Source organism: Sturnira hondurensis, unplaced genomic scaffold (genome assembly GCF_014824575.4).
Source record: "Sturnira hondurensis isolate 20B ecotype Veracruz unplaced genomic scaffold, ASM1482457v3 Scaffold0025478, whole genome shotgun sequence".
Classification (NCBI taxonomy): Eukaryota; Metazoa; Chordata; class Mammalia; order Chiroptera; family Phyllostomidae; genus Sturnira; species Sturnira hondurensis.
Window position 1 is genome coordinate 325,698 of NW_028098109.1, and position 72,089 is coordinate 397,786.

The following is a 72,089-nucleotide window of genomic DNA, read 5'->3' on the forward strand; positions in this document are numbered from 1 at the left end:
TATATACAATTAAGAAAGATTAATAAAAACAAGTATTATTTTCCAACCCACTTATTCAAATTCAGGGTGGCAGGTGGCTAGAACTTATCCCAGCAGCTCAGAGCACAAGGTGCAAACCCACTCTGGACAGGATGTTCTTCCATGGAAGGGTGTACTCCCACACGCACACATTCAGACTGGGGCAATTTAGACATAACAATTTATCTAACGTGCACATCTTTGGGATGTGGGAAGAAATTGAACTACCCAGAGGAAATCCATACAGATATGGGGAGTACATGCAAACTCCACACAGACAGTAGCCATGGATGGAAAACATTTTTTTCTCAATGTTATAGTGAAAAGACATTATTCGAGAACCTGCTGTATATCAGTGTTTTGTAGTTGAATGTACAAATGAATCTCCTGGGGACATTATTAAAAGGAAGGTTGCTAATTGGATAGGTCTTGGTTGGAGTCTGAGATTTTCCATTTCTAATAGGCTCCCAATTAATGCTTACTCTATAGGTAATGTGGACCAGAGTAGAATCACTCTGAAGAATATTAAACAGTGATTGATCCAAATTAAACCTTGGATCCTGATTATAATCTGTTGGTTATTTATTATTTCTTATATTTTAAAACAACTGTCTTATATCTAAAGCATATTCTAAAGCTACCCCTAAATTGCCACATTCTCTCCTAGATGTAAATTGTCAATTAGTCTGAAGTTTGGATGTACTTTTTAAAAGGCTTCTTTCATACACTCCTGCCTTTTGGTCTCTGAACTGAAAAAAAATCACACCATCAAAATGAAAATATGTTTTTTGAGGAAATTCCATACTTTTTTCCACAGTGGCTGCACCAATCTGCACCCTCACCAACAGTGCACTAGGATTCCTTTTCTCCAAAACCTTGCCAGCACTTGTTTGTTCATTTGTTTATGGTGGCCATTCTGATTAGTGTAAAGTGGTATATCATTGTGGTTTTAATTTACATCTCTCTGATGGCTAGTGATGCTGAGCATCTTTGCATATGTCTCTTGGCTCTCACCTTTTTATCACACAATTCTACCTGCTGGGATTATATCCTAAGAATCCTGAAACATCAATTCAAAAGACCTTATCCAACCCAATGTTCATAGCAACACTATTTATAATAGGCAAGTGCTGGAAACAGCCTAAGGGCCCATCAGTAAATGAGTGGATCAAAAACTATGGTGCATTTACACAATGGAATACTACACAGCACAAAGAAAGAAGGAACTCCTACCCTTCACAATGGCATGGATGGAACTGGAAAGCATTATGCTAAGTGAAATAAGCCAGATGGTAAAAGACAAATACCATATGATCTTACCTGTAAGTGTAACCTAATTAACAAAACAAACAAGCAAGCAGAATAGAATCAGAGACATGGAAATAAAGAACAAACTGACAGTAACCAGAGGGGAGGGGTGAGGAGGAAAATGGTGAAAAGAAGGGGAAGGGTCAATCGAAGGAACATGTACAAAGGACTCACAGACAAAGACAACAAGGGGGGAGGATTGAATGTGGGAGGTGGGGGTAGGTAGGGTGGGGGAGAGTAATGGAGAAAAATGGGGACAAGTGTAATTGAATAAAAAAATAAATGGACTTAAGCCCTGGCTGGTGTAGCTCAGTGGATTGAGCGCAGGGCCTGTGAACCAGAGGATCGCGGTTCGATTCCCAGTCGGGGCACATGCCTGGGTTGCAGGCTGGTTCCCTGCAGGCCAACTCCCAGCAGGGGATGCACGAGGGGCAACCATACATTGATGTTTCTCTCCCTCTCCTTCCCCTCTAAAGATAAATAAATAAAATCTTAAAAAAAATAAAATAAATGGACTTAAATGTAACCTAATTTAATTAAAATTCCATAAACAATAGCAAAAAAAAAAAAAAAGGAAAATATGTTGCCTGCAAGCTAGTATAGGGAACTCCCAAAATTTTATTTTATAGTTTGAATAGTCTGTGACATCTAATTTTTTTCAAATATGATCTCTAGTTATTTTATCACTTTCAGCCTTTTAAAGGCACTGCATTTCTCTCATTTCTTTCATTAAATGTAAAGCACACTTTACACTATGAATTTATTTAAAACTTCTTATTAACCCCTTCATGGCTTATTTTTAAAACCAAACAATCTTATTTATGATGAACACTTCCATTCCAAGCACAATTTTTTTTAGATTAGACTTTTCATCTTCCAAGATTGGACAATATCTCTGTAACTTAGTGCAACATATGAAATCATGTTGTTTTACTAATGTAGTAGGCAGTTAAATAGGCATGAGCAGAAGAGGAACAATGGGCCAGGTGTAGAGGGTCACCAGGGCAGACAGACCCAGGTGCCTAGCAACAGGCAAAACTACAAGCCCTTGCACAACCTCTCTTTTAAGCATTAACCCTTAGATGACATCTAGGCCTCAGCAGTGTTTCAGCTCCAAGCCCAAAGAAGCAGCAAAATCTGGTGGAGCAATGCCATGAGTGACAACGGGACCAGATGAAATGAGTAATGACCCTATCCCCTGGTGCCAACCAATCAGTAGAGACCATGACCCTGAGGAGACACACCAAGAAAGATGATGAATATTCTATTGAGATTCTCCCCTGAGACCTCAGATAAAAGCCCACAGGATGGAGTACTCAGCATGGTTGTTTCAATGGAGCACATCAGCACTTTATCCCACTCCCTTCTTTCCCCAGGGCACTCATTCATCTCTCTCTCTCTCTCTCTTTCTCTCTCTTCCAGAGCACACCCGAGCCTCTCTTTCCTCTTTTTTTTTCCTTCAAGGCATGTCTGTATCTCGATCTCTCTGTCTCCTAAACTCCAAGGGCCCTTTTACATCTGTGACTTTCTAAATACATTTTCTCTTACAGTTTGAGACTTGGCTCTGAATTGTCTTAGCCATAACTCAGGAACTGAGGTTGCTGAACCAAGGTTAACAGCTGGCACTGTTTTTCCAGTGCTAACAATTAATATATCACTAAATAGAATCTGACCCATCCTTTGACTTCTGCAAATGCACCACTCTCACCACATATTAATAAGAAAAAACCTTATAATAGAATCTAGAAAATCTACTACTAGAATGATGGTTTGAGTACTCTAAAGACTACTTAAATACAATGCTTTTAAAATCAGGTTTATTAAACATTTGGAGAAAAGTTTCAGTTAATAAGGCTCATAGTTAACATTTGGCCATAAGACAAAATGACTGAGTCAACAGAGTGTCTCTTGATGAGAAAAGACTTCTTGTTTTGTATGAAACATCTGAAATTAAAAAAGAGCTCTATTATTAACAAGTAAGCATTAATAACAAACCATTAGATTTAGATTAATTACTCACAGAATAGGCAAAAGAAAAAAATAATTCATCAGAGAAATGAAGTGAAACATATTATACATAATCTTTATCTTTGAAAGGCTTGACATTAAGATATTTTCCTCCAAGTCACAATTCCTTCTGAAAGGCCACAAACTCACAGTGATCCCTCCATCTTTTGAAATTCTATTACATTATCCATACAACTCGAAAACAAAAATGTACAATCAGCTTATAATACAGGTTATTTTTAGTATGAATTCTATCTCCCTCAACTAGAGTGTGAGCTCTTGAAGGATAGGCACCCTGGCAATGTGTGTGATCCTCTGCCTGTAGCACACTAGTAATACATTTCAAAGTATGTCCACTTTAAGTCTCACTCAATATTTTTCTCTTAATCCTGCTTTTCTCCTGTAACTCTCTTCTTATATTTTACTATAATCTAAATGTAAATAGTGTTTCATATTCTAAAGCATTATTCTCTTATTTCAGCAAAGGCAAATCTACCCCAAAATGTAGCTTTTTAGGGTTAATTTTTAAATTGCTATATTTTCTGAAGATATCATCACAATCCATACAACATCAATTGTCCAACCACAATGTGTAGGCAAAATTATAAAATATAAGTCCATTAGTCCTAAATGCAGAATAAATTTTTTTATCTGCTGTTGGGAACTGCTCTGCCTGGTTTCAGGAGCTGTAACCCGCCATGGCTAAGGCTGAGTAAAAAGACCTTAGGACCATAAGTCACTAAGGAGACAAAGCTTATCTTCCCAGCAGGGGCCCTGCCTCTGCCCCCTTTACTTCACACTGCTTGGCCCCGGGCAGATGACTGGTTACCCAATGATGGGTAAGAGTCCTCAAGGGAGGGATGGCCTAAGACAGGCATGGTTGCAATGGGGCCATCAGGGAAGGACTTGGGGACTACAGAAAAAGAGGGTGATGGACCTTCACCCCCTGGCTTTGACATAACCTAAGTCCTCATTCTGTCTGTAAGAAGTCTCTTAATCTCTTGGCTGCCTTACTCCCCCTGCCTGACTTAAGCCTGAAACAATGCTGGAGGATGGCGCAGCCCTAGGCAGGAACTAGCAGTTCCCTGGGATGATCACGCCTAAGAAAGAATGCACAAAATCTTGTGAAATCTGCTTTGCTAAGAATACCCTCAGTTTTCTGATAAGGGCCCAAGCATAAAATGAGTTTGTTCCCCAAAGTTTTATGGCCCTTTAGCTGTGTGACCCTGACTCAGAATAATCCCTCATAGTTCTCTGAAGGTTATCTATTGGTTGATCATTACTGCCTGACAGTAATTGATAAGCTTTATCTGTATTCTTGTGGAAAGTGGACCCAATAAAAGCCCACTGAGGAACAGGCTCAAGGCCCTTTTCCTCTGAGAGACTGGCCACCTTTCCTCCCCAAGCAGATCATGTCTTGGTAGACTTATTCTCATCCACAGAGGCCAGAGGTACTCTGCTCAACAAAGCTCCACCACAGTCTACTGTTCTAAAGTATTATAATATTATACAACTTACCATTTTCAGTAAAGCTTTTTGTTTAGAAGTAAGCAGGTAACTTATTAACAGAATAAAAATTAAGACAAAAGCAAATGGTATCAAGAAAAATAGAAGAGTTTCCTTCCACATTCCACCTAAGTAAAAAAAAAAAATCACAAGAAAAGGGGAGAAGGGTTAGATATTCACAATAATTTTAAAAACGATTATTTCATAAATAATCTAGTAAGTGGTGAAGAGCTGAGTTTTAACTCAGAAACTTCTGCCATCTTTGTCAGTGCATAGACACCACAGATATGTTTGAGTGTACCATTTCATCTATTTGTGTACTTCTTATGTAGAACTACCTCACTGAAGTGGGACATCTCTTCATTTCACTTGGAAAAATAACTCCCCAAAGCCCAATTCTTATTTTCTGATATGGTTTTGTTTAAAAATTGATCTCGTGAGTTTTTCATGGGAATAAAGTGATAAAACATTAGCCAAGTGAAAAAATAAACATATCTTGTGTATGTTTTAACTCTCAATAAGTCAAATGTTTATATCATATAATACTGTACTAAGCAAGAGCTGGTCTTCAGTATAAGTCTATGTGTAAATAATGAACCTAGTCTTTAAAGGTTATGATTTTAAAGTTGTCTCACATTTCAGTGACTAAAGAGTTTTTTATTAAATTTTTATTTTATTTTATTTCATTTTATTTTTTATTTTAGAAAGAGAAGAAAAGAGAGAGAGGGGGAGAGGAACATCAATGTGAGAGAGAAACATCGGTTGGTTGCTTCTCACACATGCCCCTGACCAGGGAACTGGCTTGCAACCCAGCCATGTATTCTGACTGGGAATCAAACTGGTAACCTTCTCTTTGCAAAAAGATGCCCAACCAATTGAGCCACACCAGCCATACCAGTGTTTTTTTCTTCTTCTTCTTTTTAAGGTTGTATTTATTTTTAAAGAGAGGGGCAGGGAGGGAGAAAGAGGGAGAGAAACATCAATGTGTCCCCTACTGGGGACCTGGTTCGCAACCTAGGTATGTGCCCTGATTGGGAATAGAATCAACAACCCTTTGGTACATAGGCCAGCATTCAATCCACTGATCAACACCACTAAGGGCTTTTGTTTTCTTTTGTAGATGAACTTTTAATGCTTCTTCTGCATAGCAAGGAATGAGAAATGGCTAGACAGACTTAGAACAGTAGGCAAAGCTTGTCCTTCCAAAATTGGTATGTCTCATTTGTTTCAAAGTAGTACTGTAGAGCATCTTGAATCCTAGGCCCATACATACACTTACAACTACCCACAATCCAACCTTTTTCTTTGTCTTCTTCCCTCCAGATCTTATTTTCTAATAAGTCAAATTCATATGGTCAGTTCAGTTAAGATTTGCAAGGATATAATCCAAAAAAGTAACTAGTAGTGTAAGTTTTGGGTATGCAAAAATAGTGGGAAAGCAGGTTTCTTCCCTGAATTTCCAGTTGCTTCTTCTATATATATAGAGTCAACCCTGAAGAAGATATATTTTCATTTAAAATTGTCCTATTGTTCCATAACTTGAAACATCCAATAAAAAAATAACCTAAAGAACTAAAACCACATGTATCTCAGGAAATTCTTTACTCCTGAACTCAAAGTTTTAAGATTTTTACCAATAGATATCCATCAGGGAAAAAGAAATCACAGTCATCAATATCATGGTTAAGACTATATGTACAATACATAAAAATATGTAGATTTTGAGACTGTGGCTGAAAACTCACCATAAATTATGCATCAACTAATGACAACATACCAGTAGAACATGACTTTCTCTCAATGTCAGTTAGATAGAGTCTACAGATTTCTTATAGTGATGACAAAATTTAAAAAGTAGAACCTGTAAGTGTTCATTCTGATTTCATGTTATCCCTTAGTTAATTGAGTTCCCCATCTCTCTGCCTATTTTTTCTCAATACCCCTTAGTGCCTATCTCTACTCAATGTGGGAATAAAATATAAATTTCTTGAGGACAGGGAATTTTTTTACTGCTCTTTGTCTCATGGCTGAAAAGTGTGACACATAGTAGGTGCTTAATAAATAACTGGAAAATGAAAGAGAACAATAATACCATTATATTAATAGGGAGATAATAGTCAAACAGTGATTCTAGTGTAATGGAGCAACAAGAAAGGAGATGAATGATAGATAGAAATGACAGAATCTGTCTGTATCTATATATGTATATGTATTTACATACCTATATATCTGAAAGAGCAATGCTAAGTTACTGTACTTCAAACAATTATTAGACATGCCTATCGATAAATCTAGTATACTGAGAAGCACAATAATATTTTGCCTCATTCTCAAGGCTTTTTAGTTTATATTGCTATTTCTTTTTTAAAAATATATTTTATTGATTATACCATTACAGTTCTTCTATTCCCCCCCTTCATTCCCCTCCACCCGCACACTCCCTCCCCCACTATTCTCCCCCACCCTTAGTTCATAACCACGTGTCTCAAGTTCTTTAGATTCTATATTTCCCCCACTATTCTCACCCTCCCCCTATCTTTTTTCTACTTACCATCTATGCTATTTTCTGTGCCTTCTCCCCCCTTCTCCTCCTCCCAACCCTCTGTTTCTAACCCTCCATGTGTTCTTCATTTCTATGGTTCCACTCCTGATCTAGCTGTCCTCTTGGTTTGCTTTTGTTTTAGGTGTGGTTGTTAATAACTGTGTGTTTGCTGTCCTTTCACTGTTCATATTTTTCATCTTCTTTTTCTTATATAAGTCCCTTTAGCATTTCATATAATAAGGGCTTGGTGATGATGAACTCCTTGAACTTGACCTTATCTGAGAAGCACTTTATCTGTCCTTCCATTCTAAATGAAAGTTTTGCTGGATAAAGCAATCTTGGCTGTAGGTCTTTGGATTTCATGACTTGGAATACTTCTTTCCAGCCCCTTCTTGCCTGTAAGGTCTCTTTTGAGAAATCCGCTGACAGTCTGATGGGTACTCCTTTGTAGGTGACTGTCCCCTTATCCCTTGATGCTTCTAGGATTCTCTCCTTCATTTTGGTCTTGGCTAATGTAATTATGATGTGCCTTGGTGTGTTCCTTCTTGGGTCCAACTTCTTTGGGACTCTCTGAGCTTCCTGGATTTCCTGGAAGTCTATTTCCTTTGCCAGACTGGGGAAGTTCTCCTTTATTATTTGTTCAAATAAATTTTCCGCTTGTGGCTGTTTCTTTCCCCCTTCTGGTACCCCTATAATCAGGATGTTGGAACGTTTAAAGATGTCCTGGAGGTTCCTAAGCCTCTCCTCATTGTTTTGAATTCTCATTTCTTCATTCCTTTCTGGTCAGATATTTCGTTCTTCCTTCTGGTCCATTCCATTGATTTGAGTCCCAGTTGCCTTTCCATCGCTATTGGATTCCTGGACATCTCCCTTCATTTCAATTAATTTATCCTTCATATGTTCCTCTAATTTGTGACTATAATCAACCAGTTCTGTGAGCATCCTGATAATCAGTGTCTTGAATTGTGCTTCTGAGAGGCTGGCAATTTCTCGGTCGCTTAGAGTTATTGGCTCTGGGACCTTGAGTTCTTCTTGCGCCATCTTTTGGGCTGTTCGTGCCTGTTCCATAGCAGGATCGGAGCCCTAAAGTGTTCACTAGAGCAGGGCAAGTAAGTTGCTGGGTTGTGACCTTGTATGTGGGGGCGGGGTCAAAGAGGGACAATGGCTTCCCGTCTGCTTCCTGCCGCCGCATCCCCCACTGGCGCCGCAGCCACCACTGTCACCAAGCCCACGCGTTTCATTCCACTGCACTCGAGTGTGCCACCGCCGTCAGCCCTCCACCACTGGGTTCGCCCCCTGGGGCCTGCGTGGTCTGTCTCACTGTGCGTGAATGTGCAACCGCGGTCAGTCTGCCCCACACCCCGACTGGTTCCGGGCTGCCTGCGCGCCTAGGTCAAGGATCTGTCCTGCCCGACCCAGCTCCGCTGCTGGCTCCGCCTCTCTTACCATCCCCGTTGAATTGTTCGTAGTTGTCTAACTTCCGTATAATTCCGTTTTCTGGTCTTTGGGTGTGTCCTATTTCTCTAAACCTTTGTTGTATTCAAACTTGGTTGTGGGAGAAGGCACAGTGTTTCCACCTATGCCTCCATCTTGGCGGAAGTCCTTATATTGCTATTTCAATATGTATTTTATCATGTCAATTCAAATCAGTGTCGGAAATGAATGAAATATGTATTTTACTAATGATGACATATTAAGTAGAAAAATATTCATTAGGCATAGTACAAGACACTAAAAAAAAGTATATACTGACTTATCCTTGCTTTAAGATTTCTGTTCTCTTAAAAATTGAAAGCAGCCCTAGCTGGCGTAGCTCGGTGGACTGAGTGTGAGCCTGCGAGCCAAAGGATGATGGTTCAATTCCCATTCAGGGCACATGCCTGGGTTGCAGGCCAGTTCCCAGCAGGGGACACATGAGAGGCAGCCATACATTGATGCTTCTCCCCCTCTCTCCTTCCCTTCCCCTATAAAGATAAATAAATCACATTTTTAATTGAAAATATTTTTAACACAGGTGCATCCCCCCCAAACAAATAACTACCATATTCTCTTTACTGATAGTCAGAAAAACAAAAATGTTGGTAATATAACTATAGCAAGACTCTTAAACTACTTCAACTACTCTTAGTTAAAACTGAATATTAGATTTTCCATAAATCTATGTTCAATTAAGGTACTTGCTAATTTATCTTCTCTGATTATCAACTCTATGAAAGAGCCTTTTGATGTCTTTTAAAAATATATTTCATTGATTACATTATTCTACTTGTCCCAGTTTTCTTCCCTTTATTCCCCTCTGACCTGTACCAACCCCCAATATCATTCCCCCACTTTAGTTCATGTCCATGGGTCATAAATATAAGTTCTTTGGTCACTCCATTTTCCATAGTATTCTTAACCTCCACCTGTCTATTTTCTACCTACCATTATGCTTCTTATTCCCTGTACCTTTTTTCCCATTCTCTCCCCTCTCCCTCCCCACTAATAATCCTCCATGTGATCTCCCTTTCCATGAATCTGTTCCTGTTCTAGTTGTTTGCTTAGTTCATTTTTGTTTATGTTCTTTTTGTGTTTGGTTGTTGATAGTTGTGAGTTTGTTGTCATTTTACTGTTCATATTTTTCATCATCTTCTTTGCCTTAAGTAAGTCCCTTTAGCATTTCATATAATAAGGGCTGGGTGGTGATGAACTCATTTAACTTGACATTATCTGGGAAGAACTTTCTCTGCCCTCCCATTCTAAATAATAGCTTTTTGGGATAGAATAATCTTGGATGTAGGTCCTTGCTTTTCATGACTTTGAATACTTCTTTCCAGCCCCTCCTTGACTGCCAGGTTTCTTTTGAGAAATCTGCTAATAGCCTTACGGGAACTCCTTTGTAGGTAACTGCCTCCTTTTCTCTTGTTGCTTTTAAGATTCTCTCCTTATCTTTAATCTTGGGTAATGTAGTTACGATGTGACTTAGTGTGTGCTTCCTTGAATCCAACTTGTTTGGGACTCTCCGAGCTTCCTGGACTTCCTGGAAGCCTATTTCCCTTGCCAGATTAGGGAAGTTCTCCTTCATTATGATTTAAAATAAGTTTTCAATTTGTTGTTCTTCCTCTTTTCCTTCTGGCACCCCTATGATTAGGGTGTTGGAATCTTTTAAGTTGTCCTGGAGGTTTTTAAAACACTCCTCATTTTTTAAAAAAAATTCTTCTTTCTTTATTCTGTTCTGGTTGAATGTTTATTCCTTCTGTTTCAAACTGTTGATTTGAGCCCCAGTTTCCTTCCCTTCACTGTTAGTTCCCTATACATTTTCCTTTATTTCATTTTCCATAGCCTTCACTGTTTCCTTTATTTTGTGACCATACTCAACCATTTCTGTGAGCCTCCTGATTACCAGTGTTTGAACTGTGTGTCTGATAGGTTGGCTATCTCTTCATTGCTTAGTTGTATTTTTTTTTGAGATTTGATCTGTTCTTCATGTGGGTCTTTTTTTTTTTTTTTGTCTCAGAGCACCTCTCAGAACCCTCCTCCACAGACAGTGCTACAATGCAGCCGCATGTGTTGCTCTGCCCTGGTGAATACTCTTAGGTATTTGCCAGGGCAGGGTAGGATAGCTGCTCTGCCAGCCACTGCCTTGCCTGGTCCCCAAGTCCTCTCCACTACAACTGTCTGTCTCTACCCCTCCTACCAATCTAGATTAATGTTTTTTCTTTAACTCCATAGTTGTCAGACTTCCATATAGTTCAATTTTCTGGCAGTTCTGGTTATTCTTTGTTTTTAAATTTGTTGTCCTTATTTTACTTGTGCAAGCAAGAAAAGTGCACCTACCTATGCCTCCATCTTGGCCAGAAGTCCCTTGCATCATGGCCAGAGGCACTGATTTGTATAACCACAAAATACACTGAAAAACATTAATTATGCTAACAAATAGCTGGTTATTTAGTTGCTATTCTTTTATTTCATACCTTTCCAGCATTGTGTATCACTCCATTCACTCCAAATTCCATCATCTGAGCAATAAATGTTCATTCTGCTTCTCACTAAAAAGCATAATTGTTGGCTTTCATTTGATGTTCTTCTGACATATATTTCATTTTCAAATGTGGAGGTCTGAAAGCCAAGGAAAAAATAAGATGCCATTATTTGATCTAATTGTAGCTAGATCTATCCCATTTGTTTTGTCACCTTCAAAATAGATTTTGTTACATAAAATATATGCATCAAATGACTAGAAATGTGTATACCAAAATCTTAACAATGATCATCTCTCTGTAAAGTGGGTTATATTTTTTCATTTTTTATTTCCTTCTTTATTTATATTTTAAATTTTCTCTATAGTGACAATGAACACATGAAGTAAAGGACATGTGTGACAGATACAATTCCTAGGCAGCTTTGGTGTGACAGCCAATATTTGGATTAGTGTCAAATTTCCCAGATTTCATGAACTGGAAAGTGCTAGGTACACTGTGTTGGAAAAAGACAGAGCCATCATGTGAATGCTGTTGCTATGGAAACTATACAATTCATGTACATAAAGCTTTTCCCTCCTTTTTTATTTTGGTTAATCACCTAAGACCTGTGTAGTAGGTGCTTTGGGCTTGGCATGAAACTACCTTTTCAGATGTAAGAATACACAAAGATGGATAATCTCAAAGAAAAAAATAACTGAAGCAATTACTTCAATTTTATATTTTAAAGAGCTGAGGAGTGTTTCTCATAAAAATAATAGCTTTTATTTTATTATAACTTTTCTTGAGAACCAACATAATGTAATATAGGTTAAAGTGGACAGGGAATAAGATCTGGATTTTAGTTCTAGCTGTGTAATGTTACTGTAAATCAGTTTAGTTCCTTGGGATTCATAAATCAATTCAACTCCCAGTTTTCTCATGCTTATGAAATGAATTGATTAGAACTAATGCCTCACTTACTTTTTCTCCAACACCCTCTGAGTTAAAAATAAATGATAAAATTATCATATAATAATGCGGGGCTAACGGCATCATCACATTTTTGGTGCTGGAGGATAATCAGTCTTTCAACAATTGCCTACTTCCTGTTGACCTCTCTTCCCAGCTATAAGCAATTCTCAGGAAGCCCAGCTAGACTCGACTCTAACTCCAACCTGACGGTTTTCCTCAAGAAGTAGTTTTTATGTTTTTGTTTTTTATTTTGTTTTTTTTTAACCTGAGATCTCTTCATAATCCATCTTATGCATGTACTTGGCACTTTAATTTATTCACACATTATTGAAAATAAGTGACTAGATTATCTCCAAGGTTCTATGCATCTTTAAAGTTGGTATGATTGATTATACTTTCAAACAGCAAAAATCTGATTTGATTTTTTGAAATTAAACTAAGATACATGTCAATGTCATGTTACCTCCTCTGATATCTCCTGTGGATAGCAATTGGTTGGTTCTCATGTTTGTTATTTTATTTAAAAGGCTATGTTTATTTTTCCCAAATAAATGTAATGCTCATACCACCCAAGTAGTATCATCTTCTGTGATCTTAATTTCATAAATGAAACACTGTGATGGAATGGGTCCATTAGGTATGTTCCATTTCAGGTTAATTTCCTCCGAATTCTTCACAATAATACTAAGATAGTCTGGTGGCAAAGATTTAACTGAAAAACAAAAAGAAACCATTTTGACATAGAAGTTACTGAAGTTTGGCAGTAGTCCATATGAAAAGCAAAGGAAACCTAGTAACTTGAACCTCGGGGACAAATCAGGTGGTTCAAGACTATTCTCTATAAAGTGAATTAAAATCAAGGTTGCTTGCCAACCTAGTTTAGGTTATTTCCAAACAACTTGGTTGTTTTGGAAACTAATCTTTGGTGAGTCACATATTGACAAATAATAAAACCGACAAAAAAGTTAGATGATCCAAATCATTACAGTCATTTTTTTCATTTTGTAGTGAAGGGAAACAGACTATATCACCACAACAAGTGCCACTTAAGCATATAGATTATTTTAAGCTGAAAACTACTAAGGTCCAAAAGACTCAGAAAGTTTTTTTTGTGTTTTCTTTTTCCTTTCCTTTTCTTTCTTTTCTTTTCTTTTCTTTTCAACTTCCCACTTAACTGACTGAAACAACTTAAGTATAGGATGATACAGGAAGAGAGCTATCACCAGAGATAACTACAAAATGTATGGGCCAGGGGTGGTGGGCTGGGGAAAGCTGGCAGGGGCTATTTGTTCAAAGACCTCTCTGTGTCCCCCTGTCTCTGAGTAGTGTTGTAAACATTAATTTAGCATTTACTTTTTCCATCTTCCTGTGAATTGTCTTTCTTTCCTTTTTAAAACCCCAGGCTTCTAGGCCCTTCTCCTTAGTTCAGGATGTCACATAAGCCTCAATTGCTTAATTGTCTTTAGGCTTCTCATGTCTATGTGGGGCTCTCATACATATGTAATTAAATTTGGTTTTCTCCTGTTAATTTGTCTTATGTCAATTTAATTATTAGGCCAGTTGAAGGAACCTAGAAGTGTAGAGGAAAAGTTTCAGCCCCTACAACAGCATTAGAAATACCTACCACAACTATGACTACTACTATTTTTTGTTAATAGCTAACATATTTAGAGCTTATGATGTATCAGGCACTGAACCAAGGATGTTATATATAAACTTATTCATACCCATAGTAAATCTATGAGGTAATCCTTTATTATCCTCATTTTACTGATGAGGAACTTGAAATACATTAAAAGTAACTTGCCCAAAGTCATAACCCTAGAAAGTGGTAAATTCAGACCCAGATATGGCCAACTCTAGAACCTGTCATTGTTGTAACTGCTAGAACTGAGAACCCAAACTCAGAAAACATCCAACCATTTGCCTATTGAGGCCTGCAAGCAAGTGACTCCATAATTACTGCATCACTAACACTAAACAACAATACTGTATAGCAGACAAACTCTTAGAAGCTGGGAAGTAGATTGTGAGTTCTAATGAAAATGCTACTTCACCTTTCACTCAATGCCTTATCTTCTATACTTTTGTATTTAATAAGTGCTTCCTTGTATCCTCTGTAGGCCCTCATTTTTGTAGCTTTGCATTTTAGTAGGTCTCCGTCTCTACCTCTCTTTCTCTCTCTGTCTACCTCTTCTGTTACATGTGGTTGTAAATGGCCTAAAATAGAAACATTTTAAAGTTGCTTGGTTACCTCACCTATATTTTGAAGCTGAAAAATGAAATAGCTGGGTCTGATAAGCTGGGATTTTGAGGATCCATTAACACAGATGTAGAAATCTTTATAGCCTGGTGACTCCAAATAGGGAAACCTGCATCCAATATTTTTCCCATTAGCCTGTATGTAATCAGCACACTGTAATGCATGGTCCAAGCCCTCATACCTGTAAAGAAAAGATTTTCAAGAATTGCTTTACCAATATCTTCTAGCATTATGGTGTCCAATTTTCAATTATCTTAAGGCACTAAGTAAGTTAAAAATCATTTTAAAACATTCAAGATTTGTTGTGTGAAAACTATGCCAGAGCCTATGATAAGTGCTAGGGATACCACAGTAAGGAAGGAAGACATAGTCCACAATATCATGATGGGAATCTTTACAAAATATCAAAGACAATGCAAGTTTATGTTGACTCACCAGCAGGATGTATGAATCAAAGAATAATATTCCTATTAAGAAAACCAGGAATTTATCAACAAACTCAAAAAAAATTGAAATAACAACAAGCGTTTTCTCTGACCACAAGAGACTGAAAATGGAAACCAATCCCAAGGGAAAAAAAACAAAACAATCAAAATCATAGAGATTGAATAGCATGCTATTAAACAATGAAGGGGTAAAAAATGAAATTAGGGAAGAAATCAAAAAGTTTCTGGAAGCAAATAAAAAGAAACTCATGACACCCTAAAACTTATGGGACACAGTGAAGGCAGTCCTGAGATGGAAGTTCATAGCAATACAGGCCTACCTAAAGAAGGTAGAAACATTTCAAACAAACAACCTAACCCTAAGCCTACAAGAACTCCAGGAACAACAACAGAGACAGCCCAGAGCAAGTAGAAGGAAGGAAATAAGCAAGATCAGAGCAGAATTAAATGACATAGAGACTAAAAGCACAATTCTAAGGATCAATAAATCCAGGAGCTGGTTCTTTGAAAAGATTAACAAAATCGACAAGGCTTTAAGCAGGCTCATCAAGAAAAGAAGAGAGAGGACCCAGATATACACAATTAGAAATGAAAGAGGACAGATCACAACTGACAACACAGCAATACAAAGGATTGTAAGAAATTATTATGAAGAACTGTATGCCAAGAGATATGAAAACCTAGGTGAAATGGACAAATTTTTAGAAAAATATAACCTTCCAAAACTCAATGAAGAAGAAGCAGAAAGCCTGAAGAGACCAACAACAGCAGATGAAATTCAAGCAGTAATAAAAAACCTCCCAACACCCAAATGCCCTGGACCAGATGGTTTCACAGGAGAAATCCACAAAGCATTTAAGGAAGAGCTAACCCCTATTCTTCACAGACTAGTCCAAAAAATCCAAAATAATGGACAATTCCCAAACTCTTTTGATGAAGCCAGCATCATCCTAATCCCAAATCCGGATAAAGACACACAAAAAAAGAAAGAAAACTTCAGGCCAATATCGCTGATGATGCTAAACATCTATCGCCAACATAGATGCTAAAATCCTCAAAAAAATATTGGCAAACTGCCTCCAACAATACATTAAAGAGATCATACACTATGACCAATTTGTATTCATCCCCGGGAAGCAAGGATGGTTCAATATTCACAAATCAGTAAATGTAATATATCACATAATCAAAAGCAAAGACAAAAATCACATGATCATATCAATAGATGCAGGAAAAACATTTCAAAAGGTACAGGACCCATTTATGATAAAAACACTCATCAAAGGGGTAATTGAGGGAGCATTCCTCAACATAATAAAGGCCATATACAAGAGACCTACAGCCAACATCATACTCAATGGGCAAAAACTAAAAGCTTTTCCACTAAGATCAGGAACAAGACAAGGTTGTCCACTTTCACCACTTCTATTCAACATAGTATTGGAAGTTTTAGCCAGAATGATCAGACAAGAAAAGGAAATAAAAGGCATCGAAATAAAAAAGGAGGAAACAAAACTGTCACTGTTTGCAGATGACATGATAGTGTACATGGAAAGTCCTATAGACTCTACCCCAAAACTGCTCAAGTTAATAAGTGAATTTGGCAAAACAGCAAGATACAAAGTCAATATCCAGAAATCAAAGGTGTTTTTGTATACTAACAATGAAACAGCAGAAGCAGATATCAAGAAAAAATCCCATTCAATATAACAAAAAGGAAAACAAAATACTTAGGAATAAACCTAACCAAGGAGGTAAAAGGACTGTATGCAGAAAATTACACAACACTGAAGAAAGATATCAAGGAAGACACAAGTGGAAACATATACCATGTTCATCGATTGGAAGACTTAACATCATCAAAGTGTCCATACTACCCAAAGCAATGTACAGATTCAATGCACTACCTATTAAAGTATGAAATGGCATATTTCACAGACATTGAAGAAACACTTCAAAAATTTATATGGAACCATAAATGACCCCAAAAAGCAGCTGCAATTTTGAGAAAAAAGAACAAAGTAGGAGGGATCACAATACCTGATACCAAACTGTATTACAAGGCCACTGTAATCAAAACAGCCTGGTATTGGCATAAGAACAGACACACAGACCAATGGAACAGAACAGAGAGCCCAGAAATAAATCCAAGTCTCGATGTTCAATTAATATTTGACAAAGGGGCAGCAACATAAAATGGACTAATACCCTCTTCAACAAATGGTGTTGGGAGAACTGGACAGCTCTGTGCAAAAGAAAAAAGAAAAGAAATTCGAGCACCAACTTACACCATACAGAAAAATTAATTCAAGGTAGGTAAAAGACTTAAATATAAGCCATGACACCATTAATGTCCTAGAGGAGAACATAGGCAGGGAAATCTGAGGTATTTCATGCAGCAACATTTTTACTGATATGTCCCCTAGAGCAAGGGACATAAAGGAAAAAATAAACAAATGAGATCTCATCAAAATAAAAGTGTCTACACGGCTAAAGAAAAAATTATTAAAATAAAAAGACAACCAACTGTATAGGAAAACATATTTGCCAATGATACTGCAGATAATGGTATAATCTCCAAAATATACAAAGAACTTACAGGACTCCATTCTTAGAAGACAAGCAACACAATTAAAAAGTGGACAAAGGACTTGAACAGACACTTCTCCAAGGAGGACATACAGAGGATCCAGTGTCATATGAAAAGATGCTTAATATCACTAGCTATCAGAGAGATGCAAATTAAAACCACAATGATATACCACTTTACACCAGTCAGAATGGCCATTATAAACAAAGCAACAAACAACAAGTGTTGGAGAGGTTGTGGAGAAAAGGGGACCCTAGTTCACTGTTGGTGGGATTGCAGACTGGTGCAACCACTATGGAAAACAGTATAGAATTTTCTCAGAAAACTAAAAATGGATCTGCCTTTTGACCCAGCAATTGTACTGCTAGGATTATATCCTAAGAACCCTGAAACACCAATCCAAAAGAACTTATGCACCCCAATGTTCATAGCAGCACAATGTACAATAGCCAAGAGTTGGAAGCAACCTAGGTGCCTATCAGTGAATGAATGGATGCAAAAATTATGGTATATTTACACAATGGAATTCTATGCAGCAGAAAGAAAGAAGGAGCTCCTACCTTTTGCAACATTGTGGATGGAACTGGAAAGCATTATGCTGAGTGAAATAAGCCAGGTAGTGAAAGACAAATACCATATGATCTCATCTTTAACAGGAAGTTAAACAACAAAACAAACAAGCAAGCAAAATATAACCAAAGACACTGAAATAGAGAACAGGCTGACAGTGACCAGAGGGGACAGGGGAGGGAATTTCAGGGGAAAGAGGGGAAGGATATACTGGAAGTAGTATAAAGGACACATGGACAACAACTAAGGGGGGTGGAAATGGGAGGGAGGTGGGGCGCACTGGGGGAGTGGTTCAGCTGGGATGGAAGTCAAAGACAGAAAACTGTACTTGAACAACAATTAAAATAAATAAATTTAAAAAAAGAAAATGAGGGATTTATATAGTCCTAGATGATACTGCCTTTTTAATATTATAGTTGGCTTACTTCAATATTATCTTAGTTTCAGGTGTACAATATGGATTCAACATTTGTACACCTTACAAAATGATCATCACAATAAGTCTAGTAACCATCTGCCACCATGCAAAGTTATTACATTATTGACTATATTTCCTGTGCTGCATACTACATTTCTGTGGCTTATTTATTTTATAAGTGGAAGTCTGTACCTTTTTTTCCCCTTCATTTTTTTCCTCAAGCCCTTTCTCCTCTGGCAGCCTTCATGCACAATTGCTGAGATTATAAATAGATTCAGCCATTATGGAAAACATTATGGAGGTTCCTCAAAAAATTGTAACTAGGACTAGGACTTCCATATGACTGAGCAATTTGTACTTTGGGGTATTTATACAGAGAAAATGAAAACCCTAATTTGAAAAAAAAACATATATATATATATATATATATATATATATATATATATATATATATATCTGTGTGTGTGTTTTTTTTAGAGAGAGAGAGATACTACTCAGAAATAAAAAAGAATGAAATCTTGTCATTTGCAACAACATTTATGCTAAGTGATACTGCTTTGTCTATATTGTATTGGAGAAATTACATTTGAAGAAAGCAGATTTAAAAACAGATTTACAAAATATTGTTATGTTTAATAAAATAAATGAAAATTCTCTGAGGATACAATAGACATCAAGAGAGAAATCTCTGAAAAATCAATGGGGGTGAAAAAGGAAAAGAGGAACTATTTGACAAGTAAATATGTCATTTCCCAACATCCTAGACAAGAAATGTTGCCATATCACTGAAAGTTAACCTGTTCCCAGTAAGAAAACTAATAGGAATTAAGGGGAATTTACCTACAGCTTTCCAAAGCAACAAATACCTGGTTTATTTCCCTAAAGAAAAGCTTGCAATGCAAAATATGACATTATCTATAAAAGCAGCCAAAATTCTCCTTTTTCAAATAAGGCCAATCCAATCAATGGTGCTGGTACAAATATATAGATTCTACACAATTGGCTTTATGTCAAGTATTTACTTTAGCCAAAGTTTGCAAAATTATAGAGTCTTGGTTAGTTTACCTGATTAGAGGTTTGACTTTATACACAGATTAACTTTGTGTCAGTGGGAAGCCTCATGATATACTTATTTTCCACTCTCTATATTTATCCTTCACTATTTTACTAAGATGATGATAAAATTATGTTAAACATGAAATACAATGTACAAGAGGGAAGGGACTTTGTCTTATTCATATTTTTGTCTTTTTATGTAGAACAGAGACTGGCATTTAATAATTGTTTAATATTCATTGCATTAATGAACAAAAAGTTAGACCTTAAAAACAGGCACATCCAATTTCAGATGAGGAAACTGAGAGCCCGAAAAGGAAAATTGCTTACTGAAGACCCCTGTGTGAAATGATGTCAGAGCAGGGATTAGATCTCAGTTCTTAAGGTTGTTAATAACTTATATCTTATCACTTATTATTATGATTTTCTCAAGAAAAATGCCATGACAATTTGGGCCTAAAACTCACAAAGAGTAACACTTTGTCCTCTAATGCTTTTTCTTTTTCTTTCTTTCTTTCTTTTTATGCTTTCTCTGTAAGTTTATTGTCTTTTATCTGAAAAATCTTCATAGAAAACTGCGATTTGGTTTGTTAGCTCTAAGTACCCCCCATTCTGAGCTCTGGGGAAGCTTGTTTTCTTCTGAGCTATGTAATCTTTCTTATGAGCAAGACACATTTTGAAACTGTTCCACTTCTTTTTTTAAGCTGCTTTTTTAAGCTTCTTCTCATAGACTAAATTCTCTCATACAGCAGCATGAGTCTTCTTATACATGTCCTCCATCACATCTGCAGTTACATTGTTCTTTATGTACTGAGAGAATTGTTTCTAGTAAGCATTGTCGTCTTCTTCCATTAAGTAACACATAATTTGCAATATTCTGACCCATGATGTGCTTCTGATGTGCTTCCACATTGAATTTCTTGCTTTCTGAACCATACCCAGGGAATCATTTGGTACTATGAGAGACAGACAAGCCTCCATCCATAGCTCCCTTCAAGGTCCCCAAAGCTTTATTTCTGGTAGTAGTTAGGTAAGCCCTGCAGCAAAGAGCAGGTGAAGACACCAGGTTGACCATCAATGTTTTCCACATTGTATTCATCTCCAGTCACTTCCACTTGTAAACCTATTGAGAAGCCTGTGGGCCAGGAGCAGGCCAGTACAATATGCTGTAATCTACTCTGCCAAGCTGACCTTCACATCATACTTGGGGAGTTCATGAGCTTAAGTTGCACAGACTATCATATCTCCTTCTCTACCAGCATAAGCAATCTGACAAATGACATCTCTGTTGGTTACAGAAACTGTCATCCTGTATTTAGGTTTGAACTGTTTTTAGGCATAGTAATCAGTTTTATTCTCTTATCATTATCTAAATTTCACTTGGTATCCCTTAAAATAGGCCTTATTTTGACAATTTTAACAAACACTGGCCTGCAAAAGAGAGACCTGTGTTCTCAGCTTGCCACAGACCTGCAGGCCCAGCAGAGCTCTGGCAGGGAGAAATATACTTTTCCTATTATTTCATAAATATATCTTTTTTATTAATTTAAAAAATATTTAGTGATAGTCCACTACAGGTATAGCACAGAGGTAGTCAAGAGAAATATAAGAAATAGTTCATCCCCACCAATCTCTTAACAATTTAAGAGAAGAAATAAAGCATAGTGCATATATGTGACAAAAAGTTTAAATATTGTCTAGACAATAAGTAATAGTTCAGAGAAAAACTGAGCAGAAATTGATGTGATCAGTAAAGATTTAAGGAAATTTAATACCAGATGGCTCTTGAAGGATGAATAAAGAGTTGGTCAAAGAGAGAGCCATAGGGCATTTCAGATAGGAATGCAAACAAAAGCATAAAAGAGTATAACAAGAGTGAGAATAAAAATGTAGAAATGGGTCTAGATAGAGTGGAACATCCACAGTGGTGATAGTAGAAGGTAACATTGGAAAGGCAGTGATACAGTGAGGCAGAGACCTGGATGGCAGTTAGATTTTTATCCTGGAGGCAATGACTAGCCACTGGAGGTTTTTAAGCAAAAGAGTGGCATATGAATATTGCAGTCTAGGAAGATGGATCTGACTACAGTGTGAAGTATTAATAGGAAGGAGAGAGATTAGAAGCAGAGAAACCTTCACTTGGGAAGCTATGGCAATCATCCAGTTGTGAAATGAGCTGAGCCCAAAATCGTGTTCTTACAGAATACGTGGGAAGTAAAGGACAGGTGTATCACCTAGCAAATGAGTGTCAGGACATAACCAATGTTATCATGAAACAAGGAATGAGGGAGATAGAAGATTCAAGATGGCTATAAGTTTAAAAGCCTCAGTGATAGTTAACAAAGGTAAAAGTTAGAAAAAGAATCCAGTTTTAGTAGGTATTTGCTTTCTCAAAAAGCAAAAATATAAAACATGCTAATATTTTTAGGTTATACATTCATTTATTTAAATAATAGAAAACCGAATCTAGTATAAAAACAGTGATTGCATTCTTTTTTTTATTTTATTGATTATACTGTTACAGTTGTTCTATTCCCCCCCTTCATTCCCCTCCATCCGGCACAACCCCTCCCCCACCATTCCCCCCCTCCTTAGTTTATGGCCACGGGTTTCAAAATATCTTGAAATCTAAAGACTTTTTAATTTTCTGCTTTGCCAGTGGTTTTATTTTATTGTAGACAGTTTATCACAGCTGTTGGATTGTCAAAATAAAATAAAAGAATATTCCTGCTTAAAAGGTTTTCTAGACTCCGCCAAGGAAGAAATGCTAGTCAGCCACAAAGTTAGGCAATATAGAGCTTTATTGGGGTTTGTGCACCTGGGCGAGGTCCCCTGGTCCACAGAGTGGGGTCAGGGAAGTCGCCTCATGAATAGGAAAAATGGCGGGGTTTTATTTTCGTTGGCTTCCTGTGGGAGCTGGGGATTGGTCCCCTCTGAACAAAGCGGCAATACATCATTGGTAATTTTTTCCTCGGACTCAGGTTGCCACACAGATATTTTGGCAAAGCTTGCCCTTTCGGCTCTCTGGTTTGACGTCAGCCGTCTTTTCCGGATTGTAGTCCGTCCACCATTTTGATTGCAGTCGGCTGCCATTTTATCCTACCCCACCCATCCCGAAACTGCTATTCTTTTTCCTTCCACTGATCATCATTTCTTTATATTCAGGAAAATTAGAGAGGCTGATCGAGCTCCCTCCTGCCAGGCATGCACATCTATTAACAAAAAAACTGTCTTGTACTCAGCCATATTTCTCACCCTTCACCCCTTTTGTCTCTAACCACTCAAAAACAGGAAGTGATAGGATCTCTGACCCTGGGTTGTTTTTGGTCAGGGACTTATAATCCTCTACTTCCTTTTCTTAAAACCAGAATCTAGAAAGGGGCCTGGAGATGGTTGCTTTCAACTCCCATTCAAACCTTATATTCTGTACCAACACATCCTATCTTCTGCCTGGAAACACCTCTTTCACACAGCGGCATGCAAACAGAAGCAGCAGATTTGAAATGGGAAGAGGGAGGAAGTTAAATTTTGAACTGGGGATGACTGAGAGACATCCAAGTAGAAATGTAGTCTTGGTGTTTAGCTCAGGGCTCTACACTGAAGACCAAGAAATGGGAGATTGTACCCAAAGTCAAGAGAATGGGTGAGGTTACTAAGGAGAAAAAGAAGGCAAAAGAAAAGGAAGTGAAGGAAAGAGATAAGTGTTCAGAACAGAACTTTGGGGTTTCACTACAAGGCAAGAGAAGGAAGATTTGCTAAGGAAGTGAGCAGAAGACAAATTGCTCATCTGTTTATCTCACTCTGCCCACAGCCCCATTAGCAGGGGTTATTATTTTCACTTTTGTTTTTGTTTGGTTTTTCTCTCAAAGCACTGGCTCTCATCTCACTTCTTTTTTTTCATAAAAATTTTCTCTTTATTTTACTGTTTTAAGTACTTTTGCTTTCTATTCTTTTTTTAAAATATATTTTATTGATTATACCATTACAGTTGTTCTATTCCTCCCTTCATTCCCCTCCACCCTACACACCCCTCCCCCACCCTTCCCCCCTTTAGTTTATGCCCACGTGTCTCAAGTTCTTTAGATTCTATATTTCCCCTACTATTCTTGCCCTCCCCCCTATCTATTTTTCACCTACCATCTATGCTACTTATTTTCTGTCTCTTCTCCCCCCTTCTCTTCCTCCCACCCCCCTGTTTCTAACCCTCCATGTGATCTTCATTTCTATGGTTCCACTCCTGATCTAGCTGTCCTCTTGGTTTGCTTTTGTTTTAGGTGTGGTTGTTAGTAACTGTGAGTTTGCTGTCCTTTCACTGTTCCTATTTTTTATCTTCTTTTTCTTAGATAAGTCCCTTTAACACTTCATACAATAAGGGCTTGGTGATGATGAACTCCTTGAATTTGATCTTATCTGAGAAGCACTTCATCTGCCCTTCCATTCTAAATGAAAGCTATGCTGGGTAGAGCAGTCTTGGATGTAGGTCTTTGGATTTCATGACTTGGAATACTTTCTTCCAGCCCCTTCTTGCCTGGAAGGTCTCTTTTGAGAAATCCGCTGACAGTCTGATGGGAGCTCCTTTATAGGTGACTGTCCCCTTTTCTCTTGCTGCTTCTAGGATTCTCTCCTTCATTTTAATCTTGGCTAATGTAATTATGATGAGCCTTGGTGTGTTCCTTCTTGGGTCCAACTTCTTTGGGACTCTCTGAGCTTCCTGGATTTCCTGGAAGTCTATTTCCTTTGCCAGACTGGGGAAGTTCTCCTTCATTATTGGTTCAAATTAATTTTCCACTCGTGGCTGTTTCTTTTTCCCTTCTGGTACCCCTATAATTCGGATGTTGGAATGTTTAAAGATGTCCTGGAGGTTCCTAAGCCTCTCCTCATTTTCTTGAATTCTCTTTTCTTCATTCTTTTCTTGTTGGATATTTCGTCCTTCCTTCTGGTCCATTTCATTGATTTGAACCCCAGTTTCCTTTCCATCACTATTGGTTTCCTGTGCACTTCCCTTCATTTCAATTAGTTTAGCCTTCATATGTTCTTCTAATTTGTGACTATAATCAGCCAGTTCTGTGAGCATCCTGATCACCAGTGTTTTGAACTGTGCATCTGAGAGTCTGGCTATTTCTTGGTTGCTTAGAGTTATCGGCTCTGAGGCTTTGAGTTCTTCTTGAGCCATCTTTTGGACTGTTCGTGCCTGTTACGTATTAGGCACGGAGTCCTAGGTGTTCACCAGAGCAGGACAACTCATTTGCTGGGTTGTGACGCTGTACCTGGGGGCAGGGTCAAAGGGGAGCAATGGCAGTCTTGTCTGCTGCCTCCCACCGCTGCTGCCACAGCTGCCACCGTCACCGGGGCCCGCGCGTTCCGTCCCACTGCTTGGGAATGTGTGACCATGGTCAGCCCTCCGCCACTGGGTTCGCCCGCTGTGGCCTGCGAGGTCCGTCTCACTGTGCTCGAATGTGCAACCACAGTCAGTCTGCCCCACACCCTGACTGGGTACGTGCTGCCTGCATGCCTGGGTCAGGGGATCCTTCCTGCCGGACCCTGCTCTGCTGCTGGCCCTGCCCCTCTTACCAGTCCCGGTTGAACGGTTCCTTGTTGTTGGACTTCCGTATCGTTCAATTTTCTGTTCTTTGGCTGTGTCTTTGTTTACTAAACATTTGTTGTATTCAAACTTGGTTGTGGGAGAAGGCACAGTGTTTCTACCTATGCCTCCATCTTGGCGGAAGTCCTGTGATTGCATTCTTATATCACCCACAGAGAGCCTTCCAGAAGCCATAGCCTAAACATACTTCTTCTCCTTTAAAACCCCAAATAATTACAAACAACTTCATCATAAGTACAACACTAAAAAATACAATGAATTTAATTAAGCAAAAATTCAGTTACTCATTCTATGGATTAATTTTAATAGATATTTTCCTAATATCAAATCCTTATTATAAAAATACTCACCAATAAAACAAGTTGTAATTGGTATCAAAATGGACACCCATGCCAAGTTTCCAGGAACAGAGTAAATACTGCCAGTTATAATATATGCAATTCATATCCCACACTTTAGTTTCCAGATTTCCTAAAGGAATGAATGAACTGTGAATGCTTGAAAGGCATGGTGATGAATCACTTGGCAAATCACTGTATAATTCTTTTTCATTTATTTTTACCTCTCCATTTAATTTAACAATCAACATAATCAAGCATATTCCAAAAGGAAGTTATTGAATCACTTCACTGTAAGTCGGGCATGCAAAATAAAAAAAGTTTTTAGGGCTCATTTACTAGTGTACTAGTGCAAGCATATATGCAAGTACTAAATTAATAATTCTAAAATGCTCTGAGGAATTGAGCAAATACTCACAGGCATATTTATTAATATGATGCCCAAACTGGAAACTATATTAACCAAATAAGACATTGGTTTCACCAAATATGTTTGCTAATTTAAAGAATTGAAAAAGGCCAGTTGCACACTCCTAAAAGTGATTCTTTTTGTACCGTACTCTCACTTGTGCATGCAATCTCATGTATAAATGGTAAAGGACTTATTATCTCTAGATATTGTTCTCACAGTATTAAATATGAAAGAAAAGCTTTGTTTAAACCTTGAGGTGTTGTCCAATAAATTGCTTCTGACCATGAACTCTGAACTTCAGATCCATTTGTGCATTGTCCTCGCAGAAGTGTATGTATCTTTGCTTCAACACCTTTGTTAAGATCAAACCCGTCTTTGTAATGTAGATTCTTAGTAATGATGGTCTGTTTGGTAAAAACAGGAGACAGAGTCAGGCTTAGAAACAGTGATGGTATCCTAAACTACATTAATAAGGCTAATAAATAATTAATACCCTGGAGAGTTCCCAATAGCTAAGAAACTGCTCATGATTATCTGATACAGTCAATGGCTCAGTTGTATTTCTGGCAGAACTTTTGTATATCATATCATTTGATGAGACCATTTGAATCTTAATATGTCATTAAAAAATCTGGAAGAGAAAAAGCCTCGATGGCATGATTTGCATTATAAGCTACTTGGAATCAAGAGATAATTTTAACATACCATGAACATATCACATGGCAAATGATTTATCACCTTTCAAATGTCATATGAATTCAGGAATAATATAAAGTAAAATCTTGGAGGTAACTGGAAAAAGACAAACTGTGAGTGCCTAGAGCAGTGGTCCCCAACCTATTTGGCATCAGGGACCAGTTTTGTAGAAGACAATTTTTCCACAGATGGGGTGAAGGGGATGGTTTGGGGATGATTTAAGTGCATTACATCCAAGCTCACCTCCTGCTGTACAGCCCAGTTCCTAACAGGCCAGGATCAGTACTGGTCCACAGCCCTGGAGGTTGGGGACCTCCATCCTAGAGGACTAAAATCACATATTGTTTATACTTGGATTCCTGATGCCTAGCAGAGTGCTAGGAACAAAAATTGCTCAATAAATGTTTGATTTGAATTGTTTTCTGAGCCCTGGCCAGTGTGGCTCAGTTGGTTGGGTGTCCTCCTGCAAACTGAAAGGTTGCAGGTTTGATTACCAATCAGGTCACATGCTTGAGTTGTGGGTTCAGCCCGTGGTAAGGGGCAGTAGGAGAGGTAACCAATCAATGTTTCTGCCTCACATCGATATTGATGTTTGTCTTCTTCTCTATCTCCCTCCCTTCCCCTTTCTATGGAATCAATGAATATGTCTTTGGGTCAGTATTAAAAAATAAAAAATAAATAAAAGAATTGTCCTTGAAACTACCTAGCTAAATTAGGAAGGTAAAAGAATTCATTGTACAACAAATCTTTGAATGAACATGCTTGTTGACTATGTAAGTAGTTAATAATCCGATTTACTAAAATATATGCAAAGAACCATGTTGTGTTCCATAGAGTGAGTACAAAGATAAATAAATCTTGATTCCCACAAAGAAAAAAATTCACAGTCTAGTAGCATATATAATACCCATATATAGGTATATACGTAAGTATAAAATATGGTAAAATGCATAAGCACTCTTCAAATTCATATTCCATGCGACCGAGTGTTTTGCTTGTTTTTTTCCCTATACTTCCAATAGTAGTCTTAATACTAGAAGGGCTGAAAACAGATGTGACAGTAAACACAGGAAAAAGGCAGGATTATGGCAGCTTGTTTTATCTTAATAACAGCTATTGAGAGACAGGAATTAGAGTGGACACTGATATCAGTAATCACAAGAAAATTCCTAATAATCCCTCTGATGTCATAACTGCATGCTCTACTTACCTTCCAGTTTTCACTATCAATGTTTCGATATTTTAATTCATATTCTACCATGCATTCCTTACAATTATCCAGAAACAGTGGAGGTTGCCATTGCAAATAGAGATAACCTAAATATCCAGGATCCACTATCTCAAAATCTTGAGGAGGATTAACTGAAATAAAATCAAAATATTTTTACTTTTTTCCTGTATTTAATGACAAAATTGCTAAATCTAGATTACTTCTATATGTTCATTAACTGATGAACAGATAAATAAATTGTGGTATATTTATACAATGGGATATTCATCCATAAGAAGGAATGAAGTATTGATATATGTCACAACATGAAGAATCTTGAAAACATAAAGCTAAATGAAAAAAAAACAGTAGAAAAGGCCACATACTGACTGACTGCTGAATGGATATGGGGTTTGGTTTTGGGGTGATGCAAATATTCCAGAATTTTATATTGGTGGTGCTGTATAACCTCGTGAATATCCTAGACACTACTGAACAATACACTTTAAAAGCATGAGTATTTTTGCTATGAAAATCACATCTCAATAAAGTAGTTTAAAAATTGGATTACTACTATATGGTTATCCCCTTTTTAAGAAATCACATACACAGAATGTGACTTTGCCTAGCAAGGTACTAAACTTTCACAGAAACAAGAAATTCACATGGAGTTATCTCTGTGGCCATACAGATCATAATTTAGTCTAGGATTGGAACACTTTATTACACAAATCTCTCTAATAGAAAGGATCAGTCTTAATTCAGTGTTTACAATATCCATTTTACAGCATAGCACACACAAAAAAGGGATAGAAAATGTAAAATATAACTGCTATGGCTAAAGGCCTTCAGAATTAGGGGAATAGGCAGATCTTGTTGGTCTAGTCTGGTTTAATTAAATCATTTAGTAAACTAAAGTTCAGAACTAGCCCTAGAGTATGGCAAGCCAGAGTCATTCTTTGGAAATATTCAAGAAGTGGCAGATAGCTGAATAGAATGACATCAGGAAATATCCCCTTTTATTCTGGGAGAAGAGGCAGTAGGAGGCAATGGAGACCCCATTTGATAATTTAAAAAGCAATGAAAACAAACAAATATTCTATAAACTTTCCTATTAGCAATGCTAGTAGTACTATACTACAACCCTCATATTGCCTTTCTGCCAATAATTTCCTCTCATTTCTGCCCTGTTGTTCATTTTAATACTTTATAACACTTACTGATGTGAGGGAAAAAGGACCCAAAGAAAGAAATTGTGACACGAGTAATAATTTGATGTAGGATATTCATGTACCCATCAAAAAAGTCTGCCTTGGGGAAGAAATGACAATCTTGTTGTTTCAACTTTTATGGTTAGAAATCCTTGTCAAATACATCATTCTAATTACCTTTAGTTATAAGAAGACTTCATGAGACATAATTTAATAGTTCTGTAATTAATTTTAAGTTTTACTTTAAATCTCTGTATATGTTTTTTATTTATCTAATTGTCCCAAAAGTTAATGATAGGAATTAAGGAAAGTTTCAGTTAGTTAGGTATCAGGCAGTGATGTTTCAGATAATTAACATATTCATTAGCGAGGACTATAGAAAATATTTACAAAGTGTCTTTCAGTTTGGCTTTTATCCCACAAAATGTTTATTATCATCAGTTACCTTGTACATGGCACTGACTAGTATGAACATATCTTTTGTGCATGGACTTCCTGAATTACTTACAATAACAATCCATCTATTTGTCATGCAGTTTTTTAGGTCAAGTTCAAAAGACAGTTAATATCCCTAATTTTTAAACTACCTCATTGTTGGTTTACCTTTTATCTCAGCGTTTGAAGACAAAGTAGAGCCAAATGCTGTGCAAATAACAATGGCATATAGGCATCTGATGTCCAAATGAATTAAATCCATTTCTCTAAAATATAATATCTTGAATTTTCCACTCTAAAAAAAATACAACATTTTAACTTGATCTTACTTCAAATAACCAAATAACTAAATGTAATTGTAAATACATTTGGAAACTCTCTGCATGCTTTCTACCAAGACTTGGGGAAATTGTGCCCCATTGAACCAGGAACAAAGAAAGAATCAAGTCTGGAACCAATATAATTGGAAAGGGAGGATTACAGTTTCATCTTTCTCATAAAAGTAAAAACAAAGCAAAACAAACAAACAAAAAAAACCAGTATCCCTTCACCAGCCCCACCCCCACACTTTTCTATATATCACAGCTGTAGCCAGGATGGGATGACTTAAATAGCCTTCAGCCTGAAGACTGAGCCACACCTGCCAGTTCTTACTGGTTTACAGGGGGGGGGGGGATTATGACATCATTAGTCTCCATAGCAATTCTCTCCTCTAGCAATGAAGAAAACACACAGATACATATACTCCTTTCTGAAATATAAAATATTTGAAAGTTATCTGACTACTAAGAATGCTCAGAACCTACACCAAACCTCAGATAACTCAGAACTTTGTTCCATTTAGAAATCAATTCCATTTCCTCATAAATATTAAATCATCATCTTCTACTCTCTTATCTGTTTCACTCTTCCCTATGTTTCCTATATCTGTAAACAGCATCATCATCTTCCTAATTGCCCAAATTAGAAACCCAGGAGTCTTCCTCAACTTCTCTCTCCCATCTAATCTCTCAACTATCACTACCACTTCCTAGGATCTTTTCATCAAGGATCTCCTTTTCTAGCATTTCCTGTGTCCAAACCATTCTCCATCACATAGAGCAAGGATAACCTTTCTAAAGGGCAAATATGAATTTAGTAACCCTTTCTTTTTTAAGATTTTATTTATTTATCTTTAGAGAGGAAGGGAAGGAAAGAGGGAGAGAAACATCCATGTATGGTTGGCTCTCGTGTGCCCCCACTGGGAACTGGCCTGCAACCATGCATGTGCCCTGACTGAGGAATACAACCGCAATCCCTAGGTTCACAGGCCCACACTCAATCTACTGAGCTACACCAGCCAGGGCAGTAGCCCTTTCTTAAAACAGCACTTCACTGCCACAGGATACAATGTAATCATCTAATTATCCTGAAAGAATACTGGTTTTGTGATAAAAACTTAAAGGATTCACTTATCCACATACCTATTCAATAAAAAAAAACCACCCTCTCCTTTCACAATGAGATATCATCTCACACCTGTCAGAATGGCTATCACCAATAAATCAACAAGCAAGTGCTGGAGAGGATGTGGAGAAAAGGGAACCCTAGTGCCCAGTTGGTGGAATACAGATTGGTGCAGCCACTGTGGAAAACAGTACAGAATTTCCTCAAAAAATTAAAAATGGAACTGCCTTTTGACAGTTCCGCTTCTGGGAATATATCCAAGGAAACCTGAAACACTAACTCAAAAAATATAAACACCCCTATGTTCATTGCAGCATTATTTACAATAGCCAAGATTTGGAAGCAGCCCAAGTGCCTACCAGGGGACAAGTAGATAAAAAAAAGCAGTGGTACATTTACACAATGAAATACTACTCGGCCATAAAAGAAGGAAATCTTACCTTTTGTGATAGCATAGATGGACCTAAAGAGCATTTTATGCTAAGTGAAATAAGCCTGTCAAAGAAAGATAAATGCCATATGATTTCACTCATATGTGGAATCTAATATGCAAAATAAATTAACAAACAAAATGGGAAAAGACTCAGAGAGAATAGACTGACAACTATCAAAGGGGAAGATGGTTGGGGGGCTAGGTGAAAAAGATGAAGAAATTAAGCCAAAAAATATAACTCTCATAGACAAAGACAACAGTATGGTGAGTACTAGAAGGAAATGGGATGGGGGAGATAGAAGAGGGTAGAGGGGGGATAAATGACTTGGGGTAGTGAACACACAATACAATATAAGATGAGGTATTATAGAATTGTACATCTGAAACCTATAAAATTTTATTAACAAAGGTCATCCCAATAAATTCAGTTAAAAATATGTGTGGAGATTGACTGTGGAAGTGAGGGGTAGGCTGGGCAGAGGAGGGCAAAAGGGGAAAACCTGGGACAACTGTAATAGAATAACAATTAAATAAATAAATAAATAAAAATTTTAAAGACACTCTCTTTTCAAAGAAAAATCACTACTTAAAGTCCTACATTGCTCTTTAGTCTATAATCCTGGAATCAATGATTTCACAGGAAGTTAAAGATTAAAGATCACTTACCCAACATTCAGGAACAACCTTTTTTTCCTCCTATGTAAACTAATTGAGCATAACAACCCTCTCTCCCTGCCCCACTCTCTTTATCTACCTGACCAATCTATAATGTTCTAATGTTGCTAGGCTTCAATTATTACATAATAGAATCTTGGGATCAAGCTGTTAAAGACAGTATAATAGAGACAATGCTTGTCCAATCCTTCTTTATACATTGAGAAGTAAAACTCAAACTTGTCCAAGATTACACAGCAAGTTAATAGCAAAATTAGGAGAGGACAGAGATATGAATACCAACCCAATGCACTCCCACCCTCCTATGCTGGTTCCCACATGTTTGACTCAGTATTACAAAAGCTTTGCCTCTGGGGCTCCAATATTAGTCTTTCCTCAATTAGCTAACTAGACTGAATCAACACCATGCTATGTTGTATGCTTCATAAAATTATAAGAGGATGCCATTTCTCTTAAATATCTGAGGTCCAATAAATATCTCTCCTGATTTCCTCCCTACACACTTGCCAGCCCATTGCTGCCTTCTAAAGCATCTATATAAGTAATGGGTAGGTTTGGTCAACATAAGACCACAGACCTTCCACAAAGCTTCTCTCATAGATTGAGATAAACACACTAGTCACTTTTGGACCCAAGATGATGGGTTTGACAAAGAGAAATCCATTAATATTACCTATAAAGACTAAGACAATCTTTAAAATGTTCACAGACAGTCTTTAAAGTCCTCTTTCACCTATCGATCTGTCCTTAAATATTTCATACCCTTATATCATGTATAGCATAGATGCTAAATAAAGAGTCAAAAATCACTTGCTTCTATTCTATTTATAAGCTAATGAAGCGTGACTCAAGCTATCAAGTAGTATTTTCTGGATCAGCTCAATATACCTAAGCAAAAGCCAGAAATGGTATAGTTGACTTCCTGATTTATTTGTAAGCCCATAAAAGAAGTTCCTGAATTATACCCAGGCTCCCATCTAGATTTTCTTATATAAATGAGTACAAAGGCAATTATTTCCTTGGCTGTTGGGTTACAGAATTGTCACTAGTGCAATGATGTGCTTTATATATTTTTTTAATTATCACCCCAGGGTACGTTTACTACTTTGGAAAGAGAAGAAGGGAGGGAGGAGGGAGAGAGAAGGAGAGATTGATTAACCTCAATGTGAGAGGAAAACATGTATCAATTGCCTCCCATACATGCCCCAACCAGGCATCAAACCTGCAACATAGGTATGTGCTCTCACTGGGGAGAGAACCCACAATATTTTGGTGGATGGCATGATGAGTCAACTAACTGAGCCAACTGGCCAGGGCTATATTCTTTATATGGTTATATGATTACCAAAAAGATGGAGTTTTCACAAGAGGGGTGTAGCAGGGAGGATATGAGGACAAAGGGAAGATAAGATAGGGAGTACCAATGCAGATATACAAGATTTAAAACAGTTTATAATGCACTCCCCACCCCTAAACCACAGTTAACCACTTGCCTGACCTTAACTCCTTATTTTTTTATTTTCCTTAAGATTTTATTTATTTACTTTTAGAGAGAGGAGAAGAGAGGGAGAAAGAGAGGGAGAGAAACATCAGTGTGTGGTTGCCTCTCATGCACCCCCTACTGGGGACCTGGCCCACAACTCAGGCATGTGCCCTGACTGGGAAACAAACCAGCAACCTTTTAGTTCTCCAGCTGGCACTCAGTCCACTGAGCCACACCAGCCAGGGCTTAACTACTTATTTTTAAAAATGATGAAATACCCAGAAAGGAAAGCGAGTTGTCCAAGCTCACACAATTTATTTGTGGCAGATTTAGAACTGGAAAACACTATCTTAAGTTCTTTCCTCCAGCTAGCAAATAAGTTTTCCTATTCTATGGCATCTGTCCTGAACCTATCTTACCAGAAGCTTCACCTCAAACCTTCCTCAACTTATTGTCACCAACCAAACCATCAACCCACCACACAGTTTCATCATCATAACATTTTTGGCATAATAATAATTCAATAAGGTTTCTTTAAGCACTTATTTTTACCAGATACTATTCCAGTTAAACCTTGTCTAATATACTAAGTGCAAATTACAATAGTCACAATATCTGCAATAACAATAATACTTCCTACTACTTCTTCAGCATTCACAGCAGCCCAAGTACTGCCCTGTGCTAAGCACTTTATGCACATTATCTCATGTCATACAGTCAGCCTTGGGTGTATATACTCTTCTTATTCCCATTTAAAAGACCAGGAGCTGAAACATAGAGAAATTAAACAATTTCCCACAAGACTCACAGACAATAAATGGTGAAATTTAGATTTGAATTCTGATAGTCTTCTAACAGAGCTCTTGAAGACAACCACTATACTAGGAATTTTTCATACCTGAGATCAATGTGGAAGGCAGCTTCCAGTTTCCACCCACTCAGTTTCACATAATACTCTTGCTTAGACAGTTTTCCACAGAGACAGACACTCCTTTGGAATGGCAAGCCTAAAGCTGTTTCCTATCTTCAGCCTCACTTCTCCACCTCCTCAAAGCCATGCTGTACAATCTCCTTGTAAGAGTTGGCTGGGACAATCCTTGCATTATTGGAGAAACTCCAGGTACTTACCAATAATATGATTTCTCAAGAAATAGATTATCATAGGCAATTATCACAGGCCCTCTTTTTTTCTCCTCACCACTGTAGAGGCATTAATTAAAGTCTCTAATAAATCCCTTTCTGTCTCAGAATCAAGCACGCTGAAAAAAATTACATAGGTGATTCAAAAACAGCCAGCAGCCTGGATACAGACTCCACAAGTCACAAGATAGATGAGGTTATGGGTGGCGTTAAAAGCCCATCTGAAGCAAATTTAGAATCACAGCAAGGTGTTATAAAAGTTTACAGGACTAATTAATCCTTGCATAAACTAACAGATATTCATCTAAGGAGCTTATTATAATAAAAGGTACAATGTTATAAGTATCAACCTGAACTTCAGCCCTGCCTCAATCACTAATATGCTTAGAGGAAACTTATAACTCAACTCCCAACTATAAAATGAAGGTAATAACACAACCTGGCAGATTTGTGCTGAAGATTAAATGAGATAATCTTCATATATGTGAAAGTGCAATGAGAATAATAAATTACTCTATATGCTTGAAAGGGATTTGCTTCTGAGCATCTAGCCACTAAACAAAAACTTGAAAATAAGTTGTTCCAACCTACACATTTGCCTCTAGTAATTCAGCAAAATTAACCTGGCAGTAGATAACTAAGCATTTAATATTAAACTCCAACTTCTACCACCCACATTATTCCATTACCTGCCTTTACTTCTCTTTGTCCTAGTAAAAATATTTTTTATATTTCTGTACCTTTTGATAATTCACAAAGAACTTATTAAATTTATTGAAATCTTCAGGGGTGTAACATTGGTATTGCATATTTATAATCATTAAAATGGGGTTTAAAGAAGTGATGTGACTTGTAAAAGACCCCACACCTGGTATAATCTATACTGAAAGGGAAGTTAAAATAGAAAGTGATAGAAAAATGTTGTAAGGCTAATAATCTAGTCACCCACATGATGTGGTTTTATAGAAAAGTTTCTTCTCTACCTTGACAAAGGAAAAAAGATTCTTCCAAAGTATTGGAAATGACCACAGGTTTCTGTTTATAAAACAGGACGTGTTTATAAAAGCAATGACCAAGCTGCAGAGACAAATAATTGTGTTAGGAAATGAGGAATGAACATTTTCAGTGTTACTCAAGTGACTTCTAAAAAATCCACCTAAGTCCTGACTGGTGTGGCTTGTTTGGGCATCATACAGCAAAGTGAAAGGTTGATTCCCAGTCAGTGCACATGCCTGTCTTACAGGTTTGGCCCCCTACTTGGGTACTGTGAGAGGCAACCAATTGATATTTCTCTTGCACATTGATGTTCCTCTCCCTCCCCTTCTCCCTCCCTTCCCCTTTCTAAAAATAAAGAAATAAAATTTTTAAAATTTAAACAACTAAAAAAAAACACTTAAAGGAACTATGAACATATTATATATACTTCTTTTAGTTTTTTAAAATTAGGTTATTGGGGGGGGTGTTAAAAAAACAGTGTCATAAAATTTGACATTTTCCATTCTCATTATTTAGAATATAAAAAAATATCAGCCAAAGCAATTAGAATAGGGCTTACAGAAAAGGAAAATGGTAAAATAGAGAAGTAGAACTTGAAGATAGAAAAAATGTAGTGTGATTACAAAGCCTTAAATGTTGTCTGTGGGTGAAATGATAAATTTATATGGCCTTACATGAGAAGGCACTGAGCAGGAGGTCTAAGTTCTAGCACCAAACTTGTCAGGTATTTAGAAAATAATGATATTAGAGACTATAGTTTATTAAGCTCTGTGCAAGATGCTTGTTATGGATAGCTCATTTAAGTCTCACCAACACTGATAGTTACTACTAATTTTTAGGTTTTTGTTTGTTTTTAGACAGAGGGAAAAGAAGGAAGAGAGAGAGAAAAACATCCATGCGGAACAAAAACATTGATCAGTTGTCTCTCACACACCCCCAACCAGGAACCTGGTCCACAACTCAGGCATGTGCCCGGACTGGGAATTGAACCAGTAACCTTTCAGTTTGCAAGCTGATACTCAATTCACTTAGCCACACTAGCCAGGAATATAGTTACTATTATTATTAACTCGGTATTGCAACTAAGTAGTTTGAGGGTCAAAAATGTTAAGTAAATTACTCAAGGTCACAAAACTTGAACAAGCAAAGATGTTTATATCTGATTCTAAAAACTCTGTTCATATTAACACATAACACTGTCTTTCACCTAATTTTACTTTAGTGAAGCTCAATATCCTCTCACATAATTATCCCTGGGATATCATTTTGTTTCCTCCATCTGATGAGCATCCATCCACAGTTTTAGGATGTGACTCAAAAGAACTGGCTTTCTGCATAACTAATCTTATTTCAAGGAGACCACCCAAAATATGCAAATGTCTATGAAGAGTTTGTAGAGAATGACTATGACTCAGCATCATAATCAACATCTACAGAACCTGCTGGATCTTAAAGTTTGACAACATGCTGAGATCAGTACATGACTCAATAACAGTACAATCAGCCTATGAACTGGTGGTAAGTCAATTCTAATTTAGATAATAACTAGCACATATTACACCCTACAGTAGAGTGTTTTATAGAGAATGATGAAGACCCCCTGACTGATGTGGTTTAGTTGGTTGGGCTACATTCCATGAAATGAAAGGTTGCCAGTTCAATTCCCAGGTTTCAGGTTTGGTCCCCAATGATCAGGGTGCATATGAGAGGTGACCAATGGATATTCTCTCTTACATCAATGTTTCCCTCCCTCTATTTCTCCTCCCTTTCCCTCTCCTTGAAAATAAATCAATAAAATATTTTAAAAACAATGATGAAGATGACTGTGTATTTGCAAACACAAAAAGACTTTGTGTCAAATAGATTCATCATGCTCACCACTGGTTAAGTAGTGTAAGTCATTTCCCACCAAAATACAGAAAGAAGTTAGGCATATATTGAATGATGGAAACCACCACAGACAAATGAAATAGAGGTAGGATCTCTCTTAAACAAATATCACTTTAACATCCAATTATGTATAACATGATTATATTTGTGTCCCTGCCAGCATTACATACTAATATTTCCACTGATATTTATAAAACGTGTTCAATACATCTTGAAAAACATAACTAATAATCTTATTCCCCAATTCTTTTTTTAGATAGTTTCTTGTATGACATCCTGACTTCATCCAGTTAACAAATTTCTTGAAGCACTGTCAAAGCTAGAGAATTCAGTTTTGAACTACTATAGTAACTGCCAGATAAACAGTGTTAATTCACAAAGCAGTTTATACATTTTAGAATCTGTTCCTAATCTGAGCAGATCAGAGTCTTTTTAGTTTATAGTGTCATCCAACATATCAGCAACAGGATTTTACAGCCCTTTAAAAAAAACAGGTTATTCTGGCTGGTGTGGCTCAGTGGGTTGAGCACCATGCTGCAAACCAAAAGGTCACCAGTTCAATTCCTGGTCAGAGCATATGCCTGGGTTGCAGGCCAGGTCCCCAGTTGGGGGCTTATTAAAGTCAGCCAATCAATGTTTCTCTCTGTCTCTTTCGACCTTCACTCCTTTGTCCTCTGTCTAATAATAAATAAAATACTTTTAAGTAAAAAATTCCCACAGGTCATTCATTTCTTAACACGGGTCAAATTGTTATTAAATAATGAAATGTGCCTTACATTCTATTCAAATGAAGTCACAGCTGGAAAGCAATGCAGTATCTTGAAAGTCTCCACTGCTCTGGAATAAGAAAAACAATTTTTTTAAATCAACAACCTTCTTCCCACTCCCAGATGCTCTCAAATACTTGTTAGTAAGCAAACACTGTGTATCCAAAACATTCACTTTGGGTAATAACTTCAAAAGTAAATAAGAGAATGTACCTTACCAAATCAGAACAGAATAGAAAATGTAAAAAAAGCTAGCTTTTATATTACTTCAAGATTATTTTACTAATATATCCTTTCATGTCCATAATATATAGATTATAAATACATGGATATGTGCTATTATATCATATATAGTACCATCAGTTACAGAAAAGAATGCTAACAAAAGCATGTAAATATTTCTATTGTGTGTTCATTATTCAACAATTATTTTTGGAATCCTACTACATGCCAGGCATTATTTCAGGCACTGGGGGTACAGCAGTGAACAAGACAAAGAACCTGCCCTCTTGGAATTAAGTTTTTGATGAAAGAACTGAACAATAAATATATCTGACAATTATAAATTCTATAAAGAAAAACAAAGCAAGATAATTTGAAAGAAAGTAATGGGGCTCATTTTAGATAAGGTGGTACATCTCTGAGAAACAGACATTAAGGACCTCAACAAAGTGAGGGAATAAGCCAGGTGAAAATACAGGGGAAGAATTTTCCCAATAGAAGGAATAGCACCTTCACAAGCCCTGAGGTGAGAAGCACTTAGTAGTCCTAGAAATAGCAACACCAGTACTATAGAAACAGGAAAGGCTAGATGATCTCATAGGCACAGGGTAGGCCATGTGCCTATTTATTTTACCATTTACTTTTAGTAAAATGAGAAGCAATTGGACAGTTGTGAGTTGTGAGGTGAATGACATTGATGTAACTTATACTTTAAAGGGCTTCTTTGTATGGAAGGAGGGAGAAGAAGCAGTACTCCAGTTTAGAGTTGATGGTGACTTGGACCAAACTGATAGCAATAGAAATGCTGATAGGATTTACTGATAGATTGAATGTGGAGTATCACAGGATGCTTATGGGGCCTGGAGATGATAGCTAAGAGTTCAGTTTAGATGGTTCAGTTTCAGAAGCCTGACTAATCATGCAAGGGGAAAAGATGAATAGGCAGTTAGATATTTGACTCTGGTGATTAGGGAAAGACTAGAGCTACAGATACATATTTGAGAATCATCACAATATAGACATTATTTAAAGCCACAGGGTCAATTGAAGTTTCTTAAAGTATAGTGGAGATGAGATTAAAAAAGAAAAGAAAAATGAAAAGACCAGGGACTGAGATCTAGAACCCTTCAATATTAGAGAGGTCAAATGGATGAGTAGGTAACAACAAATGAAACTAAAGAGAGACCAGGGAGGTAAGAGGAAAACCAAGAGTTTGTGGTGTACTAGAAACCAAGTGGAGAAAATGTTTCAAGGACAGAGTGATAGATAGTGTCAAACACTGCTGACAGACCCAAAAAGATGAAGCCTGAGAATGGCCTAATGGATTCAGCAAAATTAAGATAATTGGTGGAGTTGACAAGGGAATAAGTGAAATATTTGGAGCAAAACTCAGATTAAAGTGGGTTCAATAAAGAATTAAAGGGTAGACTTCTGCTCAAGATGGAGGCATAGGTAGATACACTTCACTTCCTCATGCAACCACAAGTAGAATTACAACTAAACTCAAAATGAGTAACACTTAGAACTGCCAGAAAATCAAACTGCGTGAAAGTCAAACAACCAAGGATTTAAAGAAGCCACATTCATCCAGATGGGTGGGAGGGGTGGAGACACAGAGTTGGGTTGGAGAGACAAGAGATGTGGTGTGGTGTGGAGAGGCAGTGGTGGCAGTGCACCACGCAGCCCCACATTCATGTTTGGTGTAGAAAAGCCAGGAGGGATACCTTGGGAGTGAGCGATTCCACTCCTGGCCAGACCATACAGCACAAGGATCCAGGACCAGGAAGACTTCTGGCTGTAAAAACCAGTGGGGGTTTGGGCAGCAGAAGAGACTGCTGGCTTCTTAGGAAAGTCACTTCAAAGGGCCCGTACAGACTTAGAACATGCACGAACCCACCCACACTGGAATATACCACAAGGGCAAGAACTGGAAGGGCACCAGTCCCATATGGAAAGTTGCTGAAGTGACTGGAAATGAGGTGAGTGCTGGGCAAACCTCCAGAAACCAGGCAGCAACATTGTCCCCTCTCCAAGCCCTCCCCCACATACAGAACCACAAAGCACTGAAGTGGGTTAACCCACCCCGGGTGAATACCTAAGGCTCAGCCCCATACAACTTAACAGGTATGCTAAGGCAGGGAGTCAAAACAGCTCTATCCAGTACACAGAAACAAACACAGGGAGGCTTCCAAATCAAGGAGACAAAGAAATATGGCCTAAATGAAAGAACAGAACCCCAGAAAAACAAGTAAACAAAAGAGAGATAGCCAACCTATCAGATTCAAAGTTCAAAATACTGGTGATCAGGATGCTCAGAGAACTCATTAAGTATGGCAACAACATAAAGGAAGAAATGAAGGTTACACTAAGTGAAATAAAGGACATTCCATAGGGAGCCAACAATGAAGGGAAGGAAGCCGGATTCAAATAAACAATTTGGAACATAAGGAATAAATAAACATTTGACCAGAAGAGAAAGAAGAAACAAAATTTCAAAAAAAATGAGGAGAGGCATAGGAACCTCTGGGACAACTTTAAACATTCCAACATCTGAATCATAGGAGTGGCAGAAGGAGAAGAGGAAGAGCAAGAAACTGAAAACTTATTTTTTAAAAAATAATGAAATAAAACTTCTTTAATTTGGTGAAGGAAATAGACATACAACTTCAGAAAGCACAGAGTTTCCAACCAATTTGGACCCAAAGAGGACCACATCAAGACACATCATAATTAACATGCCAAAAGTTAAAGATAAAGATAGAATTTTAAAAGCAGCAAGAGAAAAGGAGACAGTTGCCTACAAAGGAGTTGTCATAAGACTACTGATTTCTTGGAAGGACCCTTATATGTAAGAAGGGACTGGCAAGAAATATTCAAAGTCATGAAAAGCAAGGTCCTACATCTTTACTTACTGTGTGTAATCTCAGATTTCATTTTTTCTTCTAAATTTGTTGTCTGCAACAAAAGTCTTCAGAAACAACTTTATATTTTTATAAGGCAATTTTAAAATTTTGTTGTTAGTCTAAGAACATGATTAAAGGTTTTAACTGAGAAACATCAGAAATTCTGGTTCTACTCTCAATTTCAAAATGCTCCAGATTATTCTATCCAGCAAAGCTATTATTTAAAGTGGCAGATAAAGTGCACCCCAGATAAGGTCAAGTTAAAGGAGTTCACCATCAACAAGCTATTATCATATAAATGTCAAAGGGACTTATTTAAGAAAAAGAAAATCAAAACTATGAACATTAAAATGGCAACAAATTCACAACTATCAACAACTGAATCTAAAAAACAACAACAACAAAGCAAACAACCAGAATAGGAACAGAATCATAGATATGGAGATCATTTGGAGGGTTATCAGCAGGGAAGGGGAAGAGGGAGAGTAAGGTGAAGGTACAGGGGTTAAGAAGCATAATTGGTAGGTACAAAATAGACAGGGGGAGGTTAGGAACAGTATAGGGAATTGAGAAGCCAAAAAACTTATATGCACGACTCATGGACAGAAACTAAGGCAGGAGGATTGTTGGAGCAAAGTAGGGTACCAGGTGGAGGGAGTAAAGGGGGAAATATTGGGACAACTGTAATAGCATAATCAATAAAATATACTTAAGGAATGAAAGAGTAAAAGCTGAAGATAATAAGTATAGATAATTCTCTGGAGAAATTTGCAATGACGGGACATAAGGTGGTCTAACTAGGAGTAAATTACTCATTTCTTCCCCCTTGGACACATGAATGGAGAACATCTCACATAAGGGCTTGCTCCTGCTCTTGGATTTTTGCTATGTTATTTGAAGGACACAGGTCAGCATGTTTTAAGATTATACTTATCAAAGGGTACCATACCAAGTAGAACATTTTTGTAAGACAATAAGACTCTACCAAAGTTAAGTTTCAAAAGTGATAACTTTAAGAAATATGTTCCATCTGTTCAAAGTTCTTGCATTTCTAATGAAATAATATTTTCAAAGCCTGCCAAGTTCTCCAGAGTATAGCACATCTTCATTTTCTATGCGCAAGATGAGATTTCATTTTTTTTCTTCCAAATCTTTTTCTACAAAAGTCTTCAGAAACAACTTTATATTGTTATAAGGCAATTTTAAAATTTGGTTGTTAGTCTAAGAACATGATTAAAGGTTTCAACTGAGAAACATCAGAAATTCTGATTCCTGTCTCAATTTGGAAATGCACAATAGAAACAGATAGCCTTTATTGTATTTTAAAAACTTTGAAACTGAGGGCTCAAACAATGTAACTGAAAATATACCCAAAGGGTTCCTTCCAGTACGTGCATATCTTTAGGCAAGAGAATTTGTATTCTGGTTTAGATAAGCAGCCATTTCGAAACTAAAGCTGGAGGGGAGCTTTTTTATCACTTCAGGCTCTTACTGTTGTCTTCTCCCTTATTCTCCCCTTTCTCTGGCCCCTTCCTTTTCTTTTCTCCACTTTTTTTCCATTTTCTCCCTCTTTTCCTCTCTCTTACTGATGTTTCCCTTTTCCATTAAGTGGAAATTAATATATTTTTGGATCACTGTCTATCCTTATATTTAAAATACTGGAGCCTTCTCTCTTCTCAATACACTTCCACTAGTTCTTTGCCTTCAGAATATTTTCCATGCACCACTTGAGTATTAAACCAGTTTTATAACCTCGTAAGCTTGCTTTTTATAAGTGTTTATGACAAACAAAGTTATTTTTTACTGATATGTGAACAGAGCTTTATTGTTTTTCATTGGACTGATTACCCCTCATAAAAATGAATTTTGTGCTTTATGAGGACTGGTTCTTTATAATCATCTGCTTAAAACCTCTAAATCTGCTTCATAATCTTAAGTGGTAGGTCTGCCTAATCATCTATTTTCTCACTGTTTTCACAGCTGCTTTTAAGACTGAGTTAGACAAATGTATCCTAAGAGACTTTAGAGTCATCTCATCAAAATAGTACCTCAGAGTTTCTATTTTTATAATTATGCCTTTGATTGCTGTATTAGTGCTGACATAGTCATAGGCATCCATACAGATCTTCATTTCACAAATATTTCCTGAACATTAATTTTGCACTCATGGCTGCAGATATGAAAACAATCAAGAAGCATTGTTTCTTGCCTTCAAGTCTATTGAAAGAGCAGACAAAATATATGTATTCACTACAGACCCATTAAAATGGCCTAAAATCCAGAACACTGACAACATATGATGGTGAGAATGTGTAACAAAAGGAACTCTCATAATTTGCTGGTGAGAATGCAAAATGGTACAGACACTTTGGTGGTTTCTTACCAAACTATACTCTCACTGTATGATCCAGCAATCATGCTCCTTGATATTGACGCACTGGAGCTGAAAATTAATATACACAAAAAACCTGCATATAGATGTTTACAGCAGTTTTATTCATAATGGCTAAAACTTAGAAACAACCAAGATGTCCTCCATGAGGTGATTGGATAAGTAAACCATGGAACACCTAGACAAATGAATGTCATTCGAGGCTAAAAAGAAATGAGCTATCAAGCCATAAGAAGACATGGAGTCACTTTAAATGCAAATTACTACATGAAAGAAGTTAATCTGAAACAGCTACACACCATATGATTCCAACTATATGACATTCTGTGAAAGACATAACTATGGAGACAGTAAAAATATTGGGGGTTGCCAGGGGTTGGATGAGCAGGAGAGATGAATGAGCAGAGCATAGAGGATTTTTAGGGCAATGAAAATATTCTACATAATACTATAATCATGGATATGTGTCATTATACTTGTGTCTAAACCCATAGAATATACAACATCAAGAGTGAACCCTATGAACCCTAAGAATAAACTATGGACTTTAGGTGATTATGATGTGGCAATGAAGATTCATCAACAGTAACAATTGTACCACTGTGGAGGGGGATGTTGATAATGGGGAGGCTACGCATGTGTGGGCACAGGGGAGTATAGAAAACTTTTATACCTTCCTCTCAATTGTACTATGAACCTAAAAGTGTTCTGAAAATTAGTCTTTAGAAAATAAGTTACATAAACTTACAGTTAAATAAATTATAATATAAGCAAAATTAATTTAAAAGGGTGAACCTTTTCTCAGGCTACATGTAGAAATATGAATTGCTACAATCCTTTTTGGACAAGGTGCACTTGAGATTACCAGCTGTCCCCTAATATCCATTATTTTCTCCTTCAATAGTAATGGAAACCCCCGAGTTTCAGCTGGGCACATGGACACACAAAATGAAGACTGTTTCTGAACAGCCTTTCTGCTATATGTGACATCCCATTAAATTCTGGCCTGAGAGATATAAAGAGAACTGTTGTCTTCAATCTCTGGGTCATGACTTTAAAGAGAATGGACCTTTTCTCCCTTTTATTTTCCTCCTTTCTCCATCCTGCTGCTTAGAACGTGGTATTGATTGTGAGCCACCTTTGATCAAGAAATTAAGCAGATAAGGGAAACACTCTAGGCAGGGCAGAACAACAAGTTCTGAGTAGCCCACCGCCCTTGTCCCCCTTCAGTAAAATTGCATACTCTTGATGAAGCCAGGGATTAGCTACTACCAGTTATCTGAGAGCAAAGTAAGCCACTTTCTTATTTAAGCAAACCTGTAACCTAGAGGAGTATTTAGCACTGTATATCAAATCCCTTAAAAGTTCAAAAACTTTTAATCCCAAATTTCAAAGTAATAAAAAAATATGCACTTATACAGTCCAATCCCTCATTTTCTGTATAGCCTTTAAGTCAGAAGCTCATTCCAGAGAAGGTCAACATTTAAACTATGTAGCACTTCCCTGGGCTAAAGTCTCTTGATCAGATACCTGGGGGGAGGGAGCACTTACTGAAATACTCCACTTGCAAATACAACTACAAAATGCTGAAGTAGAAACTTTTCACAATGACAAAATACTATGTGGCAATAATTCAATGTCCCCCTTTGAAGCCTTCAAAGTATTTACTGTTGTAAATAAGAGGATATAAGTGCTGGCGGACCCCCTCTGGCTTTCTAAAGGTTTTGCTCATATGAGCTGCTTTCACAGCACTTCTTCCACCATCATGAGCTGTTGCCACAGTTAGTTTCTAAATGATTTTCTGATGACACACTCACACATCTTTAACCCTATGCTGTTTTGCCTTTTCCAGATGTTGACAACCCATCCCACATGCTTTGGTTATTATCAGAATGACCTGGCCCTGGCTGATGTAGCTCAGTAGATTAGCACAGGCCTGGAAACCAAAGAGTCGCTGTGCTGGTTCAATTCCCAGTCAGGACACATACCTGGGTTGCAGACCAGGTCCCCAGTAGGGGGCACATGAGAAGCAACCACACGTTGATTTTTCTCTCTCTCTCTTTCTCCTTCCCTTCCCCTCTCTCTAAAAATAAAGTCGTAAAAAAAAGAATGCCACGGAGTTCAAGTTTTTCCTCAATAACACAGTACTGATTTATTATCAACAATGTACATTGTTCTTCTTGAAAACCTGCTACATAAATGATATGGCTAATTGCATAATTAGGGATTAATCACTGCTGGCTGAGCAAAGTTAAAGTTGCCTAGGGAAAAGAAAACTACCTGTAGTAGAATCATACCTGTAGAACATGGCTTTGTATTTCTTTCAATGAGTATCCATGGAAGATTAGAACGACCAATACTTCCCACCTTCTAACATTGATTTGGTCCTTGGAAGTGGGTAAGATGATTTTCAGGAGCTCCGAGGCCCTTCTGATTTCCTTTATAGTTACTACCAAAAACAATGAGATATATGTATAAATGTACACACACAAGTACATACTTGGCATGGCTTACATGCTGATAAGTAGTTAGAATTTAAAATTACACATTTATTACTGAGATTATTTAAATAATGTCCATTACTTTTGGTTAATTGTAAGGCCTATGAGAATAGGAACTGCTTCTGCTTTTGTGTTAGCATAATACCTATCACATAGCAGACAATGAATATTTGGTGATTGAATAAGTGAACTAATATGTCTTTAAGACTGTAAACTAGTTACATATTTCCAGAGATACCCTCATTTTGGAAAGCTTACGAGCTCCACATCCAAAACAAATTTACCATGTTTGATCATGTTACCTTGGTAGTTCCACATCACTCATCAAAGGATTCTTCTTAATATTTTTAAGCAATGGAAATAACAAACTTGTACTTATCAAAGAAAGTCATGGAGAGGAAAATATATCTTTCCTGCAACAGCAATAAATTCCACTTACGCAGGTTATCTTGATATATCCAGATAATCTTTCAATACATGATTTGAAAATACTGACAATGTAATTCAGCTTTCTGTTTCAAAGAACATGAATACACATGGAGATTATGAATAGTCCAAACATTAGTGCAACTTATCGTCATCTTCCTTTTCTCAGTTTACAGTATCAAATGGTAGTATGATTTCCCAAGGTGTGTCTTAAAACAGAAACAGAGGATTGTTTTGTTCTCATTTATTTTCACTCACCATTTCATATATACACACATCAGAAATATTCCATTCCCTAAATACCTTTGATTCATCCATATCACTCCATCTTCACTGCCATGACCCCAATCCTACCCATCACCATATGAGTAATCAACTGCAGTGACCTACTGATGCATTTCCACCTGACAATAAGTCAGATTCAGTCCATTTTTTTATGCTGTAGGTAGTGTGACCTTCTCAAAATGTAAACATATCCATTGAAATTCCTTCACAAGCTTGAATAATTTATAATAACAGTTTACAAATCAATGTGCTTATGGCATACCAGTGCTTTTATAAACTCTTGACTGTACTAATTCACTTAATCATCACCACAGCATTTTGAGATGGATACTTATGTCATCCCATTTTGCCAATAAGGAAACTGACTCAGAGAGAAGCTAAATGATCATGCCAGGGTCTCATAGCAGGCAAGTGATGGCATCAGATTCAAAGCCAGGCAAGTATCATTTCAGAGTCTATGCCCTAACTTCTGTGATGTAATTGCATCTCATAAAATATTTAGCATGGCAATCAACAGTTTTAATTTTCTGGACCTTATGTACACATTTAGTCTCATCTTCTTCCTATAAATCTTAAAAAGCATGGTCTTGTTCTGTCTGTAAGCTTCGGCCAAGCAGGTAACCTAATACTAATCCTGATTTCCCTATACCAGTCCTTGATTATGCTTAGTCACTGAGATTATCTCAGGTAGCACTTCCTCCTAAGCTTTCTATACTCCTTTTCCCAGACTGAATTTTGTGAGTCTTCCCCATGTTATCTACATGCTTGAAAAAAGAGGACATGGGAGAAAGGAAGAACTGAAATGTGTCTGTTTTACTTGGAAGTAAGAAAAATTGGTGACTTTGGTAAAGACAGTTTTATGTGTGGAGCACTTTTTATTGAAGCTTGATTGTGTAGGTTGTCCAGGTCTTTGTTGTACAGGATAGGGTCAAGAACGGTGTTTTTTATCTCCTTTACTGACAAAGGAACTCAGAGAGGGGAAGAACTTAAAAATACATAAGGGAAAATTATGTACAGAGATCTCTGAAAAAGCAAGAGGATGGCATGGAATCTAAAGCAAAGTTGAGGAGATTGAACTTGGACTAACAGAGGGCTAGTTCTTTCTCTGAAACAAAACAAAATTATGGGTGAAGATGCAAACCAATTCCTGTATAAAAGTGGTAAGATGGGTGGATCAGAGAGATTCTTGATGGATTCTATTTTCTATGTGAAATAGGAAGCAAATACACCTCCAGAAAATAAATGTATAGTAGCTGAGCAGGATGCTTAAAAAGAGGGAAAGTCTGCAACAGCCACCAAAGAAGGTGTAGTAGAGCTGAAGAAAATCCAAAATAATCTGAGTACGGACATATACAAGTATGACCTGGTTAGCACCTACTCACTTTTCAGATATTAACACAGATATCACTTGCTTAATGAAAGCTAAAGTGAAGCCTCTGTTACATGTTTTTAGAGTGCTGACTCTCTTTCCTTAAAAGGCTTATAATGGTTTTAATCTCACTTTAATTTTTAGGATTATCTGATTAATTTCTACTTCATTAGATTATAAATTAAGTGAGGTCAAAGGTTATATTTTTATTGTCATCTCTAAAATGTGAAGAATATTAAACTTTCTCTATATTACTAGGATATTGATATAGCTACATTAGCGCAAACTAGAATTTAAAATATAAAAAATCAGGGCTTTCAAATTATTGACTGTTATATCCCAAGTACTCATCACAGTATATGGCACATATTAGATGTTCAATAAATACTTAAGTGGATGAATGAAACTGACATGGCAGGACACAGTCCTCTGACTTCCATTCCAGTGTTTTTCCCATCCTACCACAACTAGCCATACCAGATGTTTAATATATCGTAGTTATTATAATAAAGGTTTATGCAGATGAATTATTATCTGCTTGATTCAAGAAGAAAATGAAGCTCTGAGAGGTTAAATACTATGTGCAAGTTAAACAGCTAGGACATGGTATAATCAGAATTCAGTTTCAGGTTTTCCTGGCTCTACCATATGAATTCTTTTTCCAATTTCATGCTGCCTGCTAAAGTATTAAGTGATAAAACATTTAATATATGAACTCTCCCAAGGGTGTATGCATTTGACCGTCCTCCCAACTTCTGCAGTGGCAAAGACAAACAAGCAAAGTAATGATTTTAGTGGAAAAATGTCAGGCAAAGTGACTGTGAAAAGTCAATGAGGATAATATTTGTGGGTAGGCACCTGCCAACTGCCTCCCAAATCATGCTATGTAAATCAATCTCCTCCACAACCATGCACATTATCTCTCTCCCCAGCTAAAGTTTTGATCCCACAGAGAGGATGGAAGACATAATTCCAAAGAGCTTATCTCCTCAGCATGGCCTAGGCATGACACTAGAAGCAGCATGGAATGATGGAAAGAGCATGAACATTACAGCCACACAGGTCACAGCAAGACAATTCAGGTCTATATTTTCTCATCTAACAAATTAAGGTAATAGGGACTTCCGCCAAGATGGAGGCATAGGTGGAAACACTGTGCCTTCTCCCACAGCCAAGTTTGAATACATCAAAGGTTTGGAGAACAAAGACACACCCAAAGACCAGAAAATTGAATTATATGGAAGTCCGACAACTACGAACCCTTCAACGGGGATGGTAAGAGGGGCGGAGCCAGCAGCGGAACAGGGTCGGGCAGGAAAGATCCCCCGACCTAGGCGAGCAGGCAGCCCGGAACCAGTCGGGGTGTGGGGCAGACTGACCGCGGTTGCACATTCGCGCACAGTGAGACAGACCACGCAGGCCCCAGGGGGTGAACCCAGTGGTGGAGGGCTGATGGCGGTGGCACACTCCCGTGCAGTAGGACAAAACACGTTGGCCCCGGTGATGGTGGTGGCTGCGGTGGCAGGCGGCAGACGGGATGCCATTGTTCCTCTTTGACCCCGCCCCCACATACAAGGTCACAACCCAGCAACTTACTTGCCCTGCTCTAGTGAACACCTTAGGGCTCTGATCCTGCTACGGAACAGGCACGAACAGCCCAAAAGATGGCGCAAGAAGAACTCAAAGTCCCAGAGCCAATAACTCTAAGCGACCGAGAAATTGCCAGCCTCTCAGAAGCACAATTCAAGACACTGATTATCAGGATGCTCACAGAACTGGTTGATTATAGTCACAAATTAGAGGAACAAATGAAGGCTAAACTAATTGAAATGAAGGGAGATGTCCAGGAAACCAATAGCGATGGAAAGGAAACTGGGACTCAAATCAATGGAATGGACCAGAAGGAAGAACAAGACATCCCACCAGAAAGGAATGAAGAAATGAGAATTCAAAAAAATGAGGAGAGGCTTAGGAACCTCCAGGACATCTTTAAACATTCCAACATCCGGATTATAGGGGTACCAGAAGGGGGAAAGAAACAGCCATGAGTGGAACACTTATTTGAACAAATAATAAAGGAGAACTTCCCCAGTCTGGCAAAGGAAATAGACTTCCGGGAAATCCAGGAAGCTCAGAGAGTCCCAAAGAAGTTGGACCCAAGAAGGAACACACCAAGGCACATCATAATTACATTAGCCAAGACCAAAATGAAGGAGAGAATCCTAGAAGCATCAAGGGATAAGGGGACAGTCACCTACAAAGGAGTACCCATCAGACTGTCAGCGGATTTCTCAAAAGAGACCTTACAGGCAAGAAGGAGCTGGAAAGAAGTATTCCAAGTCATGAAATCCAAAGACCTACAGCCAAGATTGCTTTATCCAGCAAAGCTTTCATTTAGAATGGAAGGACAGATAAAGTGCTTCTCAGATAAGGTCAAGTTCAAGGAGTTCATCATCACCAAGCCCTTATTATAGGAAATGCTAAAGGGACTTATCTAAGAAAAAGAAGATGAAAAATATGAACCATGAAAGGACAGCAAACTCACAGTTATTAACAACCACACCTAAAACAAAAGCAAACCAAGAGGACAGCTAGATCAGGAGTGGAACCATAGAAATGAAGATCACATGGAGGGTTAGAAACAGGGGGTGGGAGGAGGAGAAGGGGGGAGAAGGTACAGAAAATAAGTAGCATAGATGGTAGGTAGAAAATAGATGGGGGGAGGGCAGGAATAGTAGGGAAAATATAGAATCAAATGAACTTGAGACACGTGGTTATAAACTAAGGGGGGGAGAATGGTGGGGGAGGCAGTGTGCGGGTGGAGGGGAATGAAGGGGGGGCAATAGAACAACTGTAATGGTATAATCAATAAAATATATTAAAAAAATAAAAATTTAAAAAAACAACAAATTAAGGTAATAATACTTGAGGTTTAGGAAATGATTAAATGAGATAGTACATTTAAGATGTCTACAGCATAGTGGCCATATAACTCAAGTGTTATTAGTTGCCTTCCACTTATCCCGTATCCGGAAGCCACCTCCTATTGATTATTTGAAGACACTCTGCAAAGTGCATTGAAAGGAACAAGCAATCCACCCTACCCCCCACTCCTCCAAGTTGTAGCAAAAACATAAGTGATATTTCTCTCATTTTGAAAAAATACCAGCTTTTCATTTACAGGGAAGATCTTAGCATTAAAACAAAAAAAAAGAAAGAAAAGAATCCAATACTTGCTCTGCCGTTTTTTTTATTCCTGCTGTTTGGATAATCATTTCTAACATTTCTATTGCCTTTCATGACATTATGCAGAGTCAAAACATTTGATTTATTTTACACGTGAATAAATTAAGATGGAGTGGGACAGGATGTCCATCCCAAGGTCACAAGGCTATATGGGGGAGAGCTGTGTCTGAAAACCAGACTGCTTATTTCTTAGTTTATTATTCTGTAATAATATGGAACAACAATAATCCCATGTACTTTATTTAAGTCTTAAACTCTCTAAAACATTCTATATTTTAATATGATTCCTAAAAAGACTTTATATACTTAGTTTTACAGAGAGGGGAAGGGAGGAAGAAAGAGAAGGAGAGAAACATCAATATGTGATTGCCTCTTATGTACTCTCTACTGGGGACCTGGCCCACAACCCAAGCATATGCCTTGACTGGGAATTGAACTGGTGACCCTTTGGTTCACAGGCCGGTGCTCAATCCACTGATCCACACCAGCCAGGGAAAAGATTTTTTTTTTAGATTTTTTTAATATAGAAAACAGCTGATAAATTCCCTATATTCATGTTCTGGTTCCCTATACCCTTTTACATATTAAAAATGACAATTAATCTGTAAGCACCCTAAGTGAGTGCAATGTGTAAAAGTGATATGTTTTAAGTGTTAGATTTATGTTAACTATGTATTCCTTCAAAGAAAAATATGAGCTAAATACATAAGATGCTACTTCATTTTACAGCAAAAGCAGTGAAAATTAAAATTTTTGTTTTAATATCCCTACAATACATGTAATCACATTATACAAATAAATAAAATCACCACATACAAAGGATATGCATGCCTATAAATTAACTCAAAACACCACAGAAAGATAAATTAAATCATTCATTTTAGAGGAACTCTATGATTTTTTCTGAGTTTAAGAGAGAAAAGTTACTGCAAAGTGAATGCTCTCATTTGTACCAAAAAGTCTCATAGAAAATAATCTCAGAAAATCTCTTAACTATAAAATGCAACTATTCTTGCTATTATGAAAGAATGAGGTTTGCTTATAAGAGGTATAATTTTTATAGAAAATACAGGTTAATTAGGAAACAACAATAAGAATTAAAAGCTGCCCTGGCTAGATGGCTCAATTGGTTAAAGCATATTCCCAAAATACCAATGTTGCAGGTTTGATCCTTGGTCAGGACACATACAAGAATCAAGCAATGAATGCATAAATAAGTGGAACAAAAATCAATGTTCTTCTCTCTATCTATCTCTCTCTCCCCCTTCCTCACTCTCTCTAAAATAAAAAAATAAAACTTTTTTAAAAAGACATCTTTAAAAAGCTACTCTTTTATCTAAAAAATAAATTTAAAAGAGTTAAAAGCAATAGTGGTGTTTATGCTAATCATCCAACATCTATGAATTAGCTCCATGCTAAGAGTATTCTATTTCCCCAAATTAATATTGTATCAAGTCACACAAACTATTTTTGCTAAAAAATAAGCCTATTTTTAAAGATGAAGAAAATGAAACAAATTATTATTCAAAACAATTTACTTCTCACTCTCACACTCCTTCCCCCAAATTTAAGTTCCAGACTTACTGTAAGTAAATAATGTGTCCAATTATAATAAAATCTTCTGTAATCCCAATGAAATATGTCTCCATGAACAGCTTCTTAAACTTAATGAATTTTAAGTGACCTTACAATCGAAGTTTTTAATGTAGGAGGAGCTCTGCTTTATCCACTAAATTTACCAACTGTCATGAGAAAATCTGCATTCAAAGCAGGTCAGTATCCAAGACTACATTTGTCAAAAGATTTAGAGGAAATTACAAAGTTAATCTGAGTTATTTTCGTTCCTTTTTAATTAGTTCCTGAGAGGCATTTCAGTATGCCAATGTTATTTTCCTATGTGACTCATCACACTGAGAATTAAAACGTAATCCAAAGGTTTACCAGGTCTATGTTGTTCCCTCAGAGTGCACTATCCAAAGTACTTCACTGTTTTGAGTTTCAAACATCTTTAAGTATCAATAGTCATAAATGGACAAGGAACCTGAAACCTGGATTCTACTTGAGGCTTTTCCTACTGCAATCAGCTAGGTGACCTTGAGGAATTGACTGAACACTTTTAAACTTCAGTTTCAATAAAAATATTGAATAAAACCTCAGAAGTAATCTAGTTCAACCTTCAATTCCAAACAAAGATTGCCTTCTCATTTGCCCTAAGGAATCTCTGATTTCTAAATTCCTTGGTGTTGTAATTAAAATTCAGTGTCATATATCTCTTTTCCCATTGAACGTTTATCAAATATTTTTTTTACATAACCAAACAAGATTTTATTTCAGCCTAAATAAAATGAAATAAAATTAAGAAACTCAGATCACCACGATATTGTCCTTCATCTATTAAGTCCCCAAAGAGTTTTTAATCCACCCCTGATTTAATCTCCATGCTGAGGAACTATGAAGAGTCATAAGAAGCTAGAATACTGTGATGCTTTTCTAAAGTACATGAAATGATGTCAGTGATTTATTCCAAAATAGAAATGAATTGAGATTGGATCCAGTTTGCATACCATCTACTATTTCAATGGATAAAAATTGTCTTCCTTGCTGTGGGACACAGGTTCAAGCAATAACTTCCCTCAGACAGCAAAGATATATTTTACACAAAATATGTAAATAAATAAAAAAAGCAAGAGACTGCCTGAAGAGGGGATTGTGGACACAGTCTTCCCTCCATTACTAACTTTTTAAAAAATTTTTATTTATTTATCTTTAGAGGGGAAAGGAAGGAGAGAAGGAGAGAAATATCAATGCATGGTTGCTTCTCGTGAGTCCCCTGCTGGGAACTGGCCTGCAACCCAGGCATGTGCCCTGACTGGGAATCGAACCATGATCGTCTGGTTCGCAGGCCCGTGTTCAATCCACTGAGCTACACTAGTCAGGGCTCCCTCCATTACTAACTTTATGTTTTACCCTAACAGGTTTTTTTTCTTTTATATCATTTGTGCAGTTAATGCTTCATCCTAAAATGAAATTGAAAGGTGTAAAGAAACTGATAATTGTTTAGGGAGTTTAGTGTCTGCTTTTCAAGTGTTAGCTAGTTTGGCTCTTTCACAATTATTTTTGTCAGAAGTTACTTATCATGTACTTTATGATAAGAATTTGCTCACATAATGGTAAAAATATGGAAACCTGAATTTAAAAGTTTTTCTTTTCCTGTGAATGCAATTCCAATTAATTCATTTATCTTCTATTAAAAAATAACTCTTCAGGCCCTGGCTGGCGTGGCTCAGTGGATTGAGAGCCAGACTGAGAACTAAAGGTCACCAGTTCAATTCCCAGTCATGGTACATGCCTGGGTTGTGGGCCAGGTTCCCAGTAAGGAGCGGGTGAGAGGCAATCACACATTGACATTTCTCTCCCTTTCTTTCTCTCTCCCTTCCTTTCTCTCTAAAAATAAATAAATAAATATTTTTTAAAAACTCTTCAGGAAGTTTTCTTCAAGCCTCTTTCCCACCAAATCTTTTAGCTCTTGCAAATATTTTTATATCATACTTTATTACACTATGGTATAAGGAAAAAGTATAATTCAAAGAAATACAACTATAACAATATCTCAAAGTAATACAATGTTCTTGTCTGTAGACATGCAAACTCTAAGTATAGTTAATAAAATGAACTATGGAAATGATGCACCATGCCTCAGATGTTACAATTGATTAGATATGAACTTCCACCCTGGTTTGATAGCTTACCCAGTGAAAGCATAGGCTAAGCTTTTGCTTCTGCATGTGAAGAGAAAGACACTAAAAAGAGAATTTCAGGGGAAAAGAGGAAGGATTCACAGGAACAAGTATAAAGGACACATGGACAAAAACTAAGGTGGGGGAGAAATGGGAGGGAGGAGGGGGGCACTGGCAAGGGTGGGCTGGGATGGGAGTAAAAGACAGAAAACTGTACTTGAACAATAATTAAATAAAGTAAAAAAGGGGGAAAAAGAAAACTGTCTCTTCAAAGAAAAAATAAAATAAAAAGACAACTAATTTTAATATACTAAAATTTCTATTTTATGGTTTTCTGGTGACATCAATGGAACTTGACAATAATACTTGTATGCTTGTTCCTTGTCACTCTCATTACTCTGACCAGATACAAGGCATTCTGCAGCTCCTAAGAAAGTGAGCATTTGGGCCTTGGCTGGTGTAGCTCAGTGGATTGAGCGTGGGCCTGCGAACCAGACGATCATGGTTCGATTCCCAGTCAGGGCTCATGCCTGGGTTGCAGGCCAGTTTCCAGCAGGGGACTCACGAGAAGCAACCATACATTGATATTTCTCTCCTTCTCTTCCCCTCTAAAGATAAATAAATAAAATCTTAAAAAATAAGAGATTAAAAAAAAAAAGAAAACGAGCATTTGGGAGTAAACTTGGTTGGTGCAGAGAAAAGAGACTGAATAATACTAGTTGGAACAGTCCTTCTTTAGCTGGAAGCTGGTCTACACCAAAATTGAGAAAAGGCCTAAACTTGCACATGAAGCAAGCCAGAGCCAATTTCACCCAAGGTTGTGTGGAATGAAGAGGTACATCAAAGCCTTGGGGAAGGAAAGTTCTTCAGGATAGTTGAGATCAAGTCATTCCTGTGAAAGAACTGGGCAAGATGATACAAATGATTCCACAAGTAGTCTACAGTTAGTCCCTGGAACAGAGCCACCAGAAACTACATTAAAAGATTTAGGCCAGTTTCAACAGACACAGAGGGAGAATTTAGCTTCCAGATCAGAGCCAAAGTCAAGTTGTGGTATAGTAAAAAATATATTTGGTCTTTGTCCCCAGTTCCTGGCACAGACATCCTAAAAACCTTGGAATTTCCTGAGTGATAGGAGTGTCTTTTGTTATTCCTAAGGAGTCCCTTTTAGCCATTCAAGTTTATGCTAATGAGGTAACTACTGGTCACCTAGACAGAAATGAAGAGCGACGGTTGTCAGAGGAATTAACCTAGTGATTAGAGAGTTGGAGGTCCCACCCCGACCTCCTGAAACAGCAGAGAGGCTGGAAGCTGACTTCAACTTCCAAAGGTCGTGAGTTCATCTGTCGTGCCTATCTAATAAGACTTCCATAAAAACCCTAAACTTGTGCAGAGAGCTTCCATGTTGGTGAACACATCAAGGTCCTGGGAGGTGACCTACCTGGAAAGAGAAGGAAAGCAAACTCCCCGAGCTGTGGTATGCCTCTCCTACCCTAATACCTTGCCCTGTACAGTATATCTCGTCCAAGTGGTTGTTCCTGAGTTACATCCTTCATAATAATTCAGGAGAGTGTTTACCTGACTTATTTGGGTTGTTGTAGCAAATTACCAGACCTGTAAAGGGTGATAGAAATTCCTGAATTTATAGTTGGTTGGTCAGAAGTGCTGAGACTTTCTACTGAAGCAGGGGCAGACTTGTGACACTCAGTGCTTAACATGAGGTGTCCTTGCTAACTATAGAAACTTAGTGTCAGAATTGAATTGAATGGTAGAGCATCCACTTGGCATCAGAGAATCTAGGACCGTATAATTGGTTGATGTCAGAAAACACTTCAGACAAGTCACTGTTCTTTATAACCATTTCTTATGAGTCGTATAGCCCACCTCAGTAAGAAGGTCTAGGTCTTTCAGGAAGCTTATCAAAATAAAGTCATCTGATAAACTAAAGTAGACACTGCTGTTTCTCATTATTCATTCCCCTACCCTCCTTTTAGCAGTAGAAATTCATGAGTCAGCTGTGTATATGACCCCCAGCCAAACTTTTTCCCCAGACTCCTTTGCAGTTTGGTATGAAGATAGGGCAGAAATTTAGACAAGGATATGCAAGCAGTAGTGATTTGTGCAATCTTTGGATCATGTTTTGACAGGAAAATACCTTGTCCTCTTTTTTCTCTTCCTTCACTCAACCAGCACAAACATGATAGTAGGAGCCATATTACACCACACAGACAAAGTCAACATACTGGGAGATGACAAAGTGACAAGGTAGAATGATCCTGAGCCATGGGTGATCTTCTGTATCAGTACTGCTGCCCACCTTTGGTCCATTTCTTGAGCTATAATATTTTGAGAACCACTGATTATAACAACTTTCCTTGTACTCCGAATAATATAAAACTAAATGTTCATGAAAGTACAGTTCATATTACTTGATGTGTTATGTTTTTCAAAGGCATTTGCACATGGATTCTAAAAATTAAAGAATGTATAAAGTTCAAAGAAAAAATATGCTAATGGCATTTGAAAACCAGTGACAGGCCAGGGGTTTTTGTTTTTACCTCCCTTAAATTTCAGTATACCAACAATTGGCTAATCTGTCACTCCTTTAAGTTCAGCCTAACTCAAAGCTCTCCCATGTCTGTTTCTCCACTTAGTACAGTAGCCCACCACCCTCTTATCCATGAGGTATATGTTCCAAGACCCTCAGCAGATGCCTGGAACTTTGAATAGTATTGAACCCTATATATATTATTATTTTCCTATATATACCTATGATACAGTTTAATTTCTAAGTTAGTTACAGTAAGAGATTGACAACAATAACCAATAATAAAACCAAACCACCATAACAATATCCTATAATAAAATTTATGTAAATGTGGACTCTCTCCAATAATTTTTAAAATTTTTATTTAAGTCCAAACCTATTCCTGAATCTCTATAACCACCTCTTACTTGTAGTAAATGGCTTGTTGTCACTTGTTTCAGGGGATTCCTTGCAGAAGTTTTAATGTTTGCTGGTGCAACATGTTGCCATCCATCACCAGAAAACATTTGTAGTTCATGTCTTCCACCCACAAATACCATTAACTAAGCACTTATCATGTATTGTGGCCCTAACTTTTGCATTTGAGGTAGGATGTCAAAACTAGCAAAAATTTCTTTTTCCTTCTTCACAATTTCATGGATAGAAGATTCATTCTTATTGTGGATCTTAGCAACCTCAGCATATGGATTTTTTTCCTTATTAAGTCAAGAACTTTCCAGTTTTCACTTAAAGGAAATACTTTATGGATTCTCTTTGGCATATCTGAATTGCCACATCACTACTCTTGTGCTTTAGGGCCACTATTAAGTAAAATAAGAGTTACTTGAACACAGGCATTGTGATACCATGATAGTCGATCTGATAACCTACGTGGGTATTAAGTTACTACAGGGCATGCCATGTGCAAGGCAGAAGAACACAAGATTTCATCAAACTACTCAAAAAGGCATGCAATTTAAAATGTATGAATTGTTTATTTCTGGAATTTCCACTTCATATTTTTGGATTGCAGTTGACCATGGATAATTGAAATTGCAGAGAAGAGGAAACTGCTGTATGTGATTTTCTTAGGAATGAAAAGTGTGCCTTACTTTTGTAAATACAGTTCCTAGAATGCAGCAGATGTCCAATGAGTATGTATTCAACATTTTTTGTGAAGGTAACCAAAATAGCCACATTTCCTCTCTTGTTTTTTAAATTCTTCCACACACTTCATTTTGATACAAATAACTAAATGCAAAAATAATGATGATAGACATGGGCTGATATTGTTGGTTTAAGCTGCTTGTCAGGTAGTTGGCACGGTTACCTAAAAACTGAAGAAAACTGCTCTGGAATGATCTTAAGAGGGAAGGGAATTTTGTATAATTTTTTCAGAGAACAATGGAAGAAAACAGCATAGACACAAAATAGACTTCACAAAATCAGTTTGAATATAGTATATTATCTGCTATTCAGCATTTTACTAATCAATTAACTCCTAAATTTGTTATTGTTTAAGAACATTCAAACATATAGAAAAGTCAAAATAGTACAGTAAAATTGTATATGCTTATTACCTAGATTCAAAAATTATCAAGATAAAATATTTATTAATCTCATCATGAGAACTGATATTCTCAGTCTTAAAGATCAAGAAATATCATTTTCAGAGAATCTTAAACTAGTAATGCTGAAACACATTTAACACTCTAATCTTAACACCCTCATTTTACAGCCAAGGAAACTAAGGTCCCAAACTGAGAGATGTTGTAATCAGGTCATTTAGTTAGCAATAGCTTATATAAGAATAAGTTTCCACTTTACCAGCAGTTAGTGATTAATACTAACTGCTAGTTAGTATTAATCACTCTTTAATTTATTTGAATCTTTTGAAAGTAATTGATGAAATATGCTAAAAGCCTTTTATTTTCTTTTTTTAAGATTTTATTTATTTATCTTTAGAGGGGAAGGGAAGGAGAGAAGGAGAGAAATATTAATGTATGGTTGCCTCTCATGCGTCCCCTGCTGGGAACTGGCCTGCAACCCAGGCATGTGCCCTGACTGGGTTTGGTTCACAGGCCCGCACTTAGTCCACTGAGCTACACCAGCCAGGGCCAAAGCCTTTTCTTGATGAATTCATTAAAACAGACTAGGCTATTCTGCAGATATAAGTCTTTTCTACCTAAGTTTTTTCCCCAAGAATATAAGTTACAAAACAACTCTCTCATTTATCCCCTTGAACATCTAATTGTATTATAAAATAAACAATTCTTCAATCAAGATTCAGAGAAACAATAATATAGAAGTTTACCATAACACAGTGATTTTCCCCAATTTGTCTCTTGATAATGCTGAGACAGGAACAAACACAAAATGAACTTGTTAATGAACTAGTAACAGGAAACTACACTGTACATATGTGCGTGTCCTTGAATTGAGCCATAATGAAATTAGGAAGTTAAGACCTAGCCAGAGACTGAACAACCAGCAGGAAATTTCTAACTGCCAAAGAACCCCAGAATTTCAGGAAAAATAAAGATCAACAATATATTTTAATTTTCTCAAGTTATAATTTTATTAGGTTATGGCCATTGAGTGATTCATTCATTCAGTCTTTCATTTATTCAGTAAATAGTTATTGAGTTATATGTTAGGTAATTGGGATACAGCAATAAAAAAACAGATAAATTCTTACCTCATTGAACTTATATTCCAGTAATGGAAATAGACCATAAACAAATAAACAAAAAATATCTTAGGTAATAATAAATGCCATAAAAATAAAGCAAGGTAAGGGGCTAGATAGTAATGGGTAGGGTGAGAGAAAGAGCCTATTTTAGAAAGGATGACCAGGAAGGAAGACCTCTCTAAGGAAGGACCTGAATAAAAGGATGGAGAGAGAGTTATGAATTAACTGAGTATAGAACATTTCAGGCAGATTGAATAGCAAGTGCAATAGCAAGTGCAAGTGTGGCCCTGAAGAGGGATTCTTGTCGGGGCCTAAAGACGGTGAATGCAATCCATTAAGAAAATCGCACCAGGACGGCTTGGCTGAGGCAGCCCCAAACAGGATGCTGCAGCCGAGCCAGGTAGCCCCCACCCTTGTAGGCATCTCTTAATCACGAGTACTACCTACCAATTAAGATGCTGATCACGCGCCCACCCACCAACCGTCGCCAAGAGCATGCAGTGAGCATGCACAGGACAACCTATCGGGACCACCTCCCCTTTTCCCTTCCTCTCTATAAATAACAGCCCCGCCCAAAATAAAATTTGCAGCTTGATCAGAAACCTTTGTCTTGCTGCCTTTCTCCACGCCTCTTGTCCCCATCCCTATACATCCGTTTCAGGTAGACTCGGGACCCTCGTTGACTGTTCCGCGGGATGGAACAGATTCTAACTGGTAGGTTGTGGTAAGGAAACCTGTTGCTGGAACAGAGAAAGCCAGGAAGAAAGTAAGAGAAGAGGACAGAGAGGTAGAGGAGACAGTTTGTGTAGTGTCTCAGAGGCCATTGTAGACTTTGGCTTTTGCCCTGAGTGAATTGGGAAGCCACTGGAAGTTTTTGATTGGGGGCATGTATGCAATTAGTTATGCCTTAGAGATCTGGCTGCTGAGTAGACAATAAGTGAGATAGGTACAAAATGAAGTAAGGAGATGACTAGGAAGCTCTCACAATTGTCCAGCCAGGAGATGATGGTGACTTGCACTATGATGGTGAGAAATGCCATATTCTGAATATATTTTAGGCAAGGCTAGAAGGATTTTCTATAGAATTAGATGTGGAGCATGCAAGAAAGGGGATAATCAAAAATGATGCCAAGGATTCCAGTCTTATCAAGTAAACAAGTGGCGATGCCATTTACTGAAAGGAGGCATACTGGAGGAGAAACAGTCTTGGTGTGTGAATAAAGAATTCAGTTCTGAACATCATAAGTTTGAGCTGCTCATTAAAATTCCAAGTAGATATACAGAGTAGGCATTTGGATACATGTACCTGGAGCTTAGGGGAGAGTTCAGTACTAGAGATAAAACTGGAGAGTCAATGGCCTGAGACTGAAAGAGATTTCCTGGTGATTGTTTATTTTGATTATATAACAGGTTTAGGCATGGGTCATTCTAAAACTTAGAAAACTAGGAACTGCAGACAATTAACCACAACATTAAAAATATTGAACACTTCCTGCTTGGAACAATAATCAAATATCACTAGATAAATTAAAAGATGTTCACTGGTCTTAATCTTTTTGCCTTCTGATCTCAATGGCAAAAGTACATTATCACCCTAGCCAGGTGGCTCAGTTGGTTGGAGCATCATCCTGTACACCAAAAGGTCGCAGGTTCAGTTCTGGGTTGGAGTGTGTTCTGAATGCAACTGATTGGTGTTTCTATCTCACATCAATGTCTCTCTCTCTCTGTCTCTCTCTCATTCAATTAATAAATAAATCCTCAGGTGAAGATTAAGGGAAAAAAGTACATTATCCCACATGGTCACCTGTCAGAAAAATTCAGTCTTTTTTTTAAAACTTATTCTAAATTGTTTTAAATAGTCAAAGTTTTGGCAATGTTAACATTACATTACTAATCACTAAGCTTCTAAAAGCCACATTATCTTTTATTCACTTTATAAGATTTGTTATTACAAAGTTCTTACATTGTCTAGAAATTTTTCTTGCCTGTCTAGTGGCATTTCCACATTAAAATATGGAAATTTCTTACTTTTAGACATTTCATTACCTTCCTTTTCTTCTTTAAATATTTATTTATTTTTAGAGGGGAAGGGAAGGAGAGGAAGAGAAACATCAATGTATAGTTGCTTCTCGTGCATCCCCTGCTGGGAAATGGTCCCTGCTGGGAACTGGCCTGCAACCCAGGCATATGCCCTAACTGGGAATCGAACCGCGATCGTCTGGTTCGCAGGCCTGCGCTCAATCCACTGAGCTACACCAGCCAGGGCTGCTTTTCTTCTTTTTTTTTTAAAGAAGTACTGGAAGATAAGTCTTTTTTTAAAAGATTTTATTTATTTATCTTTAGAGGGAAAGGGAAGGAGAGAAGGAGAGAAACATCAATGTATGGTTGCCTCTTGTGAGTCCCCTGCTGAGAACTGGCCTGCAACCCAGGCGTGTGGCCTGACTGGGAATTGAACCGCTATTGTGTGGTTTGCAGGCCTGAGCTCAATCCACTGAGCTACACCAGCCAGGGCTTTCCTTTTCTATTCAAGTTAGAAGACCAATTAAAAATTTTTGTGCCCATGTGATAACTAAGGGGGAATAATTGAACATTTACCTGGAGAGAAAGCTATTCAAAGACTCATAATTTCAGGACTCAGAAGATACCCTTCAAAATCCTCCAAAGTCACCAAATTGTACATATTAAATATATGCAGCTCTTTGTATATCAACCATACCTCATTCAGCAGTTAAAATAGACATTTTTTAAAATATTCCTTTTTCTTTTGTCACCAAATTGTTGCACTGATTTCCTATTAGTAGTAGTTCAGTTGATCTTTTTGGTAGATTCCCCATTAATCCCTGTGTACTGAGTTTAAATGTTGAGAGCAAAGGTGGGTACCATTTTCCTTGGTTTTGAGATGCTCTCCAGCATATATATGTAACTCACATTTAGAGGAAGACACAGTCTAGCTTAGAGAAATGCGTATATACATGCTAAATTGATCATGCCGGATTCATATCTTAATATATTGCATAAGAGCAGTAAATCTGGGGTTAGATTGTCTGGATTTGAATCTCAGCACCATCACTGACTAGCTATGGGATGCTGGAGAATGTACCAATCATCTCTGTTCCTCACTTTCTTCACCTTTAAAATGGCTATAGTAGCCTTGGCTGGTGTAGCTCAGTGGATTGAGTGTGGGACTGTGAACCAAACAACTGGTTAGATTCCCAGTTAGGGCAGATGCCTGGGTTGCAGGCCAGTTCCCAGCAGGGGATGCACGAGAGGCAACCATACATTGATATTTCTCTCCCTCTCTCCTTCCCTTCCCCTCTAAAGCTAAATAAATAAAATCTTTAAAAAGATGGCTATAGTAATAGGATTTTTTCACACAATTATAGTGAGAAGTAAATGACTTGGTATGTGTAAATCACCTACTATGGGCCTGGCACACAGTAGCCTATGTGTAAATTAGGTGATACAAGGTTTTGATTGGAAGGGTGGGTGGGTGGGTGGGTGAATAAAATAAAGCTCCACCTGTCCATTTACTTGCCAAGATTTACCCCTTGTCACCCACTGGGCTTACAAGTCCCAATATTGACATCACTCCTTTATGACAAGCTCCTAAGGCAGGAATTATTTTTTTCTAAAAACTCATTGATATTCACGTAGATTACTCAAGAGATAAGTGTGGGAAATAAACAGGTATGTGTTAGTCTTTCACATTTGCACAGCAGAACTGATTCTTATCTTAAGTATTTTGCTAAGTACAGAGACTAGGAGTGGTAAATTGTTGTGATGTGTAAGAAATGAATATGTGAATGTATGGATGCATGCATAAATGATTTTTTTAAATGGTAAAAGAGGAAGGGGAAATATAATGAAAAAGTATCAAAAGGGAAGGAAATGGAAAAGCAAGAATTACTAAGCCATCTAAGACTTCATCCCCACATTTGAAAAATGTGCTGAAACCTCCTGCGTTTTTTAAGAGGAACTATTTGCTGTAAATGCTTAACAGAAATCCCTCAAGTTCCACTGTTTGTACAACAGAGGCACCTCCTTTGGTGAAAATGAAGCAGAGAATATCTCAGGATGCCACACTCACAGACAATTATAAGTCCCCAAACATTACATAACAATGACCAGATCCCTTCCCTGGTTTATTAATTCCATATGCCAGACCAGGATGCAGAATCTCAGGGACCCAGAAGATACAATAAAGGATTGTAAGAAAACCAGTGTAGAAAAGCAGTTATCATTTACATTTCTTCCTCAAGTTTGAAAAACCTAGATTAAAGAAAAGGGGTAATGGAAAATATTCTAGTAATCTTTCAAGTAAAATTTGTCACACATGTAAACCTGACTTATGATATTTGCAGCTATTTATAAACACTGAAATATTCTTGGAACCTTATAATAAGTATTAAAGTGTCATTTTGTTTTCTTGAATGACCTCCGTGGAGAGAAGGCCAAATGCAAGTCTTCAGAAGACTTTATAAAGTCCTCACTCATATACCCACCTATAAGTCAAGTAAGCATTGCAAAAGGTACAGATTGGTACACAATGTCTGCCTTTGGGAAACAGAAGGAAAAAGGGAAGACAAAGGATAGGTCTAGGGCAGTGTGGAATCAAGTATTAAGTTGTTGAGTACGGTCTCTAAGGACATTCAGTGGGGGCAAAGAAGAGGGAGTACATACTACTCTACTGAGCTCCGTTATATTAAACTGTTCAGTAAAAATCTTTACCTGGATGCCTTACAGGAAAGTCAAACTCAACATGTCCAAACCTGAACTCATCATCTTCCTCCCTTGCCTAAAACTGGTCCTCCTCCTATATTCCAGATTTCACAGAATGACACTGCTATCTATTTGCTCAAGCCAGATATGATAATCCTTATTCTCTCCACACAATCAATTTCATCCACACAGTCAATTCAACATGGAGTCTTGCCAATGTTATCTCCTAATAACCTCGTGAATCTGCCCACCTCTCTCTATTCCCACCACTATGGCCTTAGGTGAGAATGTCATTATGTTCTTCATGATGCCTCTTAACTGGGCTTCCTGCTATCATGTTTTCCCTCCTCCAACCCATTCTTCATTAGAAGCCCTAAAATAAAAAAGTAAATTGGACTTGGTTAGTCTTCCACTTACAATATATTCTACTACTTTTCAATTCCACAAAACATGGCTCATGCCTCAATTATAAGGCATCCTATAATTTAGCCTCTGATTATTTTCTTTACTTGGATCCCTTCACTCCTGAATAAAATCATACCAAACATTTGCCATTTTCCCAGATATCTCGTGAATTTCTTATGCTTTGTTGACTTTAAACCAGAAGCTTTCTCAAAATTTAGTAGAGCAAACACGTTTGTAACAAGTTCAGTTGTGGAATACTTTCCATAATCCAAGGAAAAGATGAAGAGATCTTATTTATTATTCAAAACTCTACTCAGACATCATGTTCTTGCTGAAACTCATAGCCTAGGTTCCCAATGACCCATTTCAAAAAATGTTTCCTGCTATCATAGTATTTAGTAGACTGCATCATAATTATCTCTTTATATCTCTATCTCCCTGGATTGGACTAAAAGCTTCTTGAGGGAATGAAATAATTTTTTATTAATCTTTGAACTCTTGGAGGCTAAAACACAATGCATATCTGGTGGAGCCAGGGAGGATGGGTTTGAGGAATAAAAAACACGAGAGAGAACTTGAATTGTCTGGGACAGCAGATTTTGAGATGGGTCCAGGAAATATGTTTTTTATTTAGGACAATCTAGGTTTTTGCGTGTAAATTTGGACTATCTACATTTTCCTTTGTTTAACATTTCAGTGATATTGGCATTCCATATTGCCGTGAGTCTTTTAGCGTGTCACATTGCTTGACAATTCTCATTTGCTATGTCACTCAAGTACTAATGACACAGATGGACTCTAGTTCCAAGCTACATAGACACTGCTTACTATAAACACCTTAGAAAAAATTCAATAGCTGTGAAAAATGCAATTATTATGAAACCTTTTTCATAAGGTGTGGTGGAACACATTTAATTTTTTAACTGTCATCTATGATATTTAATATCAGGCAAATTCCCAACAATTTGTTTATATTTTCAGGCATGGTAAATTAGTATGTCCCCCTTGTCTTCCTCAGCTCTTATTCTAGCAGAGTCCCCCTAAAAAAAGATCATCTCTACAATCAGGCTATATCTTCTGTATGAGTCTCCCTTTGCCATGTTATCTTTCCTGTGTTTGTCTTCTCTAAAGAACATACTCTCCTGAATTGTTTATCACTTTTGTATGGCTGTCATACTTCTATGGACCAACAGATTGGTAGCCTTCATAGACATGCACATACTCATGCCACCTCACCAAAAAAATAAAATAAAATAACCATCAAAACAGAGAAAGATTTAGTTATGTGTGTTGTAAAGAGCATTAGTCTGTGGATTAGGGGATCTGAGTTTTGGCCCTAATGCTACCATTGTTACATTGGATACAAATTTTATTTTCTCAGGACCTCAATTTTCTCAAGAGTGAAATAAGTTTAATGACCTTTGATGATCTTCAAAGTCATATCCAACTCTAATTATTCTTCAAAAATACTATAAAATAATTTTTCTTTATTACAAATATACTTATTTTACACAATTTTATTATAAATTTTAATAAATTTAAAACTTATCTTTCGAAATGTGTGTGAGATTCAGCTGTTTCTTGTGAATTGTATGTATAAGCCCTATGTAAGCAGAGTTATATGGTTAAAAGCAAATAAATCTACAGAAAAAGAACATTAAATGCCGTATCTTTCTGACAATATTTATGGACTTTATTCAAATAAATACTCTTTTCTTTTACAAAATATTTGAGAGAAAAGAACTTGTGTGGACTGGCATCATTCACATTAGTTTAATCATCAGTAAATAAAATAATTACTACTGACAGTAAAAAAAGCATACTGAGATATTACTCAGACTGTTATGATATGTTTAGAAAGGACAGGAAACTACTAAAGACTATAATTTGTTTACAAAAATACATTTATAAAATATCACTTAACCGATAGTTTAAATATAAATCATGCCAGTCTACTCCAACATTATACAAAGACAACTTGATTCCAAAAGACCTGGGGTACCAAATGTAGTAACATCGAAGAAACCTTACAGTTGCTAGGTCTTACTTCTACACTCTACCCGATACAGACAAATGAGACTTTCTCCTATTCATAAACCTCTCTATTAAGAAGATTTCATGCAACATTCCTTAGGAACCACTTCCAGTGTTTCACAATCAAGATTCCTACTTAAATCTATCTGAAATCTCCCATGGTCTTTCTTAAGGCTATTTACTCACTGAAGAATAGACTGTTTGTTGACTATCTTGTAACATCTCAGTCATTGATATTTTAAGGTAATTATTAAATTATCCCTCAGGCTTTTCTTCTTCTGGGTTAATGAACACTCTTTCCTCAACATTCCTTTTGAGTTACATGTCATATCCTGTTACTTATTTTCTGATTTTCTAGGTAAATAACTTGCATCAGAGTTCTGGTAAGGTCTTCCTGGATTTGAGTTTCACTTCTCATGTTTTGCCCTCAAAACTCATTAGAATGTATTTTAATTTTCCATGGGGTCTATAAAAATTCTCCTTCCCTAAAATTTTATCTCCCAGAACAATATTGAGCAATATGGCCCAGATTATCCAAAATATTAATGAATTATCACAGTGCAAAAAAAACAAATTAAAAAAATTTTAAATTCCTGACTCTAGCTCACAAAACAAAGTAAGGGAAATGCATTTTTTTTTTAGCTTTGTGGTATCCTAGTCCATAGGCCAAGAAATTACTCAAGTGGTATTTCTCAGGAAACAAATGTTTAGACTCCTGGGAGGAAGCCAGAAATCTGGAATGAGTGATGTGGTTCTTGGCTACCCCTGGATTCTTATGTCACCAGAGAAATATTTTGGCTGAGCAATACATACTTGTCTTCATTTCCAGACCACATCATTTTATGAAGTTAGATTGTTTGGAGAATTACATAGTATATCCCAAGACATATTTTTATGTTCTAATTGCCATATGTTATATATTTGAAATTTGAACTTTTGGAAGAAAGATATGAAGGTTCTGCCTGTCTCCCCACTATAGACTGTAAGCTCTATGCAACAGGTATTTCTTCTCCATTTTGTTCACTGATACAACCACATACTTAAAACAGTACCTGAAACACATTAAGTGCTCAATAAATATGTTCTAAATGAGTGAATGAGTTGAATGATCCTTATGAGGGATAGCTAGTATAGACTGGCACTATGACAAGCTCTATTTTGATAAACTTGTGGAGACATAAATCATTAAGTTGAAAACAGATATAATAAGTATAATTTATCCAACTGTAGTCATTGGGTATTGATTTTATTTATTTATTTTAGAACATTTATTCAGTGCTTACAAGTTACATTTCATCATTATTTAATTAGATGTATCTATTCATATACACAATTACATACATAGTATTTATGAACACTTAGATAAGGGCATGCATGCAAGCACAAAAAGGAATAAAGGAGAATAGTAGACGGCAAGTGAAAATAAAATGGAGGCAACTATGGATTTATTTGCGAAGTTATAGCAGCAAGTAGTTTGCAGGGAGCTGAAAAGGGTACAAAAGTGTTCACCAAAAAACCAAGAGGTGATGTCAGAGCATAATCAGAAAATGTGGGAGGTGGGAGTGTGTAGGGCAGGAGAGAGAATGGGGGAAAATGGGGACAACTATAATTGAACAACAATAAAGGAAATTTTTAAAAAATAAAGAATATATCTCACCTGGATCTGTCATGTACCTTAATTTAATCACATGGGTAAGTCAGCCTCACTCTACACCTCACTGCTTTTATTCCTGCTCCTGTGATCCTTACCGATTAAAACCCTGAGATTTTAATACCAAAGTCCTTTATTCCAAGGTGACACATTTCCCTGGTTTCATTAAAATGCTACAGGTCATTTCCTCACACTCAAAAAGAGAAATCAGAGTCATTGAAAATACGAACAATCTAACAATAGCCAGAGGAGGGGAGAGGGGAGGGGGGAAGGGAGAGTGGGGAGAAGAGTTTTCAGGAACTACTATGAAGGACACATGGACAAAACCAAGGCGGAGGGAGGAAGCAAGAGAGGGAGGTGCATTTGGAGGAGGTGGGGGTGGGGAATGCGGAAAACTGTAATCAAACAATAAAATAATTTTAAAAAAGAAACCCAAACAAAGGTTTTTGGTTACCTTAGTTAACAAAATAGAAATGAAGTATTAGACTTGCCTTCTCATGTGACTATAAGCCTCACATTCGCAGGAAATTATTTCTTGAAAAGAACAGGAAAGCTGTCCCATTATTTTCCTTTTTGTGCATTCCATTTTCATTTCTAATATCCAAATGAGTTATATTTAGGTAGAAGAAACTCAAACAAGAACAAAGGAAATGCTGACACCCCTTTGGACTATGACAGTCATTTAGAAATAGTAAGTAATGTCTACATCTCTCCTTTTCAAAAAATCCTATAGCATTTACAGCGTGTTTGTTGAAACAATTTGTTTGAACAATTGAAGGAAAAGTGTCATCATTTCAAAGACCAAACACACTTATTTTAACTTAATTTTCAGGACATAGTTAACATATTTCTCATCCATCATTTTTTAAGCTTAGTTTTTCACTAAGCTTAGTTTTACACTAAACTTTCAAAGTACTTTATATTTGAAAAGTAATATGAATGAAGCATAACTTTACACGGTTTTAAAATTTATTTTTACATGTGAGTTTCCTAGGAAACCACTGAGATGGGTAGAATGGGAAATATTCACCCTATTTTCTATATGAGGGAAATAAAAATGCATTTTCCAAAATCACATGACCAAAGCTTATCTATTTGGTAATAGAAATCTGGGTGTTTTAATCCTTGCTTCATTTTAATTCTGGCTGTGAACCTGTTTCCATTTAGCAGAGATTATTTGAGCATCTACCACTGCAAAACCAAGACCTATGCACTATAGATACATACATAAGACATAGTCCTATAACAGGGTGCAGCCAAGAGGGGGACCCCAAAAGGGATTTGGAATGGGGTCCAGGGGAAAAGGAGAAGGATTTACAGGAACTAGTATAAAGGACACATGGACAAAAACTAAGGGGGTGGCAATGGGAGGGAGGGGGGAGCACTGGGGGTGGTCGGCTGGGATGGGAGTAAAAAACAGAAAACTGTACTTGAATAACAATTAAATTAAAAACTGTCTTGTTTATCATACAAAGTAAAATCATAGAATAAATATAGTACAAGCTTAGCTAGAAGACATGGGGATTGAATCTTAGGCACCATGACTGGATGATTTTCTGGATAAGGATCAGAAAGCAACAGAAAACATTTCTAACTTTAGTCCTTACTTTTTGGAAAGTCTTTCAAAACTCAGAAATTCATTTTCTGACCATTGAGGAGATTATTGCAATAGTATTTCAAACTAGAGAAATGTACTGTAAGTTTTTTTATCTTGTTTTTTCAACTGTTCAGCAAATATTTATTGAGCAACTACTATATGCAATACGTACTTCAATAACTGGCAATCCAGCGTTGAACAACAACAAGAACAAAAAACTTCATAGAGCTTATATTTTAGTTGTTACAGAAAAATGATAAGCAAATAAACAATAATACATAGTCTGGCCCTGGCTGGTGTGGCTCAGTGAATTGATTGCTGGCCCTGCAAACCAAAGTGGTTCTCCAGTTTGATTTCCAGTCTAGGGTACATGCCTGGGTTGCAGGCCAAGTCCCCAGTAGAGGGTGCGAGGAGGCAACTGCACATTGATGTTTCTCTCCCTCTCTTTATCCCTCCCTTCCCCTCTCTAAAAAACAAATAAAACATTTGAAAAAAATAATAGTCCACTAGGTGGTAACACATATTTAGAGAAAATAAAGCCAGCTAAGAGGGAAAGGGGGTTTGCAAGGAGCAGGGGCAGTTATGATTTACTGAGTGACTCAGGAAAGCTTCTAATCAGAGAGGTGAATGAAAGACATGAGCAGCTGAGGGGACCAGTTATGCAAATGTCTGGAGAGAATGTGTCACTCAAAATTAAAAACATGTGCAAATATCCTACGTGGAAGAATGTACTTGGATTGTTAAAGGAACAGATTGACAGGGGGAAGGTAGGCGATGAAGTCCCTCTGAAACAAGACTGTTAAAACACAAATTGTACTTGAACAACAATAAAAAAAGAAAAAAAACACAAATATATTTATCCAACAATAGTTGCTTCTAACATCAGTGGATGATGTTTACAGTTTTGTTACATCTTAGGGCTACTATGGGGGAGATAAAGAAAAGATGCCTGGATATGTATATTTGTGTGAACTTAGTTTTTTTTTTTCTCTTGGTGTTGTTAAGATTAAAT

At 37.1% G+C, this 72,089-nt stretch overlaps 1 protein-coding gene and 1 pseudogene across 2 annotated transcripts; both read right to left on the reverse strand.

Moving 5' to 3' along the window:
- Nucleotides 1-3,002: 3,002 nt before the first annotated feature.
- Nucleotides 3,003-53,371, reverse strand: IL13RA2 (interleukin 13 receptor subunit alpha 2). Of its 2 annotated transcripts, XM_037039737.1 has the most exons (11): nt 53,300-53,371; nt 38,381-38,441; nt 29,710-29,836; nt 27,896-28,047; nt 26,240-26,393; nt 25,590-25,710; nt 14,554-14,738; nt 12,861-13,006; nt 11,335-11,479; nt 4,852-4,967; nt 3,003-3,270 (listed from the first exon to the last, which is right to left on the reverse strand). In XM_037039737.1, the coding sequence occupies exons 3-11, from the start codon at nt 29,801-29,803 to the stop codon at nt 3,220-3,222; spliced, it is 1,164 nt and encodes a 387-aa protein (XP_036895632.1). In that variant the 5' UTR covers nt 29,804-29,836; nt 38,381-38,441; nt 53,300-53,371; the 3' UTR covers nt 3,003-3,219. The 2 variants fall into 2 exon arrangements, with proteins under 2 accessions (XP_036895632.1, XP_036895633.1); XM_037039738.1 differs by lacking the exons at nt 38,381-38,441; nt 53,300-53,371 and adding an exon at nt 34,294-34,345.
- LOC118982609 (60S ribosomal protein L5-like) lies at nt 20,178-22,730 on the reverse strand (annotated as a pseudogene).
- Nucleotides 53,372-72,089: the final 18,718 nt, after the last annotated feature.

What these genes read in the sequence shown, in the direction of transcription:
- IL13RA2 (XM_037039737.1), bottom strand. Translation starts at nt 29,803, where the DNA reads ATGGATTTAATTCATTTGGACATCAGATGCCTATATGCCATTGTTATT. An exon ending in AAGATGATACTACTTGGGTG is followed by an intron (nt 11,480 to 12,860) that starts GTATGAGCATTA and finishes CTTGGCTTTCAG; the next exon opens with ACCTCCACATTTGAAAATGA. An exon ending in AAAAAGCTTTACTGAAAATG is followed by an intron (nt 3,271 to 4,851) that starts GTAAGTTGTATA and finishes TTTTAATTTCAG; the next exon opens with ATGTTTCATACAAAACAAGA.